Source organism: Sciurus carolinensis, chromosome 2, assembly GCF_902686445.1.
Source record: "Sciurus carolinensis chromosome 2, mSciCar1.2, whole genome shotgun sequence".
In the NCBI taxonomy this organism is placed as follows: Eukaryota; Metazoa; Chordata; class Mammalia; order Rodentia; family Sciuridae; genus Sciurus; species Sciurus carolinensis.
The window spans coordinates 86,494,982-86,567,070 of NC_062214.1; the positions used below are offsets into that span (position 1 = coordinate 86,494,982).

Consider the following 72,089-nt stretch of genomic DNA (forward strand, 5'->3'; position numbering starts at 1 on the left):
TGGGATCCCGTCTGCCCTGGTTTCCAACCACCTGGTTATGAGGGTTGAGTGAAGAAACACACGAGGAAGCACCTGGCCCACAACACGCAGTTCATTTTTGCTCATTCAAAGGTTATTTCGGTTGCTCTCAACCACTTCCTTTCCCTCAAATTCCTGTGAAATAAGTAAAATAAAATGGGGCTGCTAAACTACCCCCACGAAGTCATTAGTTCCCCCGAGACACCACAAGTCCAGCCCCTAGTGGCTGCACTGGTGCATGGTTGTTCTTCTTTCTCCTTCCTTCCTGGAGGGGTCCTGCTGCCAACCGTCTCCTGAGAGTGTGAGGCAGAGCCCTGAGGCTGGGCAGAGCCTCTCCCGGCCACCTCCACGCGGTGCTCCTCTCATCCCTCTTCTCTGGCATCCTAGCTTGGGAGTCTCACGGTTCTGGTCACCAGAAACGCATGCAGCGAGGGACAGCTGCCATGACCCCCACCCTGCCGTGTGGGGCCCAGGTGACACGTATGAGGCATGATGGGAAATGGGGGATGGTTGTCAGCACCCGGCTGCAGAAAGAAGCCTCCATGGTCCTCCTGCCTGCATGCCGCCTTTGAGCTTAGAGGAGTCTAAAGATGACTTAGAGATTCCTTCTTCCAGTGACTTCCAAACGCTTCAAACATCATTTTTACTTATGTGGATAAATTCTAACTGACATCTCTAAATTGTATATGCAGACTTTTTTCTATGAAAGATCGAGCAGTGGCTTTCATTTCTAGATGGGGAAACTGAGGCCCACGGGGTGGATGTAGTTTCTTTGAGGAGACCCAGGAGTTGGTGGAGCTGGCACCAGAACCCTAGTTCCCCGCTGCCCAAGCCAAGGCTCTCTCCCACCGCCTCCACCTGAGGAGGTGGCTAGCAAGCGGAGCCTCGGTGCCGCATCCAGGACATGAGGAGGAAGAGGCGGTGCTGTGCCTTTTGGCTTAGGTGGGGATGGAATCTCAGGTTGATCCAAGAACTCTGTAAAATTATGTCTGAATCCAACTTCCTAGGAATTGGTTCTTGGAATAAGCCCAGTAGCTACAAATACAGTCATTTTGTTGGAAGAAATAAAAATATTATTCTTGCTTTCTGTTTTTTAAGAGGTGCCAAGATCTTGAGAATCCCAGAGGAAGGAAATAGTAGACCCTAAAGAATGTCCATCTCTGGTTCTCAGGGTGGTGGCAGACCTGATGTGCTGTTCCTGCCTTTCCCCCCTCGCCTTTCTTTTGTTTCCTCTCCCTCCCCTCCCTCCTCTCCCCTTACCCTCAACCTTCGCACACGACCTGAGCGAGGCTTCCTGGGGGCAGCGCTCCCTACCTGGCCCTGGGTGGCAGCAGTGGAGCACCTGGTGGTTCAGGCATTCACTCTCACGGGCTCCTCGCTGAGCAAATGTGTCCAGCCACTGGCAAGGGCCACCACCTCTCTCCAGGCTCTGCGTTCACCTGGACCTGCTCTTTAAATCCTGGAGACGTAGAGGGGTTGGGAGCACAGCAACTTGATACTGCTGGGGAGCTCTCTGGACCACAGTTTTAGAACCAAGTTTTTGATAGCTCTGCCCATGTCTTCGGCCTTCAGGGCCCCCTTTCTAGCCCACTCCTTCCCCACAGCCGATTTCTCTCTCTCATATTTCTCACTGTCGTTTCCTTTTACTCAGTCAGGACAGACCTGAATTGAAGGAGACTTAATTGAGAGTTTAATGCATCACATTAATTCACTGAGAGATTTGTATTGTTTATTGCTGCTTTTGATTTACCAGGAAAGACAAAAGCCATCTGAGGCCCCACCCTTGGAGGGTGGGCTTCGTCTTCTCACAGTCAAATGAGGGCTCTCCAGCCCCTAAGGAGCAAATTCTTAGAAGTTGAGTGGGCTGGCGACCCTGGCGTGAGACAACCTCCATACAAGACTGCTCAGAAACCAGTGGGGGCAGGTAAGCTAGATTATCTTAGGGAGGAGGGATAATGGGGCTCAGACGTATTTAAATAAAGGGCATGTGTTCAGTGAGAGAGCGGCCTGAGGCACCAGCGCTGAGCACACTGCCTCCCTGAACAAACATCACGGAGTCACCCACGCAGCGGCATGCAAGAGGCACCTTCCAAACCTTCGGGCCACAAGCTGGTGTTCACACACTGCGCTCAGTGCTGGGAGGCCAGGCCTGGGCCTTGGGGTCCCCAGGAGCAATGGCTGCTGGCAACTAGAAGGCGCAAGACCCTCTGACCAGACTGCCAAGTCCTTGGAGGGCTTTGGTCAACGCAGGAGAGGGGAGAATGTGAGGACATGACACCAGACTTCTGGTCAATCTTGCTAAAGGAGAAAACCCAAGCAGCATTTAATTTTCTTTTAAGAAGAGTAAGTTGCGCACATAGTGAAAACTGAGACAGTCCAAGAGAGTAAGCAAGGAAAAGGCTCTCCTTCCTCAGTCCTGCCCCTGGCCCCTTCCCAGCGTTGACGTCATCCACAGAGCTTTGCTTATGTACAGGTGCGTGAGATGATTACCAAGCTGCCTAGCCACGCCACACACAGACACTCACACACAGGGACGCACATCCACGCTGGCGAAGTCTGAGCGAGGTCTGTGGGCTTGTGCCATTGTGATTTCCTGGGTGGAAACTGGAATAGAGGTATCTTAGGATGTCACTGGGAGAAGCTGGGTGAAGGGCACAAGATACCTCTCTGTACATGGTTTGTAACTTCCTGTGAATCTATAATTATTTCAACATAAAAAGTTGAAACAGCAACGAGGTTAGAGTCTTCCCCATCCTAATTTTTTTCCAGTTTCTCATGTAAGATATGGTCATAGAGGCACTCAATAAACATGAGCTAAAGAAACAGAGTCTCTCCCTCCTGGGTCTCAGTTTTCCCATCTGTATGATGAGACCACTGGTCTTAGCAGCCTCTGGAGGACTTTCCTTTGCTGACATTTTGTTGTTTGGGCCATGCACAGCACGCCAGTTCCCCTCAGTGGTTCTTTTATGCTCTCAGCAGAGTACTGCATAGGCCCAGGACAAAGATTCACTCACCCCTGGCCTGCCCTTGCTCTCGCCCGGGCACTCCTCGGGACCCAGATTGCCCCGCCCTGCCGCTGAGGTAATGGTAATAGTGAGGCAACGGTGTAATCATGATGGAGGCTGGGGTGCAGGCTGCTGAGTTCTGAGTCCTGGGCTGTCGTGCTTAGTTGCATGTACTCAGGCCTCACCTGTGAAATATGATAGCATGAGCCTCACAGATTTCGCTGAGGATTCCATGAGACGATCACATGGAGTGCAGGCTTGGGTCCATGCAGACTCTTCATGGTGCCTGAGGCTTGTCTTAACCCTTCAGTATGACACACAAATGACTGTCATGAAGAAGGTTTGCTGTACACATGGCATGCCATATGGGGCCACATTGGGCAGTGCCAGGATCATCAAGAGGCAGAGAGGAAAAACTGTGAGGGCAGGAAACGTCACTGTGGCCTTTGCTGATGTCCCTGAACCTTGACCTCTTCTTCTGTGAAAAGGGGATGATCAGAACAGGCTTTACTATTTAAGCAGTTTTCTTCACTTTCATCTGAACTGGCCTCCGTCCAACTGAACCTCGCCTTAGTCCTTGCCCCTTAGTCAGAGATGTGGCAATCCTTTAGTCATTGAAGGTCAACATCAGCAGATCCGAGACTAGGGAGGCTGTCGAGACTGAAAGCTTTTCACCTAAGAGTCTCAGTTCTCCTTTATACATCTGCAAGCCCAGTAGGGCTTGTGGTCCTGGATGCAGAGCAGCGGGACTCAAGGAACCAAGCGGATATGCAGGAGAGAAGGGGTGTCCACGGAGTGCTGAGTGCACGTGCAAGTGTGTGCATAAATGTGCGTATACATGGAGGGGGCGGAGAGTGGGCAGCCAGGGCCTGTGGTGGATGCACTAAAGTGTCTAGAACACAATTCTAAGTACTCCCCCACCGTGTCCACTTGAAGAAAAGGTCTGCTCTGTAGCTTCTATAGGATCCCATAATAGTCATCACTTAATAACAGGCTGCATCCTCACTCCCTAGAGTTTATCTTGATGGAAACTTGGCTAAAACAGAAATGGTTGCTTCTATGTTCTCCCTGTGTATGAGTCTTGCTTCCCCTCATCACAGGGCAGCCATCTTCACCTGGGACAGGAAAGAGGACTCAGGCTCAGGCAACACCACTGTTCATACTTCATTCATTGAACAAAATCAGTGGGAGGGTCTTTGAAGACAAGGAAGAAGTAAAGGACTCTTTTGCTCTCTTGGAGCTGATCTGTTTTGGACATAGGGTAACCAACCCTTCTGGATTTACCTGGGTCTTTCTCTGTTCAGCACTGAAAGTCTCATCCTGAGAGACCCCTGGTCTCAGGCAAATCAGTGGTTGTTCCCCCTGTTGGGACACTGGCACAAGCCCCTCTTCAGGGAAGCTGAGGGTGAAATGGGAGGGTCCAGAGCTCTTCTGCAGGACTTATCAGTGGTCTTGCCAACGTGGTCCCAGGCACATGCCACACGTAGCTTCCTGAGTAGTAGCACTTAGCACCAACAGCTGGGTCAATCTCAGCAGTTCAGATGAGATCCTTACCAGCTGGAAACATCCAGAAGGTCACCAAGGGACCAGAAAATCATGCTGATGGAATGATATGAGGTCAGAGAGGAAATCATGAACTTCTTTTGAAGGACTTCTTAGCTTCTGATCTTAGCTGAAAAAAGAAATGGGACAGAAAGCTCCAGGAGGTGAGGCATACTGTGTGCGTGCGTGTGTGTGTGTGTGTTTTACTGGGGATTGAACCCAGCGTGCTGTACCACTAAGCTACATCCCCAGCTTTTCTTATTTTCATTTTTTGAGGCAGGGTCTTGCTAAATTGCCCAGGCTGGTCTCAAACTTGTGATCCTCCTGCCTTGGCCTCAACTCCCTGGAATCATAGGCTTGTGCCACCATGCCCAGCTAGCATGCATGTTTTAATAAGGGAAGACAAGAATAGACTCCCATTCCCAGATGACTGATAAGATCACTGCACAGCCTACATACTCTGGCGATGATTCCTGCCCCAGGATTGCCAAGTAAAATGTACCAGAGGATACAGGGAACTGCTAGAGTAGTATCTGGAATACCAGGAAGACTTTGGTTCCTGTAGGAAGGCTGAAAGCTAAAATCTCAGCTAAGCTTTTCCACCCACTCCCACCTCCCCCAGAGTACCACTCTTCCGAGCTCCAGACTCTTGCTAGATTGGTATGCTGACATCTCCTTCCAGCACATCGCAATTGACTACCAGAATGTTCTTCCATATTTACAAGATCTGGGAGATTACATACCAGGAGTAAAAGGGGAAGGTGGTCAGTAGAAAAGAGGCCAATTTGATGACATGCTCATTGGTAGCAATGCCTCTACTGAAGGGACTGACAGTAACCACTAGGCTTGATAGCAACATGAACCATCACTTGCAGGAAAGGAACTTCACAAAAGTGGTCTACAAGAAGTATCTCAGAGTTTGCCTGAAACTAATCAAAGACAAAGGTGAAGCAGAGAGCCCTGACAGGGGCCCCAGAGTAAGTCAAGCACATCCTTGCTAATTTCAAAAGCTGCCCAGCTCTTTTTGGTGAAAGCACGAACATAGGTGGCATGGTTGCCCTTCAGGAGTACAGTGAGGATGGCATGGGTGAGGCCCAGGGCAGGAGAGGACTCTACAACAGGTGCAGGCTGTGAGCAGTGCTGGCAATTAGATCGTATGACTCAGCCTATCCCGCCACTAGAAATAAATCCAAGGGAGATAAGTACACCATAATAAGAAGCTGGTAATGCAGACCTCCAGGGTCCTGGAGCAAAGTCATGCCTTGTGCAGCAGAGGACAACTTTAACCTAAACACCTAATCATGGAACATTAAATGACTATGAAATGAACAACACATCATGAGGTGGATATTGTCAAAACCACCATGCTAAAAGACTGGATGGTTAGAGCAGTAACCCATCACATAATGCAAATGGCGTATTTGGGATTGGTTCCAAGCAGGCACAGAAGGCACAAATAAACTATATACACAGTGATCAAAACCGCCAAGACTCCCTCATCTGCTATAGGTGCTTTAGCTCAAACCTTATAGAAGTCCCCTTACAAATAGATAAAGAGAACGAAAACACCTAGGTCTAATTTGAGGCTGGGTCAGCATGGGACATAGGTATGAGCCAGAAAGGACTGCTGCAGCGTAGTTCCAATCAGGAGTGAGCCTGAAGTACAGGGTTGGATGCAGGTGAGGGTAGACCCTCTCAGCTGGTAGAGTTTTGAGATGAACATTTAAATTACCATTTTGTATGGAGGAAGTAATGATCTACCCAGGAGCCCATGTGCATCCTTAGTGACAAATGACCTGAAAGGTGCAAATCAAGTGGGAGATCTGAGTTAAAGATGTGGATGTCCTATAAGGGTGGGCATAAGTGTGAGGAGCTTTGTTTCTCCATTGGTGTCTACCTGAGAGTGTCCACTTCAGAGGAGATACTGAAAAAAAAAAAAATGAAGAGGACAGTCCAAAAAGTGTATGTCACTAGTATTTGTCTTTGGCCATCTCTGTTCTTAGAAAATAGTTTCGTCAATGAAGTAGCCACGGGTGAGGCCACATGCAGGCTCAATACTACAAGCTCCCTTTCACCAAAGCTGATCTAGCTATTGCTGCCAACTGCCTGATTATAGAGCAACCCAGACTGAACCTTAGCCGTCAACAGGATACTATCTCTTGAACAGAAGAGGCAGATAATTAAATCAAATTCTCCCATCTGCAGGGGAAAGTGATTCATCCTTCCTGGGATTGGCACCTTTTCAGGATCTGGGTTTTTCTTTCCTGCCCATAGTACTTCTGCCAACATTACCATCAGAATGTCTGCTTTAGGAACATGGGCTCCTGTGTAACACCACATTGGACTAAGATAATCATTCTATGGTGCAGGAGTTACAATAATGGGCATGTAGTCTTGGGATCTTTGGGGCCTAATGTACCTTTCAAAGTGTCTAAATTCTGTGGCTTCATTCAGGACCTAATGCAATGGCCTAAGCAGTGGAGAGTGGCTTTAACAGTCTGCTAGATAGTCTAAATGCAGACTAACTCAGTCACCAACACTGCTGTTCTTAGACTTGTTCTTCTCCCAGTTCACTCCTCATAGACTAGTGCCACCATGCCCCAGAATGGAATTTCAGAGAATCCCAAATATGAACCTTCTAGATTGCCATATTTTTAAGGTTGGAGGACAAAATTTATTTTAACTGGCTTTTATCTTGATATAAACATTTTAGGTTTCAAATATTTCAAATTAGTGGTTATAGCCCTCTATTTGCACCCTTTTCCTGGTTTCTACAAATATCAGGAACATGTGTAAGAGTGGTCTAAGGTTAATGACAAGTCTCCCAGAATATGTAAAGATTCAGGGATATGGGAAATTCCCTGGCTACGTAAAGGGTCTGAAGATCAGAATGAATCTATTATGTACAACCTGCTTAGTTTCCCCTCCTTTTCAACCATATCCTCTAGAACAAACTGGAAGACACTCCTTCCCCTTGAGGAGGGAGGGACCAGTATCCTTGAAGAGCTCTGCCTTGGCATACTCTCCAGGGTGATGACAAGATGGGAGACCACGAGATCATGTTCTCTGTCTGCAGTGGGCCAGTGGGATTTGGAAATAGCACAGACGAGGTGAGCACAGGAATGGAGTGGTAATCAAAGGGTCTGAAACTCATGGGTCTCTGCCAATGGTTAAGTAATCACTGGATCCCAAAATGTGAACGAGATATGCAGTCGACTAAAAGACTGTTTGATATGTCCCTGGATAAAACCCTGGTTTTAGGAAACAAAAATCTGACTTGAGCCACTGTATGGGGATTTATAGCCTCTTATTCATGTCCCATATTTAAGCTAGTCCACAAATCCCTGGCTAAAAATCAGTTTTTGGAGGAAGGACCTATAATGTGGTCATAGGTATATTCTCTGAATCTCCTCCACATCTCCTCCAGAGAGACCTATAGTAATTTAACAGGGTAACTGAGTACTATTAAAAAAAAAAAAAATACCCACAACTTCCAAGGGTTGTTAGAAACAGTACCTGAGTGATGCTAATCCTGACACCTAGCATGCGGCTGTGGTCTCCCTGCTGGGGTGGGCCTTAAGTACAGCTAGGAAAGGCCACGCAAAACCCCTGTAATTGCAAGCCCACTGAGACAGTAAACTAACAGCAATGTGATGTCCCCGGAATTGCAGAGATCAGTGCCATCACCAAACACAGGAGAGACGCAGGGGTGGTGGTTCCTAATACATCCTAATACATTAAGATTTGATGAGTGCAAAAAGCCATGTGGGATGTAGATGGCCGAAGATCATCGCAGACTTCAAAAGATGGCAAAGCTACTGGCAGCTGAAATGCAATGTTGGAGCAAATCAACATAATCCCTAGCTTCCTAGAAAATGGATTTCCCCTCTTTTCTGTCAGTTAAAGAAAAACTTAGAAGCAGTTTGCCTTTGTATAGGGGGGACTACAGCACATTGTAATACCACAGCTCAGAAGGATCTGGATATCCTAGAAGACATCATGTTGGCCCATTACTCTGGTGTCACAATACTAAGTAGACCTGTGAGGAGAAAGTAGGAAGCATCTGCATACCTTAGGATGACACATGTGTGCCAGCAGGTAGAAATAAACCTCATAGTTCAGTGGCCTGTCACATGAGTGAAGTTTCTAGAAGATATTGAAGTATCTTCCTTAAAGTAAGACACAATTGCACTGCCACCATCAAGGACAAAGCTCAGAGCATGGTGGCCCTTTTGGATTATGGAGACAACCTATGTCACTGCTGGTCATGCTACTGCAGCCTGTTTAGTGGGTAAGGTCTCCACATGACCATCTATGAAAAAAATCCCAAAGAATCTCCAAAGTCCTCCTAGAACTAAAAAAGGAGTACAGTAAGGTCACAGGATATAAGATTAACACACTAAAAACAATCTCATTTTTGCACACAATGAACAAAATTAAAAACTATTGATAATTGCTCCAAAAAATGAAGTATTTAGGATAAATCTAATAAAATATGTATAGCATCTGTATGAGGAAAGTTACAAAATGAACTATCAGAGAGGACCTAAATACATGGAGAGACATAACTGTGTTCATGGATTGGAATACTCACATAGTAAAGATGCCAGTTTTCCCCAAATTGATCTATGTGATTAACATAATTACTATCAAGATTTCAGCAAGGGTGTATTTCTTTTGTAGATGAAGACAAACTAATTCTAAAATTTACATGGAAAGGGAACTCTAGAATAGCCAAAACAATTATGAAATAGAATACGGTGGAAGGACTCACTCTTTCCAGTCTTAAGACTGACTATATAGCTATAGTAATCAAGAGAGAACAGCACCCACAGAGAGAGAAATGAATCAATGGAGAACATAGAAATAGAGGTGCACAGGCAGGCCCAATTAATTTTTGACAAATGAGCACAGTATTTCAACTGAGGATGGATAGTTGTTTGTTTGTTTTTTCTCCACAAATGGTGCTGGAGCAATTGAATATTCAGAGATTTTTAAAAAATGAACCTTGACTAAAATCTTACACCTACAAAACTTAACTCAAAATGGAGCATAGAATTAAATATAAAACATAAAACTCCAAATTTTCAGAAAAAAGATATGAGAAAACCTTCAGCACCTAGGACAAGGCAACACTAAAAGCACAATCCATGAAAGAAAAAAATTGATCAAGTGAACTGCATCAAAATTTAGAAGTTTTGCTCTTCAAAAGGCCCTGTTAAGATAATGAAAAGACATTATGGGGAAAATATTTTAAAATCTCATATCTGACAAAGGACTTATAACTAAACAATGTAAAGAACTCTCAAAACTCAACCTCAAACAAATGATCCAATCAGAAAGTGAGCAAAAGACATGCAGAAACATTTCACTAAAGAGGACAATGACAAATAAGCACATGAAAATAAGCTCATGAAAAGACGGTGGACATCACTAGGCATTATAGAAATGCAAACTGAGAGCACAACAAGCCATCACCACACACCTATCAGGACAACAAAAATAGTGACACCACCAAATGTTAGCCAGGATGTGGAGAAATTTGATTGCTTATACATTGCTGGTGGGAATGTAAAATGGTATAGCCAGTCTAAGAAGAGTCTGGCAGCTCCTTATGAAACTAAACATGTGACTACCATACAATCCAGCAATTGCAATCCTAGGTGTTTATCTCAGAGAAATGAAAACATATTTATGTGTACACAAAAACCTGTACATAAATGTTCATAGCAGCTTTACTTAAATAGCAGCTCAAAACTGGAAACTAAAAGTCCTTCAACTAGTCAGTGTTTCAACACGCTAGTAAATCCATGCTATGGAGTATTACTCTACAACAAAAAGGAGAAAGCTACTGACATATACAACTTGAATCAATCTCAAAAGAATTAGCAGTACTGTTTTAGTCAGTTTTTTCATTGCTGTGACTAAAAGGACCTGACCACAACAATTTAAGGGGAGGAAAAATTTATTTGGGGGCTCACCGTTTCAGAGGTCTCAATCCATGGACAGTGGGTTCCATTCCTCCAGGCTCCAGATGAGGCAGAGCGTCATGGTGGAAGAATATGGCTGATGATGATCACATGATGATCAAGCAGCAGAGAGAGACTCCACTCTCCAGATACAAAATACATACCCCAAAGCCACACCCCCAACCCCACCTCCTTCACACTACCACTTCAGTTACCACTCAGTTAATCCCTTCAGGGGATTAATTCACTGACTGGGTTAAGACTCTCACAACCCGATCATTTCTTATCTGAACCTTCTTGCATTGTCTCACACGTGAGCTTTTGAGGGACACCTCACATCCAAACCATACCAAGCATCAACCTCAAAAGGATACATGCTGCATGTTTCCTTTCATATAGCATCTTTGAAATAATAGAATTAGAGAGATGGAGAACAGGTACATGGTTGCGAGGGGGAAAGGAAGGGGCAGGGTAAGGAGGTAGATATGGTTATAAGAGAGTATCATGAGGGAATCTTGTGGTTTATGACAAAGTTAGGCATGTTGATTGTGGTGGTGGGTTACAAAAAGCCACGTGTGATAGGACTGCAAAGCTATTCACACACACACACACACACACACACACACACACACACACATACGTGGACTTAAGTGTGAATGAGCTCTATAAATTGTACCAAAGTTCATTTCTTACTTTATTTTTCTACAGTTATGCCAGATGTCAATATTGGGCGAGGTTGGATGAAAGGTGCACAGACCTTCTCTGTACGTTTCCTTGCAACCTGACAATTTCAAACAGGGCCTAAAATAAACTTTAGGACTGCACAGGTTCCCCTAACTCTTGGACCTATAACCCAACAGACCCAATGATATCAGACACATCTGCGGTGGCAGAGATACTGTATACAGACTTTGTCAAATTCATTAAGAAGCACAGACCAGATCATACATGTTTTGGAGTAAAACCACACCCTTCGCTGCCAACAGAGAGCAGGACCTGACTTGTTACTAGGCCCCGGGAGTAACAAGCCTAACCATGGGACACCAAATGACCATGAGACCTGAACCCCTATCATGAATTGCTCGTGACCTAAAGTCATAAAATCAGACAAGCATACTAGAGTGCTATTTCAAAAATGGAAATGGTTTACATTAGAGCCAATCCAAGCAGGTCTGAAGTGCCCAAGTAAACTCCACAATACTCCTCTATGGTACCTGGTTCCCCCTCCCCCTGCTGCCCCAGTGCTGGGAATGGAACCCAGGGCTTCACATATGCTAGGCAAGTGCTCTACCACTGAGCTATATCCCCAGACTCTCAGCTGCCTTTAAAAAATATATATATTTTGAAACAGGATCTTGCTAAGTTGCCAAAGCTGACCTTGAACTTGAGATCCTTCTGTCTCAGTCTCCCATATAACTGAGATTGCAGGTAATCATGATCACAACTGGCTACCTGCTAATATGAACAAACTGCCTATGGTGGGGAGTTCCTAAGATCATTAATGCAAAAAGAAAGACAGGTCTGTTCTACAGCTCTACGTGCTGGCATCAGTCAGAAGTAGGCAGCCACAGTCCTGTTGTGGGTTGAATTGTGTCCCACTAATGTAGATTCCTAACCCCCAGTACTGTAGGATGTGTCCTTATTTGGAGATAGGGTCTTCAAAGGTAATGAGGTGGATAAGGTGGACTCTAATCCAATTAAAATTAGATCTAAAGGTGGGTGTCCTTATCAGAAGGAGGAAATCTGGACACAGATCTACGCCTATGGGGAAGGCCACGTGAAGATGAATGCAGTGATCAGGGTGAGGTTTCTACAGGCCAAGGAGCTCCAGAGGATTGCCAGCAAACACCAGAAGCTAGGAGAAGGGCCGGGAGCATATGCTTTCCTCTTGGTCTGAACGAAGAACCAGCCCCTCCCAAACGTTGATTTTGGACTTGGATCCTCTAGGACTATGGGATAAGACATTTCTGTTGTGTAAGCCACCCATTTTGTGGTATTTTGTTACAGCAGCCCCACAGATTTGGTGGTCTTGAAAAGCAATGCTGAGGAGATGTCCTCTCAGAGGGCAGTTGGTGCAGAAGGAAAGATGGCCTGAGGTTTGGATCAATACCTGACTATGGGCAGTGACTCACAAATAGGGATGGTTTTTTTAAAAAAGTGTTCTAATAGAACACACCCAAACTCATTTGCCCTAATTTCACACAAGATTCCTAATTTACTATCTGGGTTTCCCTGCCCAGCCCATTTTGAAGCAGTCAACAGAGTCATGGTTGGATTACATAACATGGAAGGAAAAAGCATGAAAATATTCACTAATACCCTCAAAAGGAAAGCACACTGGAAACACCCGGTAAACAGCTGTCACCTCTGCCTCGCTCTAGATAACTCTTGGTTCTATAAACCCACATAATCTCTTGTTCAATGAGACTGAGTCCCAAGTCAAGGAAAAAAAATCAACTTCTTTCTGTTCAGAATAGTTTACTAAAACAGAGAAGTGTTCAATATACTTCAGAATGAATGTCTTCAAAATACCAAATAAAAGAAACACACATTTAAATGTACTGAAAGTAAAAAACTGGTTATCTGGAAAATTAAATTTTTATGGAAACAATTTTAAAAATTCTATCATATGAGGCATAACTTTTTATAGCTTTGCCGTGAACTTCCAAATAAATTTAGTAAGATATGTTTAGATGAATTAACATTTCCTACAATTTTTATACGTAGTTTTGAATTTTCTTACCATTCCAATTTTGGAATTACTATCCTGACCAAAATTTTTAAATTGAAAAAATAATAATACAACTAGAGATTTAACAACATTCTTTTAGCTCTATTCTGGATGAGTTTTGCTAATATTTCATAACCATATTAGTCAGTTAATTAGTTATTCCATCTAAAATAACTACCCAGATGTAGAGAAACATGCCATCTTGCATTTGTCAAAATTCTTGCTCATTAAATTAAAACATATTTTAGTTTGTGTCCTTTTCCTTTAAGCAACTTCCCTAATGGTGAAGCCTATTAGCTTTAGTTAGCTAGTTATGTCTTATACAAGTTTTGTTTTCTGAACAAGAAAGGGAACCATGGCACTTCTGTAGCTGACATTTTAACAATGATCTCTGAGCTATCTGCCTGTCACCTATTTGTCTACTTAGCTCCTTCTTTCTTTCCTCCTTCTCTTCCTTCCTTCCTTCCTTCCCCAAATAAGAATTCCAATGCAGCAAACTTAATTTTAAAATAAGGGAGAAATTAAGACATTCCCAGAAAAAAAACAAAACTGAGAGAGTATGTTTCTAGCAGACTTGACCTACAAGAAATGCTAAAGGGTGTTTATGCAGCTTGAAATGGAAGGACACTAAACAGTAAGTCAAAGCTGTATAAAGAAATATAGATTGCCAGCATTACTGTATTTTTAGTTTCTAACTCTACTTTTTACATGATAAAAGACAACTGCATTTAAAAAATATAAAACTGTTATTGTCCACATGATATAAAGATGTCATTTGTGATGGCAACAACATAAAGGGGCACACAGCTGTATAGGAGCAGAAATTTTGTATGCTTTTGAAGTTAGCAATATCAGTTCAAACTAGGTTGTTATAAATTTAAGATAGTAGTGTAATCTTTCTTGTAACCATTAAGAAAATATCTTAAAAGAATATATAAAGGGACATAAGCCAAGCACTGTGGCATATGTCTGTAGTTCCAGATTCTTAGAAGATGGAGGCAGGAAGACTGCAAGTTTGAGACCAGCCTGGGCAACTTAGCAAGACCCTGTCTCAAAACAAAAATTTTTAAAAAGGGCTTAGGATATAGCTTAGTGATAGAGCACCTATGGGTTCAATCCCTTGTACTGTAAGGAAAAAATAAGAAAAAAGAAAGGAAGGATAGGAGGGAGGGAGGAGGGAGGAAGGAAAAAGAAAATGAGATAGGAATTAATAAGGTACACTATCAAAAAACCAAGTAAATACAAAAGAAGAGAGTAATAGAGGACATGGTGGCGGGTATAAGACAGACAGACAGAAGTCCTTCCTTATCAGTAATTATTTCACATGTAAATGGATTAAATTTTCAAACCAAAGGCAGAGATTTGTAGAATGAATAGAAACAAAAATAAGCCAATGATATGCTATCTACAAAGATTCATTTTATATTCAAAGATACAAATATGTTGGAGGAGAAAGACTATATAAAGATATTCTGTGTAAAGAGTAACCAAAACAGAGCTGGTAGTTATGCTAACATCAGACAAAATAGACTTCAGGTCAAAAACTGTTATAAGAGACAAGAGTGCTGTGCATTTATAAAAGGGTCAATTCATCAAGAAGATATAATAATTATAAATATATACATATCAAATAACAGAGCCCCCAAATATATGAAGCAAATATTGAGAGAGTAGTAGAGGGAGAAAAACAATACTACAATAATAGTTGGAGACTTCAATACCCCAGTTTAAATAAGGAATTAAGAATCTAAATAAAAGTTCAATAAGAAAATGGAATAGAGGATCCAAGATGGCGGACTAGAGGGAGGTTGCGTTCCTGGTCGCTCCTTAACTTGGGTTTCAAGCAGAGGATATCTGTTTCCTGGTGAGGCAATTTTTACTGCTTATCGATCCCCTGCTGTTTACCCCATTTGTCTATTGTGATCACCTGCAGTCAGACAGCATATTGACGCCTTTTTGACTGTAAATTGCTCACTGTCAGGCGCCTATCATCCACCATTTGCCTGCCTCTTGCCTGTCCATCGCTTGCCTTTCACCTATCCATCATCCACCACAGAGGTTCACCTGCCGATTCTTCAACAGCAGTCAGCAAACTGATCACCGACCGCCAGTGGAGCGCCAGCTGCCTGTTGTTGCCTGGAAGTTCATGTCAAAGTACCTGCAGGTTTGATTACACATGGCTGCCACCATTTTGAGACAAGAGCCAGGCCCCATAGGACCCCTGGCTGGACTGACTGAGCCCCGTCTCCGGGATCCCTCAGCCCAACTGATCACTCCCAGCCTCCGGGGCCCACACATCGACTGACTGATCCCTGCCACCAGTACCCCCAGACCGACTGATTGCACCCCGCCTCCAGGATCCCGCAACCAGACCGAACACACCCTGCCTCCAGGACCTCCACTCTACCATGCCCACACCCCGAGCTGCAGCTCCCCATTTGCCAACACATTTGGAAGCCAGAGTGGCTGCCTTGGATAATCCTGGAAGCTGTAGTTCTGATCCTTAGGTGGGGCAAATCCCATCCTGAGATGCCTGCTGGAGACTTGAAGCTCATTGTTAGGTACCTCTCATGCATCAGGCCACTGAACACTGGGAGGTTTGAATACTATATGACTGTTATAGTGTAGATTTTCTTTTTTCTCCTTATTGAACAATTTTAAGTTTTTATTTCTTTACTTTTCTTGCTCTCATTTCCTTTTGTTTACCTGTTCCCTCAGAGTCTCTTTCTCCTTTGTGCATGCTAACAACCAATTTCTTTTGATTATACTCTCACTCTATTATCTAGAACTTCTATATATTCTTTTCTTATCCCATTAACAACTACATCCTACATCCCTCTGCATCCTTTTTGTCCTTCATTAGAATCTGCAGACCTTATTGCAAATCTGTTTGTTATACTGAAGATAATAATTGAACTCATTCTGTTTATTATGACAATTTTGCTATTGTCCTCATAGGGGCTATTTGGTCTAGGATTGCATACTGTCTGAATTGGGCACTGCTAATATTGATCTCCCCTTAAAGAAAGGGTTTTGGAAACCTATAGGGCCACAATAAGCCTATAGGGGGAAATCTGCAATACCCTAGATCTGCACTGCTAGAGGAGAAGATACATGAACAACATGAAAAAACAAGGGAAGAAAATGGTCCAAACAAATCTAGATTCTATATTAATAGAATCCAATGACAGTATGGTAGAAGAAATGTCAGGAAAGGACTTCAGATTATACATGATTAACATGATTCATGAAGCAAAGGATGAGATAAGAGAGCAAATGCAGGCAATGAATGATAATACCAATAAGCAGTTGAAAGAACAAGTGCAGGAAGCAAAAGATCATTTCAACAAAGAGACAGTGTTTCTAAAAAAAAAAAAAAAAAAAAAAAAAAAACCAAATGGAAATCCTTGAAATGAAGGAAACAATAAACCAAATAAATTCAATGGAAAGCATCACCAAAAGACTAGACCACTTGGAAGACAGAACCTCAGACAATGAAGACAAAATATTTAATCTTGAAAATAAAGTTGCCCAAACAGAGAAGATGGTAAGAAATCATGAACAGAATCTCCAAGAACTATGGGACATCATGAAAAGACCAAATTTAAGAATTATGGGGATTGAGGAAGGCACAGAGATACAAACCAAAGGAATGAACAACCTATTCAATGAAATAATATCAGAAAATTTCCCAAACCTGAAGAATAAAATGCAAAAATCAAATACAAGAGGCTTACAGAACACCAAATGCACAAAATCACAACAGATCCACACCAAGGCACCTTATAATGAAAATGCCTAACATTCAAAATATAGGATTTTGAAGACTGCGAGAGAAAAGCATAAGATTACATATAGGGTGAAACCAATACAGATAGCAGCAGACTTCTCAACCCAGACTCTAAAAACTAGAAGTGCCTGGAACAACATATTTCAAGCTCTGAAACAACATGGTTGCCAACCAAGAACCCTGTACCCAGCAAAACTAACCTTCAGATTTGAAGATGAAATAAAATTCTTCCATGATAAACAAAAGTTAAAAGAATTTACAAATAGAAAGCCTGCACTACAGAATATTCTCAACAAACTATTCCATGAGGAGGAAATAAAAAACAACAATGTAGGTCAGCAAAGGGAGGAACTACCTTAAAGAAAAATCCACTCAAAGGAGAAACCAAGCCAAGTTAAAAACCAAAAGTAAGCCCAAATGACTGGGAATACAAATCATATCTCAATTATAACCCTGAACATTAATGCCTAAAGTCATCAATCAAAAGACATAGACTGGCAGAATGGATTAAAAAGAAAGACCCAACAATATGCTGCCTGCAAGAGACTCATCTCATAGAAAAAGACATCCACAGACTAAAGGTGAAAGGATGGGAAAAAAACTACCATGCACACAGACTCAGTAAAAAAGCAGGGGTTTGCATCCTTATTTCAGATAAGGTGGACTTCAAGCCAAAGTCAGAAGGGATAAAGAAGGACATTTTATACTGCTTAAGGGAACCATGAATCAGGAAGACATAATGATCATAAATATTTATGCCCCAAACAATGGGGCATCCCTGTACATCAAACAAATCCTTCTCAATTCTAGGAATCAAATAGACCACAACACAATAATGCTGGGTGACTTTAACACACTGCTGTCACCACTGGATAGATCTTCCAAACAAAAACTAAACAAAGAAAACATAGAACTCAATAACACAATCAATAACCTAGACTTAATAGACATATATAGAATATTCCATCCATCAATGAGCGAATTCACTTTCTTCTCAGCAGCACATGAAATCTTATCAAAAATATACCATATGTTATGCCACAAAGCAGCCCTTAGGAAATGCAAGAAAATAGAGATACTGCCTTGTGTTCTATCAGATCATAATGGAATGAAATTAGGAATCAATGACAAAATAAAAAACAGAAATTAATCCAACACCTGGAGACTAAATAATATGCTATTGAATGAAACATGGATAATAGAAAACATCAGGGAGGAGAAAAAAAAAATTCTTACAGGTCAATGAGAACTACAATACAACATATCAAAATCTCTGGGACACTATGAAAGCAGTACTAAGAGGAAAATTCATTGCATGGAGCACATTCCAGAAAAGAATGAAAAGTCAACAGCTAAATGACCTAACATTACAGCTCAAAGCCCTAGAAAAAGAACAGAATAACAGCAAAAGTAGTAGAAGACAGGAAATAATTAAAATCAGAGCTGAAATCAATGAAATTGAAACAAAACAATTCAAAAAATTGACAAGAACAAAAAGTTGGTTCTTTGAAAAAGTAAATAAAATAGACCAACCCTTAGCCACACTAAGAGAAGAAGAGAGAAAACTCAAATTACTAAAATTCGTGATGAAAAAGGAAATATCATGACAGAAACCACTGAGATCATAACATAATGAGAAGCTACTTTGAAAATCTATATTCCAACAAAATAGAAAATACTGAAGACATTGACAAATTTCTAGAGACATATGCTCCTCCCAAACTGAACCGGGAGGACATACACAATTTAAACAGGTCAATATCAAACAATGAAATAGAAGAAGCCATTAAAAGTCTACCATCCAAGAAAAGCCCAGGATCAGACGGATTCTCAGCCGAGTTCTACAAGACCTTCAAAGAAGAACTCATTCCAATACTTCTCAAACAGAAAAGGAGGGAACCCTACCAAACTCATTCTATGAAGCTAATATCACCCTCATACCCAAACCAGGAAAAGACACATCAAGGAAAGAAAATTTTAGACCAATATCCTTGATGAATATAGATTCAAAGGCCCTTAACAAAATACTGGCAAACCATATTCAAAAACTTATTAAGAAAATTGTGCACCACGATCAAGTGGGGTTCAACCCTGGAATGCAAGGATGGTTTAACATCTGTAAATCAATAAACGTAATCCAACATGTCAATAGACTTAAGGATAAGAATCATATGGTTATTGCAATTGACGCAGAAAAAGCATTCGACAAAATACAACACCCCTTCATGCTTAAAACACTTGAAAAAATAGGGATAGTAGGAACATACCTGAACATTGTAAAGGCTATTTATGCTAAGCCCATGGCCAACATCATTCTTAATGGAGAGAAACTAAAACCATTCCCTTTAAAAATGGGAACAAGACAGGTATGTCCTCTTTCACCACTTCTATTCAACATTGTCCTTGAAATACTAGCCAGAGCAATTAGACAGACTAAGAAAATTAAAGGGATACAAATAGGAAAAGAGGAATTCAAGCTGTCACTATTTGCTGATGACATGATTCTATATTTAGAGGATCCAAAAAACTCCTCCAGAAAACTTATAGACCTCATCAATGAGGTACCAATTTGCAACTCCACCAGCAAATTGGTACAGCCACTCTGGAAAGCAATATGGAGATTCCTCAGAAAACTTGGAATGGACCCACCATTTGACCCAGCTATCCCACTCCTTGGTTTATACCCAAAGGACTTAAAATCAGCATACTACAGTGATGCAGCCACATCAATGTTCATAGCAGCTCAATTCACAATAGCTAGATGGTGGAACCAACCTAGATGCCCTCCAATTGATGAATGGATAAAGAAACTGTGGTATATATACACAATGAAATATTACTCAGCCATAAAGAATAAAATAATTATGGCATTTGCTGGTAAATGGATGAAATTGGAAAATATCATGCTAAGTGAAATAGGTAAAGCCCAAAAAACCAAAGGCCAAATGTTTTCTCTGATAAGTGTATGACAATATATAACGATGTCTGGTAGCGGGGGGAACAGAAGAATGAAGGAACTTTGGAGGATGTAGAGGAAAAGCAGGTGGGAGGGGGTGGGGATGGATAAACAGTAGATTGAAACAGTATTACCCTATATATATGTATGATTACATGAATGGTGTGAATATACATTGTGTATAACCATAGAAATGAAAAGTTGTACCCCATTTGTGTACAATGAATCAAAATGTGTCTGTAAAAATAAAAAATATTAAAAAAAAGAAAATGGAATAAAGAAAGTAAATACCACTATTAACAACCTAGACCTAAAAGACATGTAGGAAATTTCACTCAACAACAGCAAAATACATATTCTTTTGAAGTGCATATGGAACATTCTCCAAAAAAACAGATCATATGTAGCCCTGAAAAAAACTCAATAAATTTAAAGACTCAAATTAAAGCATCATCTCTGAATACAATAGAAAGAAAACAGAAATCAATAATAGACATAAAACTGGAAAATTCACAAATACATGGAAATTAAGGAACATATTTTTGAACAACCAATGGATCAGAAAAACAATCATAGCAGAAATTAGAAATCCTTAAACATGAATGAAAATAAGCCACAATATACCATATATGGGATGCAGCAAAGGCAGTTCTCAGAGGGAAATGTATACACAGCCAATGCAAACAATAAAAAAAGAAAGATTTTAAATAACCTAACTTTATACCTTATGAAACTAGAAAAAGCTGAGCAAACTAAACCCAAAAACAAAGAAAATAAATAATAATAATAATAAAGATTAGGGTGAAGGTAAGTGAAATAAAAAAATAATAGAAATAAACCAAAAGTTGAGAGCAGAACCAATTAAAATCAGATATAAAATGGGGCTAGAACTAACCTTACAACAATAAAAAGTATTATATGAGAATACTATGAACCATTGTATGCCAACAAGTTAGATCTCAATGAAATCTAGGACAGATTCCTAGAAACAGAGAAGCTATCAAAACTGACTCAAGAAGAAATAGAAAATGTTGGCATTTTTAATGTGAATAACTGTATCTGATTGTGATCACATATTTTCATGAGTTGAATCTGTTTCTTCCAGCATGTTCAATCCTGTTCACTTCAATGTAGAACTAGGAATGCTATAGTATGTAGTCAGAGGATTACTAGACAAAAATTACATGTTTTAATTCTTTCAGTTCTCCTTCAAAAATAATGTTGAATATGAGCATGTATGTATTCTATTAAAAAATCATCAAAATGTTCAGTTTGTCAAAGATCTTCCTTTTGGCTGAGCACAGTGCCTGGTACATGTAGTCTCAGTTAGAGAGGAGGCTGAATGGAAGTATCACTTGAACCCAAGAGTTCAGGGCCAGCCTGGGGCAACACAGCAAGATCCTGTCTCTTAAAAAATATATATCTTTATTTAGTAGACACTAGAAGACAGTACTTAGAAAGAACTTAGATTTCATGAATCAGATATTTTAATACAGATGAAGGCAAAATTTTTATTCAAAAATAACTTTCTCTAAGTAAAGGATTAAAGGCTTCATTATTGGCACTTTTTCAATATTGTGGGGTTTAAAATAACTAGTAGTTTTTCTTATTGCATGAAATCAATTAAAAGTTGGCTTTAACTTAAAATACTGTAACCCACCAAACCATAAACTTTATAAAAGAAAAAAAAGTATTTTACAATGCCTTAATCCACTGTAAACATTTTCTTAGAGTTTTAAGCACTTTAGCAGACTTAAAGGTACTTTGTTTATAATTACTTCATATCTCACTAATCCTATATAATCAGACAAAATCTCTAAAACTGCAAGTAACATAAAGCTACTACTTCAGTTTCTAATTGTGAATTAGGCCCTTCACATGGTATCCCTTTCAAACCTTTTAACTCATCCTCAACACATATCTTCATTTTGTATGTTTTCTATGTTACCAGGAAAAATACACAGTACCTACAATCTGGAATTTTCTCACTTGTTTGTACCAAACCTATAAGCCTACCTTTATGTGAACCTATTCTTTCTCCTTCCCTCTTATTCTACCCTCCCTCAGTTTGATGAGTCTCTCTAGATCAAACTACCCATTTACAGAAAGTACAGAAGACTGGAGAACATGCAATCAGCACAACCCATCCTGCAGGAAACAGGACAAATGACCAGTTTCTTCAACAAATAAACTTCAAGGGAGTGGGGGGGAGAAAGTGAGAAAGGAAATCCTTAGATTAAAAGAGATTTACAAGTCAAGTCAACCAATCTCAATGGGTGAATTTTATTTGATCTTGATTCATACAAGAAACTCCAAATTTCCAATTTGCTTTAAAATTTAAACATTGAGTAGATATTAAAAATCATTTTTATATGTGATGATATTATTATATGTATTCTAAAAAGCTTATAGAGATTCACATCATCATATTTAGAGATGAAATGATAAAAGTATTTGGGAATTTAATTCAGCACACAGGAAGAGGGCAAAGTGGCAGAGGTATAGATAACAGAAAACTGACCATTACTACATATTATTGAAACAGAATGATGGGTACATGGGTTCATTATATTATTGTTTACTTTTGCAAATGTTTGACACTTTTCATAGTAAAATTATGTTTAAAATAAACAACAGTAAACAGTGTTTTATGAAATAAAACCTACATATTCCTTTTTATAATACAGCTGTGTGGCAATTATTTTTGAATCCTGCTACTCCCTAATCACATGTATCCATTCAATCACCAAATTCTATTGATTCTTCCTCTTAATTGTCAGTTCTTTGCATTTACTCCAAGCTAAATTTGGCCTGTGCACAAGGCATGTCTATTTTTGCCCACCTCTAAAATGGGTCAGTTTTTTTTTTTTTAATGCACAGACAAAAATATTTGATCATACTAGTCCTTTGCTTAAAATCCACTAATAGATCCTCATTGATCATAGGAGAAAGGTTAAAATAGTTACTATGTATCTAAGGCCCTGCAGGGTCTGCTCTGACCCTGCGTATGTCACCACTCCATCTTAGGATGCCCTCCCAAGGTGCCTTCCCATACACCAAGTACTTTCCAAACCTGCCACACTCATTCTCAACCCAAGCATTCTCCCATGCTCTTCCCTCTGCTTGGAATGTCCCCTTAACCCTAAACACACCCTCATCTTTTGACCTCACCTTAAACACCTCTTTCTCAGAGTAACTTTGCAATTATTCTTGGTTTCAATGAGATCAAATAGCTCACTTTCATAACAACTTGCCACAAATGCAATTTTAAAGTTGTTGAAATTATTTGTTTAGTGTTTATATTTCCTGTTATAATGTAATCTCAAAGAGAGAAGGAAATAGGTCTTCATTATTATATCCCTAAAGTCTCGTAATTTATCCTAGTAGAAAATCAATAATTTTTTATTAAACCATAAATGACTGGTTAAATGAAGGAATAAGTAAATGAATCTGAATATAATACTGGTCAAATAATGAAACAATTACCTGCACCATAATAATAATATTATACAATTAACCTCAATGATTTCAATCATACTTCCTGTCAAAACATTTGTAAAGCTTTGATGTATATATACACAAATGAACAAAAAGAGAAAAATGAAAATGACTTCATTACAAATTCAGGTTATAGTCCCTCACTGATACTCCAAAAGTACTTGATGACAAAAGAACAGGGATGGGTCTTAATATAACATTCACTTTTTCAAAGGAGGCACACATACATCCAGACAAAAGTAGTTCTGATACAAGCCCCAATTGTGCTATTCAGAAATAAAACTGAGATTCTCTGAATTACTCACTGAAAGAGTAATTAAAAACCATGCACCTGAAATTTTTATATTTATATGAAATTATTTCAAACTACCTACATATAGAGTGCAGTTAAAACTCATAAAATGGATGAATTTAGCTAATCTATTAAAGTACAATCAAGGATTCTTTTTTTTTTATGGCATTGCAGGGGGATTGAACCCAGGGCTTCACACACATGATAGGCAGCACTCTACCACTGAGCTACATCCCCAACTTCAAGTAAAATCCAAACCAAGATTTTAAACATCAGATCTTCATAGCTTTTTTAATTAATGAGAAAAACTACAAACTCCTGAACCAAAATTTTATTTTAAATTATTAGATTTTCAGTGCATATGAAAAATTTCATAACACATGGCATATAAAGAAGTTAGTGCATTAAACTATAATAAAAATGCTTTTAAACAACTTTTAAAATCACTAATATGCTTATTTTCCCATGAATGAATACAGCTTGCTTAAACCAACTTTATCGTGGAATATCAAGTAGGTTTAAACCAACTTTATTGTGGAATATCAAGTAGGTTTAAAATTTTTATATTATTGCTTAATAACTTCTTAATAAGGTTTTGAGTTTCTACTTGACCTGCACATAATATTCTTTTCAACGTACTGAATACTACAGTAGCTCTTTCTCTCATCTCTGCTGGAACGTATTTAATATCTAAATATTCTGGTAATTTAGATCTAGAATTATACAGCATATTAATAACAGTTTCAATGTCATCAATTTTATTACTGGATCGTCCTTGTGCCAATGCCTCGGTTGCATACATTTTTTCCAATCTATATTCTGCTGCTTCTGCTAGAGCAAGGCTTCGTTTCAGGAGCTCTTTAGAGGCTTTAATGTACTGTTTATACTCTGGATTATTGCTGTCACCAGGAGGTGCCTGTTGCATTTGTGAATATATTTCTGAAATTTTTTTCAAAATGGCATCATTATTCAGACTCTCTGAGTGATGTTCATATGTTGGCATTTTAAATTTGCCTATTTCAGATCCACCTGAGAGCTGGGGAACATCTTCTTCTGTCCAGATAAACATTTCGGCAGTGGTTTTAGTGGTGACACTTGTAATCGTAGATGGTTCAGAAGTAGGTGGTGACATCGTTGAGGCCCTGCTGCGTTTTGTAACTGTCTCTGGCTCTGGCTCTGGCTCTGGCTCTTCTTTCTCAATATAAGGTTCTTCCGCATGTAAAACAACAGAAACATTGCTTGGTCTGATTGACCAGAATGGTGTACTTTCAGTAGGTTGTTTCTTCCCTATTCCCGGTGTGAAGTCTCTAGTAGAGAAAGTTGTACTTCCTTCACTAACATCCTTGATTAAAACATTATTCTCAGTTGAAGCTTCTCCAGGTGTACCTGTCTCCTCAATTTTTGACCTCTTCAATCCTGTAGAATAAATATTTTTTGGAGACCTTGATTTTTTCTCAGGGCCTGGTTCCCTAGTGGGAACACTTAGTATTAGGTTCTCTAAAACTTGTACATAATGATTCAAGTTTTGTTCTTCATCACGAGACACAGTTATGCCTTAAAGAAAAAAAATCAAATTAATAAATTTGTTATAGATGACACAATGACAGAATCTACTGAACTTAATTTATCTCCTATACTGTCACTTAAAATTTGATATAAAGAACCAATAAACAAAGCATCTTGACATAGGGTCAACTCTCATTTAAAATAAAATAGTTTTTTATCAGGTTATTATTAAATAAATGTCCTAGATTAGGGCAAAAATCACATCAATAGAATTCTTTATATCTTTTTACATTTATTCTTTCATATAACTTATGATTCAACAGGCAACTTATTAAACCAAAATTTTGGTTATATCCTCCAAACAAGTAGTATGCTAAGTGGGCTCACACTGACTTACTAGAGTCAATTATTAAATTTTGAGAAATTTTTATGAGCCATATGTTAAACATAGACATAATTAAAAATTAAATTATATTAAAAACAAAGGTAATAATATTAAAACCTCAACTTCTTAATTTCTTTATTTCATTTTACTATTATATATGCTTTTAGGGTTATTTACATCTAACATATTAGTAAGATATACATGTAATATAATGGTTGCAGTAAGCACTTATCACTTAATAAACCATTAAAAGTCACATTTATTTTTAATATTTTAATTTCAAGTCATCTGTTTATTTGTTTATTTTTGGTAGCCAGGATTGAACCAGGGGCACTTAACCACTGAGTCATATCCCCAGTCCTATTTTTTTTTTTTTATAATTTTTTATTTTAGGACAGGGTCTAAGTTGCTTAGGGCCTCACTAAGTTGCTGAGGCTGGTCTCAAACTTGAAAGGCTCTGGCCTCAGCTTCTCAAGTTGCTAGGATTACAGGTCAAGTAGCTTCTTGCTCCTTTATTTTTAATAGACAAAAATATGTAAGTTCTGCGATCCAGGAGCCATCTTGGGACTGCAGCGTGGCAGAGCCTACAGAAACTGAAACCCATATTTGGGAGGTACTGGAAACCTTCAGGGACACTGTAAGTCTACAGTGTAGAAACTGTACATGGCTAGATGGGAAGACACACAAACAAAATGAAAAAAAAAGGGGGGGGGGGAATAAAGCACTCTAAACAAACCAGGATGCTCCAATTGTAGACTTCATTGACAAACCAGTAGAAGAAATGTCAGAGGAGTAGAGTTCAGAATTTACTTAATAAAACCACTCCACAACTTAAAGGAGGATATGAAGAGTGAATCAGAGCTATGCTTCAGGAGGTGGAAGATAAATAAAGAGATGAAGATCCTGAAAAGAATTCTTTGAAATGAAGGAATCAATAAACCAAAATAAAAATTCAATGGAAAGTAGCACCACCAGAGGAGACCACGTGTAAGACAGTACCACAGGCAGTGAAATACATAATCTTGAAAATAAAGGTGACCACACAGAGGAGATGATAAATTGCGTGACATTCCCTCACCCAGACACAATGCCTGAATAGCAGCTGCTGAAGCCAACTGAGTGGAGCTACTGTGACTACTTCTGGGCTGATAAGAAAGACCCAGCACCGTGGCGGGGTTCAAACTGCTGCTCCAAAAGCAATTGAAGGGCAAACAAATGCAGAAAGAAATGTCTGAATTCATCCGAGAGACGATAAAAATTGAAGAAAAATATGCAAAGAACTTGGCTAAACTCTCTCAGAACTCCTTGGCTGCACAGGAGGAAGGCTCCCTGGGAGAAGCATGGGCTCAGGTGAAGAAGAGCCTGGCAGATGAAGCAGAAGTTCCTCTCAAGTTCTCCGTCAAGTTTCACATTGAAGTAGAGAAGTCCCTAATGAACTTTCGTGAGAACTTCAAGAAAGACATAAAAAAGTGTGACCACCATATTGCTGACCTTAGCAAGCAACTTGCCATCCATTATGTGTCAGTGGAGAAGGCCCAGAAAGCCCCACAGAGTGGCAGAGAGACCCGGAGATGAAGACCCAGCAGCTGGAGGTCAAGTTGAGCATCAAGACAGAGGAGGACATCAAGAAGGCACGGAGGAAGTCCACACAGGCTGGTGATGACCTCATGCGCTGTGTGGACTCTACAACCAGGCCCAGTCCAAGTGGTTTGAAGAGATGGTGACCACCACTTTGGAGCTGGAGCGGCTGGAAGTGGAGAGGATGGAGACGATGCGGCAACATTTGTGCCAGTACACACGGCTGCGGCCGGAGACGGACATGTTCAACCAAAGCACAGTTCAGTCTGTGGACTGACTGCTTCAAAAAGTGGACCTGGCCAAAGGCAGAGAGTTGTGGGTCAGAGAGCACAAAACGGGCAACATTCACCCTGTGTGGCCCCAGGGGTCTTGCCCAGGAGAGGAGCTGGGTGTTCCACGGAGAGGAGACGGCGGCTCCCGCTGGGCAAAGTTATAAAATCATTACACAAATGTTATCCAGTTAGAAGATACAATGAGAGAGAAGTTGCCATTTAGATAACAAAAAAGAAACAAAATGTCTAATCATAAATTTTATGAGACATACCCAAAATCTATATGAGGAATGGCAATGAGCTAAATTCATGAACATATAAAGATATTACCTACAATCTGTAATGTTAATGAATGTTAATGTTAATGTAATGTTAATGTTGTAAGAAAAAAAAAAGAGTCTTTCAGAAGCAATTAAGGATTCTGACATGTGGTGATTATCCTGGATTATCTGGGTGGGCTTTAAATTCAATCAGAAATGTCTATTTGAGAGACACAGAGAGAAAAGGAGATGGTAATGTGGAGGAATAGGCAGAAATAAAAGTGAATAAAAGTGATGTGGCCACAAGTCAGAGAATGCCGGCAGCCATGAGAAACTGAAAGACAAGAATTATATTCCCTAGAGCTTCCTGAGGGAAGATGACCCTGCCTGTATACCTTGATTTAGGTTTAGTGACTCATTTCGGATTACTGGCTTCCAGAACTGAGAGAATAAATTTCTATTGTTTAAAAGCACCAAGTTTGTAGTAATTTATTACTGTAGCCATAGCAATATATATAATATAGGAAAATTTTAATCTTCTGAAATATATAACGTAAGCATCAACAAATGGAAAAATATATCATGTCCTCAGTAAGAAGGTTCAACATCATAAAGATGCTTAGACATCATATGCTATGATAATTTATATATTTTATATGCTCCTAATTTTAAAAATCACAAAAATTTTTTCTACAGTTATAAAAATTGATTATAAAGTTCATTTAGAGAAATAAATAAGTTTGAGTTCTGACTAGACATTTGATATTAAGGTATTAATATCTTTTTAAGTATGAAATTACATTGTTTCTATGTTTTGTTAGGTCATTATATTTTAGTGTTTGGTAATAAACTATTTACTGATAAAAATTATATGATGTCAAGTTTGCCCAAAGAAATCAGGGAAGAGAATCAGGAAGGAAAGAGGAAAAAAATGTGGGTAGAGATCCTATTGAAATAAGATTAATCATGACTTAATAATAGTTGAAGCTGTTTATAGATATATGGAGATTTTATACTGTTCCATCTATTTGGGGGTATATTTAAATTTTTTATTCTACAGTGTTTTTTAAAATCTGTTTGGGGAAGATTTCAATTATGGGCAACCAAAGCAAATACCAAATCATAAACAAATCTAAAATGTACAACCAGCAGAAGGTTAATTGTCAGTAAGATGACATTGCCATTACAGTCTGCTAAAAGCTAGATTTTCAAATAATTTAGCTTGTCTTTTCTCAGAGTAGTAAATAGGATACCCAGTGGTTATTAGACAAGTTAGGGTATCAAAGGACAGGAAAAGGAAATACTAGTTCATTCTTTAAAAAACCTGACATACTCATTAGCTCCTTCTGTTATTCAGGCAACACCAAAAACCTGTTCATGGCTACCTAGCAACAGAGAACCTTATCTCCTACCTTGGTTTTCTTCCCTTAGTAATGCCTTTGTCTCCATATTGATCTATTCTCATATCCATCTCCACATGCTTTCCATCTCCTGTTTTTGTCCCCCCTTAAACATTGACATATTTCACAGTGACCCTCTCAATTATACTAATCAGAACTGCTCTTGCAAATCAATCTGATATGTATAAAAATATGTGTAGGCAAGTTCCTAAAAGATAGCCTCAAATATCCTTACAGATGGATCTGGTCACAGTGAAAACCTGCTTTTCTCCATACCTCAGGAGGTTCTAGGAAGCTGAACAAAATTCAAATTCATAGAAAAAACAGACTACCCTGATAGAATTTGGGTTATTATTCCTTGAATAGTTGTAGTCCAAAATGGTATAATACCTTCTCTATTTTTACCAGTTAGGGAGCTAAGCAAACAGCAATGTCCCATTATGTTGTTAAGGTAAGAATCTCCTCCTGCTTCAGACATCAGGATGTTGCTCTCCAATGCCTTCCATAAATTGCTAAGCAGATTCAAGGTTTTGTCAGAATCTCAGATGTGGGGCTGACACTGAGCTTAAGTTACCTGCACTTCTCTTCTTCAAATAGTACAAGGAGAATTGGCCACATGACAGAAATAACAGGAAAGTAAACAAAATCATACTAACAATTGTAGAAACAAATGTAGCAGGATTTGAAAGGGAAATTGGAAGATAGTGATTAAAAGGATCATAACAGCTCTCATTGAGTAATTAGTATGGGCAGACACTACATTAAGGACTTGGAGTATGAGGAGTGTTTTGGTAAAGAGGAAAAGGAAGATACTTAGAAAGGATAAGTAATGTGCCTAAGATTATATTCAACATGTAAGCAGCAAGGATGGGATTTCAATATAAGCTGTCTTACTCCAAAGCAGGTGCACATAACATCTACACAATTTTGTCATAAAAGAATGTGGTAAGGATGCTGGCAAAGCAATAAGAGTATGGAAATAAAATTATCCTGCAGGAATACAACTCTATTTAAAATACATGTGAATATTAAGATCAATAATACAAAATTTTGCCCTATTGTCAAAAATGCATTCTTTATATACATCAAGATATATCTAGAAATATTGACAATAATCCAAATATAATGTTTTCTTACTACAAAGTATGAGTGAGAACTTACAATGTCTTACAAAAGAATAAATCCACTTTATACAAAGATAAAAGGCAAGTTAATAACTTTTTAATTCATTCTGAGGAAAATAAGAACATAAGTTCTTATTGAATAAATTCAGTTTCATAAATATCATAAATTTAGAAAATTGTCCCTCATTTCTGTGATAGATTTTAAATATTTTCATACATTAAAAAATCATGCTTATAAACTAATCGAGGCTGATAATATTTTGTTTGGTTATACGGATTACACAGGGGTGTTAACTATTGATTTATTAAGCTATATACCCTGTGATTTGTGTCTCTTACATATTTAAAATGTTATGCTATAATTTTGTTTTGCATTATAGTAACTCTGTTCTCCATTATAGTTACATAATTATAGTTAAAAATAAACAAAAAACACACCTGTTTTTTAAAGGACTAAAGTTTATAAAAACTTAATTCTACCAAAAGATGTTATTTTCATCTTACTAAAGCTAATTGATGCTTTATAAAACAAGAGTTAAATATTTCCTACTTTCATTATATCATAATTTTTATTACTTTAACAAATGAATATAAAAATTCTTAAATTTAGATTGTGGTTCTGAAGATAGAATTCATAAGATTTTTCTCCTTCTACTATAAAATTAGGAGTGGTTTGGTTCCTCTATCTTAGCTGAGGAACTGTGGTTTCTGAAACCAAAGGTACGGTAAATGTTTAAAACTTTTTCATGTAATTTTTAGGTCAAGTCAGTCTTTTAAATTATAAATAATGAATTTTAAGACATGTAAATTTACTGTCATTTTACATGTATTTGTTTGTTTTTAAAGAAACTACATAGCAAACTACCCCCAAGAAAACTTCCTGCTGTTATTTTTGCAAAAATACTAAAAACTAATGAAATTTTTAAAATATTTGAAAGTTGCTCTTAAAAATGCACTTTTAAGTAGTGATCAAAATACCAAATTGCACATATTAACATCAATTGATAAAAAGTATAAAGAATAAAGAATGAATACATATGAACATGAAAAACTCAAATGTTATACCTTTATCTGTTTTTAAAGAAATTTCCTAAATGGCAAAGCTAAAACTGTTGTTTCTTTCCCCAGATAAAAGTTTATGGCATTTGTTGGCAAATGGATGAAGTCAGAGAGTATCATGCTAAGTGAAATAAGCCAAACCCAAAAAAACCAGAGGTCAATTTTTTTCTCTGATTTGTGAATGCTAATTCACAATAAGTCAGGGGGAACAGGGAAGAATAGAATTACTTTATTTTAGGTAGAGGGGAGTAAAGGGAGGAAAAGGAGTATGGGGGTAGGAATCATAGAGTGAAACAGGCAGTATTACCTCATGTACGTATAACTGCATGTCCGATGTGATCCTGCAATATGTATAATCAGAAAAATGTGACATTATACTCCATTTATGTATGATCTACCAAAATGTATAAATTCATTCTACTGTCATGTGCAACAAGTTAAAACAAATAAAAAAAAATTTAAAAACCTTTATAGTCAAAAAGGAGCGGGTAGGGGGAGCTTCTCTGCTTCTAAAAATTGAAATGCCAAAAATTACAAAAATTACACTAAACTACAATAGTAATAAAATGCTAATGCTAAAAATCTCATATAGTGCCAGGCTCTGTAGTGAATGCCTGTAATCCCAGCAACTCAGGAGGCTGAAGTAGGAGGTCACAAGTTAGAGGTAAGCCTTGACAATTTAAGGAGGCCCTATGTCAAAATAAAAATTAAAAGGGCTGGGGATCTAACTCAGTGGCAGAACACCCCAAAACCACACAAAAAAGAAAAAAAAAAAAAAAAACCTCACACAATAAAATACCTAATTCATTAAAAAAAAAAAAAAGTTTTAAGGAGGAAAAAAAGAGCTTACCTCAAATCTTCACCAAAGAAGCAACTAGTTTAAAAACTGTATAAAAGGAAAACTAAACCACTTCCACTTCACTTCTTTAATAAAACAGGAGAAAATATAAATTTAAAATATCCATATAATCCCAAACTTGAAAACTCTTTGAAACCTCTATTTGAAAGGTTAATAAAATATAGTGTTATAATAAAACTAGGTATTTTAACATTTGGGGAGGGTATTTCCTTATTTAATGGCATAATTTAAAATTTCAGAAGAATAATTAGTAGTAAAATTTAGGGCTTTTAAGAAATCATACTTTTTGGACAGCTACGGTGGTACATGCCTTTAATTTCAGCTACTTGAAAGACTGAGGCAAGTGACTCACAAGTTTAAGGCCACCTGGGCAACTTAATTAGATCCTGTTTCAAAATAAAGTTTTAAAAAAGGACTGGGGACATTGCTCAGTGGGAGAGCACTTGCTTAGCATGTGGGAGGCTGGGTTCATTCCCTAGCTCCACAAAAAAAAAAAAAAAAAAAAAAAAGAAAGAAAGATAAGAAAAGAAACAATTCTTTGCGTGTTATGTTTCAATTGCGTGGTGATTATGTAATTATCACAAAATACAAAACTGGGAAGCAAATTCATCATATCCAAATCCCTGCAGAATTTGAAATTTTACACTTCAGCTAACAGCTAAACTTTTTCAGAACTCTACTGAAAAACACATAGTGTGAATGCAGGATTTCACTTGAAATGTTACAAACCAAATTCCTAGTGTCATCAAAAATGGCTGTTATAAAACCTCTACAATATCATAAAATCATAAGGACCAATAGAATTTTTCCAGTAAAATAAATGGTCTAGGTACAATGGCCTGGGGTTAAGTGTTCTAATTCTCTGATAATACTTAACAGGAATTTTATTTTGTTTGACGTTAACTTGGTTTTATTTTCTGATATTTTTAATTATGAATCTTTAAACTGACTGAAAAATTTTAGTTAAGAACATATTTATCTAAAGAAAAAAATTTGAGAAAAATATTGAAGTTTGGCACCAAACTGCTTCTGAACTAAAAAGAATGTTGCTAGTAATTTAATGTTCACTGATTATCTATTTAAAAAAAAAAAGTTATAGGATGATTTTAGACAAACCCTCAAAATCTTGTGTTTATTTCTCTTTCTCTAAATTATTTAGAAATGGTTTTAAGAATTGCTACTTAAGTAAAAGTTTACGTAAATAACTTAGATGCCTAATATCTTCCTGAAGGTCAATTAGGACATCTCTCTGCTTTTCAATAACTAATACTTCATATCAAAACTGGAAAATAATATAGACCAAAGCATTAAAAATCAAATTCCAATACATCTTGACCAAAATTAAAACAGGTTATCGTATAATTCCCTTATGATCTAATTAGTTATTCTTGTTCATTTTCAAAACACACCCTCTTCCAAAGCCCCTAATAAAATGGTTTAAAACAACATATCTGGGTTTTTGCTTCCATAAGGATAGAGAGAACATGTACTTTTTTGATTCTGGGCACAAAGAAAAACACTGGGCACTGAATATAAAGCAACCATATTAAAGCTGGTAAGGCAAAAGCAGACCACCTGGGGTCTTCAAGACCACCAAATGACACGTTCTCTGGGTTTTCTGTTTGCCACAAACATCCCACACTGGGGCCTGGCAAATTTAGCAACCAAGAAATACCAATGGGCACTGATGTTAAAAAAAAAAAAAAAAAAAATCTAACATTGGTGTGACTGGAGTCTTAGAAGTAAAGAAGGAAAAAAGGTTGGGCCTAAAAACGCATTCAAAGAAACAAGGACTGAAAATTTCCCAAATTTGGCAAAGATAGGAACTTACAGATTCAAAAAGCTGAGTGAACTCAGAGGAAACCTAAAGAAACCTGTGCCAAGACATATTATAGTCAAACTTCTAAAACCCAAAGACGAAGGAAAAAATCTTGAAAGAAGCAAGAGAGATGCTTTACTTCTTATACTTACAATTTTAATTCTTATCAGAAATCATGAAGATGGGAAGGAAATAGTGTATTTTTTTAGTGCTGCCAAAAAAAAAGAAAAGGCCCAGCAACACAGAATTTCATATTAAGGGAAAAGATCCTTCAAGATCATTAACTCTCAGATAAGGAGAAATTAAGAGAAGTTGTTACAAAAAGACCTACCCTAAAAGAATAAAGGAAATGCTTAAGATAATTATAAAATGAATGAGTAAGGGTAAAAGGATATAAAGTAAATAAGTTTTTTATATTTCACTCAAACTGGTAAAAAGTTGATATCAATAGACTGTGATAAGTTATATATACCATGTTATAACTAGACTATACAAAGAGATACACTAAAAACACTGTCAAAACGTAATTCTTACAAAAAAGATAACCCTTAATATAAAAAGGATACTGATAATGTAATTTAATACAATGTTTTAAAATCCAAGATTTAAAACCATAATATTGTTAATTTAAACATGGATTGATACAGGAATAAATATCTGGTAAATTAAAGGTAGGAGCAAATGTTGCATATAATAGGAAGAAACCTGGTAGTTCAGTAAAGAGGAAAAGATGAATTTTAAAACATTCAAATAAAGACAAAAACATTAAAGTTCCATGGAATACGTCTGGTCAGTGTGCTTTAAGAACTCTTTATTATTCACTTTGTTCTTGGCCTGTAACTTTAATATGGCAATTGATGATTACACTCAAAATTTAACCAAGAATTCTGGATGCTCATTTTTTAAAGATTCAAATAAAACCAGGACTTCTGTTACCACAAGAGTGGAAAAACAGAATGTCGTTATTCATAAATAACTCATGTATATAAAACTTAAACATAAACCCAAGCTATGCTACAGGTACAGATTCTGACTATGCAGAGTTATGTTCATAACTTTGGAGAAAAAATTGCTTATATTTTCCATCCAGGTCATATAAATGGATTCACAAAGAATAGACTTCCTTTATTTTACAGCAATTAAGTGCTGCAAGTAAAAACTAATACCCGAAAACTGTCAATTTGTAAGAACTGCCGGGTGCGGTGGCGCATGCCTGTGATCCCAGCAGTTTGGGAGGCTGAGACAGGAGAGTCGAGAGTTCAAAACCAGCCTCAGTAATGACAAGGTGCTAAGCAACTCAGTGAGATCCTGTCTTTAAATAAATAAAATACAAAATAGGGCTGGGGATGTGGTTCAATGGTTGAGTGTCCCTGAGTTCAATCCCTGGTACCCAAAACAAAATAAAACCAAACAAATAAACAAAACCCCACCAACATCATCAAATTAAAATGAACTTAAATAACTGTATTTCCAATACGAATCAAAGTAGGAATAACTTTGCTTCCTTAGGAGGATGTACTCAAAAGAATTGTCACAGGAGCTGGGATTGTAGCTCAGTGATAGTGTTTGCTCCAGTTCAATTCCTAGCGTGTGCATGCGCGTGCGCCACACACACACACACACACACACACACACACAGAATGGTCACCAAAGGAAACATTATATACATTAAATCTGTAATTCACCCAGCAGTTTCCCTGTAAATTATTTAAATTTTAACTTTGTGATTATAGACAAAAAACAAGGAGACATCTGAACAAGGAATTATGCTCAGATTACTCAAGTGTTCCATTTAAAGAAATGTAACTTTATACTTTTGCACTTCCTGGTATTTATGTTCTCAGATTTTGTCTTTCCACACTAAATATGGGCTTGCCCCATGTGATCTGTCTTAGCCTATAAGACATTACCAAGTCTAACACATGGGCTTGATAAAAAGTTATCATATTGGGGCTTGTAAAGATTCCTCTTGGAAGCCAGCTGCTGTGATATAAAGAAACTTGGGTTAGATATTGAAAGATAAGAAATCATGGAAAGACCCTGAAAGACAAGAAGCCAGCTTGGGTCTTCTTAACCCTACTGAGTGTTCAACTGAATGCAGGTGTATGAGTGACCTCAGCTATACCAAATGAAGCAGAATTGCTCAGCTAAGTTTAGTCAACTCATAGAATCGTGAAAAATGATAAAGGTGGGGGAAGGCTTTTATGCTACCATGGTAACCAAAACAGTCCATTTTTTTAAAGGAATAAAAGTTTGGTTTGGTGAAGAGTTAAATGTTGCCACCCGCAGCAACAATCTCGCGGTAATTTATCGGAGGTGGACTGGAACTGAACTACTTCTATTATCTTTATCTGGGCTACTTCCTTGCTTACTTGCTTGTTCGCTAGTTTTTAGAAGAAAAGAGGCTTTGCTTACTTTTAGTTTTAGAGGAAGAGAGGCTTTGAGAGGAATAAAGACTTTGCTTATCAGGAAAAGAGACTTTTCTTGGAGGAAGAGAGATTTTGCTTAGAGGAAGAAAGACTGCTTAATTTTAGAAGTGCTACTCTTTCAGAGGCTACGCTTATCAAAGGTCTACTGCTTCTTAAGGGTCAGCTGCTTCTTCTTAGAGGTGTGTCCTGCATCCTGCGTCCTAAAGGTGCATGCTAGAGGTGCGTGCTATCAGAGGTGCTTCTTAGTGGTGCGTCCTGTGACCTGCAACCTAGAGTTGTATTCTTAGTTCCCCATCCTGCGATCTGCATTCTTCATTCTGCGATCTGCAACCTGCGACCTAGAGGTGTGTGCTTAGTCCTGAGTTCTGCGAACTGCAATCTCCGCGTTCTGCAATCTATCAGAGGTGCTGCTTATCCGAGGTGCTTCCTATAGGTGCGTGTCTTATATACCTAAGGCAGTCAATCAGCTTAGGATTAGCACAATTGAAGCACGCCCCTCAATACCAATCAAGAAAGAATGAGGAATATCTGTTGACCACTAGCACAGAGGAGACATTAACTAATCAGGCAAAAGTAGATCACACCGTGTTAACACTAATTATGCGCCACCTCTTGGCTCAACGCCAGCCACCATCCTAGGGCTACTGCAGTTAAATATCAAAAAATTATCCTATGTGTAATGTGAAAATATAATGGAAATCAACATAAATCCCTTACCTTAAATTTTATCTCTTTTAATTCTATTTAACTAAAAGGACCCAAATAACAGTATTATTTCACCACACGAGGCTGGGGATTGTATCCTAGGCACTTTGGTCTTTAATATCATGTTGTACTATATTGTCCCGGCCCGCGGGACATCAACACAGGACGGCGAACCTAAGAGAGAAGGAATGAAAGGGACAAGAGACACAGGGAGTGACAGCAAGACAGGAATTCTGATCAAGTTGCAAATTTTTATTGTTCTCACGGGTATTTATGCTGAGGGAATGAGGGGTATGACGAGGTGCAGGCTGGTTGGCTGTGTTCTTCTATTGGGCTCCTGATAGGGTGCAAGTTCCCGCCGGCGGGAAGGTGAAGTCCCGGAAGAGAAGCAGGGAAGGCACCATAGGCGCCATATTGTAGGAACTAACAGCCAGGAGTGGGGGAGGGGTGCTGCTGCTTATTGTAAAGGTCAGAATGTTCTCAGAACGAGAACTTCTTGGTCCCTGACACTATATTTCCTTGGAAGCATGACTAATTCCATTCCAAGGAGGGGAGATACAAAGTGGGCCAACCAGTTAAGGTCAATAAATAATAAATCTTTAAAAATTTATGGGATCTTGTGTACATTCCACAAGACTAGGATCCTAATTAGAAGAAGACATATTCCATGTTTGTATAAATATATCAAAATAGAGTCTACTGTCATGTATAACAAAAAAAGGACAAATAAATAAAATGAAATATATGTGATCCTACCAAAGGAACACAGAAAGCAGATTGCAGTGGCTCCAACATGTCAAGGCATGAATATTTGAGCCTCAGAAAAAAATTTTAAGTAAAATAATTTGTTTTAAAAAGTCACAAACACATAATGATCCTAAAAAAGAAAACAGTATTTCCTTTTCAAATACCAGTATTATACTTCTTTTATTCATATAATGAAATTGTTGCTTAATTTTAATTTTACATACATTATAAGGAGATTAAAGCCCATTTAAGGGTTAAAATGGTGAAAGAAGAAAAAGAACATTTTCTCCCATTAAAACTTTAATGGATAGGCTAATGAAACTTCCTACTTCTCCCCTAAGGCCACTTTCTGGACATCCACCAATTAGATGACAAGCTCATTATCTCAAACATTGAGGAAGTGTGTCAGGACATTCCATTCGCAGGTTCGAGAGCCCTTCCCAAGTGCCTTAGCCTTGAGCATGAAACGTGTAAAGTGAACTTGCAGCACTAAAACCAAGTGAATTTTACCTTTAGAATGTATTTCAAATAAATATCAGTTTTCTTTTAATGTATTGGTGATAGATTTTAATAATTATTGCTGGTTGCCTCCTTAATATTTCCCTTGCCTTGTTTGGTTCATTAGGACAAAGGCCAAGGGCAAGAATGGAGGCCAAAGACTCCTTAAATTTTAATACCTTTCCTTTTAATACCAATCTAGAGAAGCAAGTTATGAGGTTTTGTCACTCTAGACTGAAACCTACCATCAACTCTATTTTTGCTGATATAATGAAGAGATGCCTGGAAAAAACAATGTATTCTTAAGATTTAAAAGAAAAAAAAAACCTTCCCAAACTAATACTTTACAGTCTTGTATTTGTAGCTTCAGGCCCATAAATATCTAGTGACTTAAAATTTAAAAAGCGAATTATAATTTTAATAATAATAGTTAACATTACTTGAATATATAACTATTATGTTAATGTTAAAGAGTTATTATGCATTTGTAAAAACAAAAAGAATCCTCATTAAGTAGTAAAGCAAACTGTACAATGAAAATGTTAGAAAGGAATGATTTTTTAAATTAGAAAATATTTCAAGCTAAAACTGAAAAATCAGATATAAGAAATTCATTGAATGGGTCAGTCTTCTGGCAGTGTACAAAGATGTAGAAAGAAAGCCGCGCCCACACCATGCCAAGAGTATGGAAGGGCACAGGATGGAAGTTACAAGGCCATGGATTTAGATGTGACTGAAGTGCTACTAAGGGGCTTTCCATATGCATTCTCATTTAATCCTTGCATCGACTCTTTGTGGAAGGAGCTGGACAGAATATTTTCACCCACCAGAGGATGTGGCTACCACATCTCCTCTACAGAGGAATTCAAGAACAGTTCAGCTCAGAGGGCACAATTTTCATTGGACTTGCATGAACTGCCAGAGCACCACAGCCATGGGGTCTGGATGGGCCACTGCTGGACTCTCTTCTGTTTCAAGGAAGCATTTTCAAGAAACTTATCCTTCTTGGGGAGTGAAGTCTGTGAAGGGGTTTAGCCCAACCTGGTCACCTGCTGTCCTGATGGCATAGGAGCAGTTTTCTACAGTGGCTGCCTTGAATACTGCATCACTTGGGAAGAAACCGTTTTTGCAATGGGAACATTACTTCCTGATGATTTTAAGACATCTGTCCAGTTACACTATCCAACTGGAAAAATATTTCAAGAATTGTACTTGTAGCAATAGTCAAAATCTCCTCCCCAGCCATCAAATGTAATGTGAGCTTCATGTCCTCTTGCAACGCCACCCGTTGCAAGGCAGAACAGATAAGGATTCTTTCTATTGCTTCATTTCATTTCCCCTTAAATGACTTAAGGTTGGTTTCTGTGATTCCTTCTTACAGAATGTTGAAGGCACAATTTCAGACCCATTTAGAGCTCATAAAAGGAACATTGGCCAAGATGACACAATTAACTGGAACCCTAAGGGAGGCTGAAGTAATGGCCTCCTTTTCATACTTCAAAGACCTAACAGATTGTGTGTCCAAGGTCCAAGGGATCTACAAGCCTCCTAAAGTCATTCCCTTTATCACTATATCTAGTGCTAACTATAAGCTGTCACATGTAATCCCAATAATGTCATAATGCATGGTAAAGTAATAATGTGACAGTAACATACTTCCCTTTCAAATAAACTGAGAGGTCTTTGATGAAATTGTGGACTGGCTGGTCTACCATGGACCATTTTATGAAGTCAAGAAAATCCACAGAAAGATCCAGTCTCTCCCAGTAATCGTTTTACTGGAAATTGTCATTTTGCCCAGAGGATATTCTGATTGTCATTCTTGACAGTATAGATCTTTTCCCCATGGGCTCCCTTTCTGTTGTTCTTTTCTCATGTGGTGATAATAGATGGAGCTTGTCTCCCCAGAGTCCAGTCAGCATGGGGACACAGAGCATTGCTTCTGCATTTCAGAGCCCAAGTGCAGAGTCCAGACCTAAGTTGTATGCTTTATAAAAGCAGCCTTATTGGGGCATCGTTGGCATACAATAAACTATGCATATTTAAATGAAAAAAAGAAATTCATTGAATTTATTAAAAATTAAGTATATAGGATATTTACCCAGCACTGTCAGGGTATGTGTATATGTAGGGTAATGTAGTCTTCCATATACCCTAGCCTCACTCATGTCAGGCTGAAATTAGGTTAAACCAGAACTGAGGTTTTCAACAAATGTATTTAATATGCCTATGACTGTTGAATAAGATAAATTCAAAACTGTTCTTGTAGTCTAGGAAAAAAAAACATCAGAACTTCAATTTTCATTTATAAAAACCTATGTCTTATTGGCATGAGAAAGCATTTTTTATCTGACTTTCTCATCAATAGTTGTTCCATTAGTGGCCATATAAAAGAAGACTTAATTGATTTAAATCAAACCTAATAACATAAGCCTAGTTTCATTGGTATACTTATTTTCTAAATTTAAAAATATGGAGAAAAAGAAGAAGAAAGAAGGGGAAAGTAGTCACATAACATTACCCTACATATCTCTTAATCTACTTCTGTGGAAAAGAGGTAAAGATCTCTTTTCCAAGAGATCTTCTATGATCTACAAGCTGGTTATTTTTCTTTTTGTCTTATTTACGAATTCAACACAAAATCATTCCTTTTTCTGAGAAATGGCTTTTCATTTCCCAACAGCCTTGAGAAATCTTAGGGAAAGCAGTGCAAAGAAAAAGAACAGGCCACAAAATTGTGGAGCTAGGAGATTGCACTGTGTAAAGTGTGCTACTCAGCAATCCCAGACTGTACTGTATGACAGTTCATGTCCCTTCAGTTAAAATCTCCATATATTTTAGTCAGTTGTGACCTACTGCTCTACGACTACCAAAATGCAATAATAGTATTAATAATAACAATCACCAATTATCCAGAAAAGAATATTATCTTGTGTTTCGCTCCTTTAGGGCAAAGAAGAAAAAATTTTACATAGCTTTTTATTAAAAACAGCTAAAACTCCTAAGTGCAAGTTTTAAAGGGCTAATTTTAACTACCTAAGACACTTCCTCAATTTTTCCATTATTCATGATAATTTAGGTTGTGTTCCATTTTAATTTTTTAAATCTAATTTTTAACTACAACCTTCTAACAATTCTGAAATCTAACTCTGCATACTTAACATGCACTATAAGACTTTTTCCACACCTACCTGTAGAATGAATTTTATATATTGATTTGGTTAAACCAAACTAATGTTATTAAATGCTACAATGAACTACAGTTAGGCTAGATGAGCAAGCCTCACAGTTATTTTCTGGAATATTATCATCAGAGACCATACTTAAATACCTCAAGATGTCCAAATGATGGTGTTAATACAGTGAAGTCTCAGCACTGCTGAATTTGACTTCACTGGTTTTCAGCTATTGGGGAAGAATGAACGAGCTCCTTGGGAAGACATAAGTTAGAATTCTCCTTAGCTAAGGCTTTGCACCTCTCAAACGCCAGGATGCACGCTGCGAGAATGAGTTAGTATTCTAGACAGTTGCCACAATCCACATGCTAACTTTTGTCACGGGGACCAGACAATTTTTTCTTAGAAAGGGCCAGGTTATAATTATTTCAGACTCTGCAAGCCATACTGTGTGCGTGTGCTACAACCACTTCACTATCGTTCCAATGCAGGAAAGCAGCCATGAAGGAAAAGCTGTGTCCCAGTAAAATTTTATTCATGAGCAGTGAAATCTGAACTTTATGCTTTTTTCACATGTCACGAAAAGCACCCTTCATATTTACATTTTTTAAAATGTCAAGACCATTCTGGCAGATCAGCCAGACTGAAACAGATTGGCACTGCAGGGGTGGCAGTCCTGCGCCCCACCAGTATCACCTAGGCGTCTGGAAGAGGCCCCGGGCGGCACAAGGCGAGTCTCCCCTCGGGGGAGGCCACCCTCCAAGGGCTCCGCCTGCCCCGACAGCGCCTCCTGCACGACTGCGTTCTCGGTGCGACCGGCGCGAGCAGAGGGACACACCTCGGCGCCGGGCCAGCACCCTGGACGGTGGGGCGGGAGGAGAGCAGAACCCGGGAAAGCAAGAACCGGACTTCCGGCGGCCGAGACTCGGAGGCTGCCCGGGGACCCCCGGGATCGCCGCCGCCTGAGCCGGTCACTCACTCGGAAACGCGGGCGCGGACGAAGGCCATAGCAACAGCGCAACTAGAAGGACTACGGGCTTCATGGGCGTCGTCCGCAGCACTCCGCCATGCGACGGGAACGTCCTGGGCCACCAGGCCGGGTACCTCAGGGCCGAAAGGGAAGGGTGTCAGCGGCCGACCGTCCCACCTCAGGGCCCGGGGCGCGGGGCAACGGTCCTCGCCCCCGCAACGTCGCGGCGGCTGGGGGAGGGGCGGCGCCGAGGCCTGTCCTCTGCGCGCGTCAGTGCGCATGTGCGCGCGGCGACCAGAGCGGGAGCGGAACGGAGAGCCCAGAAGCTGCGCTGCTGCGGGGTCTCACGTGGGACCCATCCCTGGCCAAAACCCCGGCCCTGCGCAGGAGGAGCTGTCTGGTAGAAGAGGCAACCGGGCAATAAAAAATAAATAAATAAAATTTAAAAAAAAAGAAAGAAAGAAAACAGCCTGAACTGGCTATAATGGAGGGAAGCACTCGGCGCTCTGCCGCGCAGAGGCAGACATCCAGACATCCCTAGGGATCCAAGTGGTGGCAGGCTTGGAGAGGCCCAAGAACTGAAGACAGTAACCATAAAGCTTCTTAAAAGAAATGAACATTTCAGGTTAACTGCATCGGGGGAGGTAGGCAGGTGCATTAAAGACACCTTAAGGGGCTTGGGTGGTTTTGTTTTGTTGGTTTCCCTAAGATTGTTTCTTTGATAATGGGGAGGGTGTGACTACAAAAGGGATCATGAGGGAGTTTTGGAGAGTTACAGGCAGTGGTGGTGGCCATAAGGATCTATACTTGTGTTAAAATTTGTAGAAGTGTACACATCTTACTGTATGATTATTTTTTAGTTGACATATGTTCATATCTTTGCCCCATGAAGCTGGGGACATACAGCAAGGTATTGAAATTGTGAATAGATTTGCATTTCAGAAGCCTCACTTTTCCTGCAGCATCAAGAATTGGTTGAAAGGAAGCAAGACTAGAAACAAAGAGCCAAGTTAGGAGGCTGTTCCAGTAATCCAGGCATAGACTGATAAGGGTCTAGACTCCTGGTGGCAGAGGACATGGGACATGTAGACGGATCCAAGACATTTGGAACTAACATCAACAAGATTAGGGTGTTGTTTGAATGTGGAGAATGAAGAGAGGAGGAGGTGGTGCCCCCATTTCTGTTTTGTGCATCTAGATAGGAGGTGGTACCATTTACTGAGATGGACAATAATTCAGGCATTTACAGGAGTAGAGCAAGATGATCGGTTTTTGTTTTCATCATTGCTATAGTGAGGTAGGCTTGGGATTTCCTCCCATGGTGGCCTGTTCAGTGAGAGGATGGATGTAGAGCCCTGGAGAGAGCTGAAATGGAAGTGTAGGTTCGGGAGGCATCCAACACATAGAAGTGAAGATGCCTGAGGTGAGTCTTTAGAGCAAGCAGACTACTGGGCCCAGGAAAGATTCCTAGGAAACATGGGCAGGCTGGAGAGAACATGGACCTGCAAAGACCAAAAGTGGTGCAGGGAAGCCAGAACAGAGAAACTCTGTGGAAGAGTAGGAGTCTCAGACTGTCATGCTTCTGAGAACCCAACAAGAGAAGGATTTCCTTTAGCAACAAGATCGTTGGCAGAAGCAGTTTCAGTGGTGTGGTTCAGGGAAGAAGCTAGGCCACAGTGAGTTGAGAGATGAGTTAGAGGTGATGAAGTGGTGACAGCACAGTATGGACAACTTTTTCAAGATTAGTGCATGAGTCTTCAATGCATTCCAGCAGTGCTCAATCCACATATAGCAGCATGCTACAGTCAAACAATTGCAACTACTTGGAAAGCAACTTGACATATGTAACAAAAGCATTAACCTATAATCACTATGATGTACTATAAATTCAGGGGGAGAAAACTTTATGTCCTAAAATAACCATAATCTATGATATAAAAATAATCAAAATACAAATTTAAAAAATGATTAAGTAATGGAATGAATGTTTGTGTCCCCCTCCCCCGTTCATATGTTGAAATCCTAACCTGCAATGTGATAAGGAGGAGAAGGAGCTTTTGAGGTGTTTAGGTTTTTGGGTGGAGCCTTGAGGAAATGAGGTTAGTATTCTTGACCAGTGAAGATGGCCATTTGTGAATCAGGAAGTGGCTCCCACCAGACACCAGATCCACCAGTGACTTGATTTTGGACTTTACACTTTTCTAATTGTGAGAAGTATTTGTTATTTAAACCACCTAATCTATGCTATTTTTTTATAGCAGCCTAAACAGACTAAAACAGGTAAATTAGAATATTGAGCAGCTTTTGAAATGGTGTCCTCGAAGTATGCCTAATTTGGGGAAACACCGGATCATATTTTAATATATTAGCTAAATATATTAACTAAGCTCTCACCTTCTTTGGGTGCCTTGTTCTATTACCTTTTTTCCTGCATTGAGACAGTGTAATAATCTTCATGCACTTGCTTCAGGGAAAGATAACTAGAATCTCAAATGTGGAAATGAGGTTTCTGGGAGCAGAGAAGAGGGATTGCCATGTGTAGGTGGAACCTCCTGGGAGGTTTTGGGAGTCACCGAGAAGGCTTCTCTCTTTCCAGGGTAGAGTTCAGGGGAAACTGCCAACTTTTCAAACATGCTCTGCATCTAGCATGGGACCAAGTACTTGTGCAGGCCTGGCTGACTTAGTTACTTTGGTAGACAATCCAGGCAGTCTCACCAGGAGAGCTGAGAAATGCTGAGCAAGGGCCTCTGACCCCAGGAAGGCCTACAGCGTTGACCAGAAGGAAGTCGAGTGTATGGATAAAAACATTGGCATGCAGCAAGTGCTCAGTAACTATTAGCCTAAATGTGGGCAGACCTAGGTCTGATTCTAATGAATAGGTATGACAAAAGTGATGGGATGTCACTTTGGAGATGAGGACACAACAGAACTATGGCTTCCACCATGAGCACACCCTGTCGCTCTCTGACTTACTGAGGGAAGCCAGTTGCACTTGTTAAGGAACGGATATCTTCAGCCCACCACCAGGGATAACAATCATGTGAGTGAACTTGGAACAGATCCTCCCCAGGCAAGCCTGGAGATGACCACAACCCAACTGACATCTTGATTGCAGCCTCAGGAGAGACCCAGAGCCAGAGGCACCCAGCTAAGCACACCCAGATGCCGGACCCACAGGAACTGAGATAAGAAATTGTTGTTATTAGGTGGAGGAAGAAAGCATTTGCCCAAGCAAAGCTGCAAACAAGGGCCTCTGTTGGTTTGTTCCTCCAAAGAGGCCACGCCCAGAAAGACATCTGCATTTGGCTGTACTATTTGAGTTTAAAGTCATCATTCTTCAAGAGTCATTCATTTTTGTCAACCAAACTGGCAGGTTAGATGTATCTTCAAATCTCTGATGGTGACACTTTTAGCTATCTTCAAGGGACTGATGGAACTGCTGTTTTCCTGTTTGGACTGGGAGGAAGGGAGGGGAACAAAGCTCTGTGGGTATAGAATCAGGTTAAAATTTCTTTAATCACTTCACCCCAATAAGCCCTGCTGCTCTAACCGATGAAATTATATGGTCCTTTGAATCTCCAGGAGTTAGCATAACTAGCCAGCCATCAACCTCAGAAGATTAGGACTTCCCTTTTTTGAGTGCAAATTTATCTATAAAGAACCACTAGTCCTTCCCAGAAAGGAAAGGTAAGGAGTTAGGAGTCAGGGCACACACTTGTAATGCTACCACTGAATTCTTTGTCAGGGTTTCTGGCTTTTCCTTTCATTTAGGAGACTCTGCATTTGTAAACAGACTGGGATTTGGGGATTTAGTGAGGGGCTGTGAGTGAGATGTCTGTTTTGTTAGGCTTACATTTGGGGTTATTTTTTGCTTGTTTGTTTAACTGTATAAATCACATAAGACCTTAGCAGCTTTCATCTTGTGAACTTCAAACAGGAAATGGTGAATGAAACAACGTGTATATTTTTATGGTGGAATTCTAGTTAAAAAGAATGAATTTTAACTCTATATACTCTGTGATCTGTGTATTAACAGAAAAATTTCTAAAATATAGTATTCAGTGGGAACAAAAACAGTGCAGGAAAACACATATTTGCATTTATGTAAAATCAGAGCACAGTTATGTGTGGACATGAATTCACCAGAAAGTATTTGGGAAGGAAACACAGCAAGATGAAATCAGTGTTTGTTTCTAGGAAGAGAAATGGGAACGGGGAGAACAGGAGATTTCAAAAGGAGAATTTTACTTTTTACTCTTAAGTATTTTTATTATCCCTTAAATTTTCCCAAACAAGATTACACTGTATATTTTTCATTGCATATATAGTTAGAAATAAATACAAAAACTTTTTACAAAATCTAGATGCTTGGAGAGGGAGGCCCAGAAGTAGAAACATGAATCTGGTGCCTCATGCTTTTCCTTACTTCACTGAATTTTTGGGGGGGTGCGGGCAACTGGGGGTTGAACCCAGTGGCACTACCACGGAGCTACACTCCTTTTTATTTTGAGACAGGGTCTTACTAATTTGCCAAGGCCATCTTCCATCTTCCATCCTCCTGCCTCGGTCTCCCAAGAATCTGGGACTAAGAATCAGGCACCACTTCACTGAAGTATTTTAAGATGGGTAATTCACTACCCCACACCCCAAAAAGGTATTTATCCTGCATTTCTGCTTCATCTCTGGATTCTGTAACTGTTCTGGCAACAATCACATTATATTATTTGTTGTTACGTGACTTTTTTTTCTCAGGGATACATTTTATCTCCCCTTCCAGTTGTCCTTAAACTTCTTCATTTCACACTACACCTTTTCAGTGCTCAGTGAAGACTTAATAAATAACAGCACATGTTCTTCCAACCTGAAGGAAAGGAGTTCTTCCTTCAATGCCTTTCAAAATCTGCTGGTGTTCAAGGCTTTAATGCTACACCTGCTGGGAGTACCCCATCTGCCATCCCTCCAGTTAGAATGCCTCGTGTCCTCCCCATCCTGTATTTCCACACTGCATTATTTCATTAAATTACTGTATTTTATGATTGTACCAGCCACTCACCCCTAGGCCAAGATCTTTGAGGAAGGGGGCCAGGAAGTTGTCCCTGCATTGTGAGCTCCCAGCCCAACTAGAATCTTGAACCCACCAAGTGTTTAATAAACCCTTGCTTGAGTTCTATTGGAATTAGAAGTTTGGGAATTTTTGTGTAGGCTTTTGCAGAATCCTAAAAGGAGCTAATAATAGTGACCTAACTATTGAGACAACTTGTGGCACAATTCTTAGTCTCCAAAAGAAACTCCTCTAAGAGTCTGTGTGACTCCATTATTTAATCCTAGGTAAAATTAGTGACAGATGGTCTCGTCTGTTCTGTTGTTGTTTTGTTTTGTTTTTGGTAGCAGGGATTGAACTCAGGGGCACTAAACCCCTGAACTACATTCCCAGCCCTTTTTATATTTTATTTAGAGACAGGGTCTCGCTGAGTTGCTTAGGGCCTTGCTCAGTGACTGAGGCTGGCTTTGAACTCAAGATCCTCCTGCCTCAGTCTCCGGAGCCACTGGGATTACAGACATGTGCCACCACACCAGGTCCTTGATCTGTTCTTTTCTATATATACCCTGAAAGTAATTTTGAATGATAAGTTCATGATTGTGGAATTTCTGTGAAAGGGATGCACCACTGTCCATAACTATCAATAGTGTAGAAAATTACTAATGCGTGTCAAACATCATGTTTTAACCCCACATGCTTTTTTTTTTTTTTTTCTTTTTTTTTTTGGTGCTGGGGATTGAACCCAGGGCCTTGTGCTTACAAGGCAAGCACTCTACCCACTGAGCTATCTCCTCAGCCCCGCTTTTTTTTTTTTTTTTTTTTGGTGAAGTTAAGGATTCTGCCTACTCTCCCTTCCTGACCCCACCCCGAATTTTCCCTAAAGGCCTTTTAGTGCACATCTAAAACCCACATTTATTGCCTTTTATTATTTCCTGTCAACTCAATAGATTTGATTAAGTAGGCTATGATTATCTACAGACATGGTTGTTTCCCTAGAGGAAAAAGTGTATTTGGAAAATCCTTCCTCCATCATCACAGGTTACATTTAACCACTCCTGGGACCATTACACAGGGCTGCTCTGACTATAGCCCTTGCGTGCTTAATTAGCACCAATGCCTTTTTCACATCTCAGTTCTCAAATATTACCTCCTAACAGCAGTTGGTCCAGGGCCTGGAAAAAGAATTGGAATCTGATACTTATTAAATGAATGCATAAATGAATGAACCCACCCATCACTTTCGCCAGCCCTTCTTCCATGCCACCATTCTCAAAATCACCACTCTCAGCACCAGTGGCTTTGTCAGAGAAGGACTAAAGCCACAAGGGGGCAGCAGAGCCCCACCCACGGCAGGAGGCATTTACAGTTGCTTCAGAGCATCTCCAGCTGTGAATTTTAACTGGATTTTGATTTGGCTATGCTGGAGCATGTTTTGTTGTTGTGTGTTTTGCTTTACTTCCATGCTTTGCATTCTACATGCACCAAATAGCAAGTACTAATGTTTAAATGATTTAGTAATAATAGTCATTGTTCTCCAAAGTAGATTTTCTTCAGTGCTGCTGTTGAGAGGAAAGCTGCACATCCAGTCTTCCTCTGACTGTTAAAGCCAGTCCCTATGCAGCTGCTCTGCTGCTGCGGACAGTCCTGGATTGAAATCAGTTTGTGAAATGAGACCTGGGAACACACAGAAGAGGCAGGCTGTCCCTCGGGAGTACCTTCTTTCAAAAGTTCTGCCACCACCTGAGGCAGGTAAAATGCATTTTTTATTCACTATCACAGGACTCCAAATTGGATCCATGGGATTTTATTTTTTAATAAATGGATGGCCAAGAAATCCTGGAATGCGAATGGGGATAACTAGGAAGGAGTTACAAGCATGTGAGCGTTTGTGTGTTTTTAATACTGTCCAGGTTAACTCTTTCTTTTTGCGTCTATCTTAATGTGCAGCCCCATGAAATCTGAGAGGAAAACTGGTGACTTACAAAGATGTCAAAACAGTGACTATTGTTCTATGGACCCATCAACCCAGGAGGTCCTGGAATTTTAAAGGAGTCCTCAATACAAATTTAATTAGAATTCACTTAGCTTTTAAGAAATGAAATATGTCCACACTAAATAAGGAGATGCTTAAGGACAGAGACCAGTGTGTGTGTGTGTGTGTGTGTCCGTCCATCCATCCCAGGGACTTTTCACAGTACCTGGCAGAGTGTGGGTATGTATTGAATAATCTGTGACATTTTATGGAAGGTGCCACCAAATCAAACAGAAGGTAACTTTGGGTAAGGCAGACCTTAATCTCCTTGGACGTAATTTTCCTTACCCCTGAAATAATAACTGTACTTTCATCTAAACTTTATGAACTCTATATTTTCTTTTACACTCACAACAATACTTGGAGGGTAGGGTAAACAGGTATTAGCATCCAGGTTCCATAGATGAGAAAACTGAGGCTCAGGCTAAACGATTTGGCCAGGTCACCCAACCTGACAAGCTAAGCATACGGGACCAGATTCTTTGGCTCTTGGAACAGCACGTGTTCACTATGCCACTCTGAATTATAAGAGATAATTGGACTAGTCACTCTCCTGAAGTCTTTCTTCTAACTCCAGCAATAGTTTTTAGCTCTCACTGGGAATAAGTACAGAAACGTTAGGAAATAGCCAGTGATCAAGACTTGTGGTATTGGCAGAAGAACAGACTCATAGATCAATGAAACAGAATAGAAAATCCAGAAATGTATCTACACAAATATGTCAACTGATGTTTTTAATGCAAAAGCAGCTTGATGGGGGAATGATAGCGTTTTCCACAAAGGATGCTGGAGCAAAGGGATGTGCATAAGTAAAAACATGAACATCAACCCAAATCTCACACATTACACAAAAATTAATTCCAAATGAGTCACAGATGTTAAGTATTTAAACTTTAAGAAAAAACAGGAGAAAATCTTCAGACCCTAGGAGTAGGCCAAAAGTTCTTAGACTTGACACTAAAATCATGATCCATAAGAGAAAGAAAAACGATAAATTTTATCTCATCAAAATTTAAAGTCTGTGCTTTTAAGAAGACAAAGAGGAAAAAATACACTATAGACTTAGAGAAAATATCTGCAAACCACAAATCTGACAGAGGACTAGTTTTTGAATATATAAAGAATTCCCAAAACTTAACAACTAAAAATCATTTAGAAAATGAGCAACAGACACAACCAGACACTTCAGTCTGTACAAATGACAATTAGGGCACATGAAAAGATGTTCAACATTATTAGCCATTAGGAAAATGCAAATTAAATCTATCATGAGATATCACTAAACACATCTAAGAAAGACTAAAATAAAAATAGTAACAACAACAAATGCTGCTGTGGATGTGGAGAAACTGGATCACTCATAAATAGCTGGTGTAGTCACTCTGCAAGGCAGTTTGACAATTTCCTATCAACTGAAACATGCAGTAGTGATATGACTCATTAAGTGTACTCTTAGGCACTGAGCCATGAGCATCGAAACCTTATATCTACAAGAAACCTGTACACGAATTTTAATAACAGCTTTCTTCATTATAACCAAACAACTCAGCTATTCATCAATGGGCGAGTGGTTAAGCACACCATGACACAGCCAGACCAAGGGATACTACTCAGCAACTTTTAAAAATGAACTGTTGATACATGTGGCAACTTGGATGACTCTCCAGGTAATTTTGCTAAGTGAAAAAAGTCAACCCCCAAAGGTTACATGTTGTATGATTCTATTTACATGACATTCTTGCAATGACATAATATAGAAATAAAGGTACCAGGACACTAAAATAAGCCATATCACTTATCCTTATCACTGAAAAACATGTTCATTGAGTCTTTCTACATGCCTGTTGCTTTTACAAACTATCTCATTTAATCTTCAAAACAGTCCTGTAAGTTAAGAATCAACCCCTTTTCATGGTAACCCAGTGAGGTTAAACCACTTCATCTCTATATGGATTTGCTTGGACTGTCTTTCATGACAAAGGACCACAAATAGGTGACTTAAACTGCAAAAATTTATTTCCTCACAATTCTGGAAGCTAAGATCAAGGTGTTGGCAGGGTTGGTTCCTTCTAAAGCCTCTCTCCTTGGCCTCTAGGCAGCCTTGTGTGTTCACGTGGTTCTCCGTATGTGTGTGTGTGTGTGTGTGTGCGCGCGCGCGCGCGTGCACACACTGTAATCTCTTCCTATAGGGACACTGATCATATTGGATTGGGGGGGTCCATCCACATGACCTCATTTTATCTTAACTACCTCTTTCAAGACCCTCTCTACAAATATGGCCCCATTCTGAGGTGTTGGGGTTTTGGATTTCAACATATAAATTGTGGGGAAACATAGTTCAGTCCTTACAGCCTAATGGGTTCTGGGAGCTTAGCAGTCTCCTTCCATGGGAACCGACTCCACAAATGGCCTAGATGATGGGATAGATGACAAGGCCTCCAAGAGCAAAGAAAGGGAAGGTAAGGCAGGGTATTCGTACCAAGGGGAGGCAGGAATAGGGGTGCAGAGGAGGAACAAGCCCGGGAGTCTGTCAGTACCACCCTGGGTGCTGTGAGAAAGCAAAGTCATAGAGGGAGGAGAGGTGGAGTCCTTCCTGATAACAGAGACTCTTCTACTCTTCCATTCAAGATGACTAGGCTGGAATGAGGTGGCTGGAACCACAGCTCTGTGATAGTCCAGGTGGCAGAGAGGTGGAAAAGGGGGAATATCCAGTGGTGTCTTGTGAGGCAAGGCAGGGATACTTCAGGAGCAGATACAACATGGACGCCTTCTCTACCAATCCAGGTGCCATGCAAAGGACTGGGGCAGGTTTGGACAGTGGGAACCTAAATAGGAAGATGCAAAAGCAGTGTGAAGGTAGGACCAGCAGGAATTGGGGACGTGTGCGTCCCTTGCATGCAGATACTTATGGCAGGCTCTAAACACTATGAACCAATTCATTGCTTGAGACATTTGAACACATATGTGTGAAATTGGGGAGCTTTTTTTGGGGGGATACCAAGTATTGAACTCAGGGGCATTTGACCACTGAGCCACATCCCCACTCCTATTTTGTGTTTTATTTAGAGACAGCGTCTCACTGAGTTGCTTAGTGCCTCGTTGTTGCTGAGGCTGGCTTTGAACTCAGGATCCTCCTGCCTCAGCCCCACAAGCTGCTGGGATTACAGGTGTGCCTCCTGTGCCCAGCCAGGGAGCTTTGTTCATTCTAGATTCCACATCATATCCTAAAGCCTAAAAAACCTCCAAAAGACAAGCAGGTCAAAAATAAATGTTAACCTAAATGTGCATTGATAGATGAATGGACAAAGAAAATGTAGCACAATAGTCCTCCTCTTAGTCACTGGATGCCTTGGAGAACACCAAACCCTCTGTATATGCCACATTTTTTCTTATACATACATACCTATAGTAAAGCTTAATTTATAACTTAGGCATAGTAAGAGATTAACAGCAATAACTAATAAACAACAATTATAGCAATATACTATAATGAAATTATGAGAATGTGACTTTTCACTCTCAAAATACCTTAAAGTACTGTATTCAGTCTTCTTGTGATGACACATGAGATGATACTTGGAGGAAGCACTTGTGGCTTCTCTTTGATATATCTGATTGCCAGCATCACTACTCTTGCACATTGAGGTCATTATTAAGTAAAATAATGACTACTATGATACTGCTAGAGTTAGTCTGATAATTCAGATGATTTCTAACTGACTAACAGGAGTGTAGCATATGTAGCATGGATACAGTGGACCAAAAGATGATTCATCTCTTGCGTGGGAAGGAGCATGATGGTGTGAGATGTTATTACACTATTCAGAATGGTGTTTAGTTTAAAACATGAATTTTTATTTCTGAAATTTTATGTTTAATATTTTTGGATTATGAATGACCAGAGGTAGCAGAAATTGCTAAAAGCAAAACTGTAGATAAAGAAGGACTACCTGCAAAAGTTTTTTAGGGCTGGGTTGTAGTTTAGCACTTGCTTAGCATACATGAGGCTCTGAGTTTGATCCCTAGCATGCTCCCCCTGACATACACACACTTACAGAAATTGTATACATACAATGGAATATTGTGTATACTATGTATACCACACATACAATGAAATATTATTCAGCCTTAAAAAAGAAGTCCTGTTGCATGCTACAACATGAATGAATCTTGACGTCATTATGCTAAATGAACCAAGTCAGTTACAAAGAGACAAATGCTACGTGACTCCACTTATATGATGTATTTAGTGCAAACTCGGAGAGTAGTACAGTGGTGGTCAGGGACTGGGAGAAGGGGGTAGGGGGAACTATTGTTTAATGGGTATCAAAGTCCAGGTTTTTTTTTTTTAATTTATTTGTTTTGTAAACAAATGGGATACATCTTGTTTCTCTGTTTGTACTTGAAGTAGAGGCAAACCATTTGTGTAATCATACATTTACCTAGGGTAATAGTTTTTGATTCATTCTGTTAATTCCCCCCCCACGCCTCCCACCCCTTTTTTCCCTCTATACAGTCCCTCCTTTCTCCATTCTTGCCCTCCTCTAACCCCCCCATTATGTGTCATCATCCATTCATCCATTTATCAGCGAGATCATTCATCAAAGTCCAGTTTTTGATAAAAAAAAAAAAGCCCTGGAGATCTGTTGCACAACAATGTGCACATAGTTAACACTACTGAACTGTGCACTTAAAATCGGTTAAGATGATATATTTTTCAGTTATGTGCTTTCACCACAAAAATGAATAAGTACATATTAGAAAACATAATCTATTGAAGATTTTTAAAATTTGATACAGGACATCTACAGTACATAAAGCCAGTTCTATCTAGGCCTACTATTTATATTCTTTCGATATTGTATATTGTCTAGAAATTTTATGCCTCGGAGTGACCCAAGCTGCAGTAACAACATTAACAGGTGGAGGTGTTTTACTCAGATGATGAAGGGACACATCTTTGTGTACTCTTCACAGATGCCCTCTACCCTATTGCTATTAGTTACTCAGGTGTCATGAAGCAGTATCTTTCAACACAGACATTTACGGGCTTAAGATCTTTTTCTTTAAACTAGGAAATCTGTGATAGAATCAAAATACAAATCCACATTCTGTAAAAAAGAAAACTAACAGACATTAGTTTCATTATTCAAGCATGACCAATTGAAGTAGCTATATATCATTCTAACTTTAATTGACAAAATCCTAGTCTAGCTCTCAGTAAGCCCCCAAGAAAATCATTTTTTAGTTTATTCTCTGCTGAAAAGGTTGACTATTTTGGCTTGAACTATTTGGCATTTTTGTTCATTTGTTTACTAATTTGTAGTGAGATTTAACAGATGGCCACACATTTGAAAAGTGGACTAGATAAAAGCTCAACCTCTGTGATTGATGCTCTACTGAATCCTAAAACCTGTGAACACTTGGCTATGTGCTCAAGTGTAACATGCTGGTAAGAACATGAGGCTCAGAGAGACTTGTCATGCATTCTTGGTGTGTGGGGGGCATCATTTTACAAATTTAAAACTCAGAATTGAAATCCTATCGTTTGTAAAGAAGTGGATGGAAATGGAAAACATGGCGTTAAGTGAAATATCTCAGGCACAGAAAGGCAAATATCAAATCTTATCTCTCATATGTAGATGTTATGAAGTTGATCTGAATGTATAACAGTGATTGCTGGAGCCTGGGAAGAGTAGGGGCCGAAGGGCTAGAGGAAGGTTTGGTGACAGGTACCAAAACATAGTCAGATCGAGGTAATAAGCTCTATGGTGCAGGGAGGGACCATAGTTCACTATGTGCTGTTACATATTTTATGAATGACTAAAAGAGAAGCTCAAAGGCTCCAAACACAAAGTAATGCTAAGAAGCTAGAAATGCTAATACTTTGATTTGGTCAGTATGTATTAGATACATGCATCCAATTATTATATTATCATACTGTATCCCATTAATACATACAATTAAAATAATAATTAAAACAAATAAATAAAACTCAGTTGTGTTTGCACAAACGTGGAATTTGGTGGCAGCAGCCAATCTGAAATCCAGCCTTGCTGTGCCCTCTGCCGTGTTTTGCCCACTCATTCCTGCACTGGCCTTCTCACTGCTCCTCCCTCTTGGCGCACCCCCTTTCCCTACCCCATGAACCCCACTTCAATGAGAATCTATCATCTTCTATTTACTTCTTCATATTTGAACTGGTATTTATTTCTTCTTAATATTTTGATTTCTTTCATCTACTGCACTTGCCAGAAGTGTGTACTGTTTGTGTAGAACTGGTCAGTAGTTGGGTTACATTATTTTAAAAAGTAGATCTGTGACTGCACAACCGATGTGATCCTACAATATGTATAATCAGAAAAATGAGAGATTACACTCCATTTATGTATGATCTATCAAAATGTATAAATGTATTCTACTGTCATGTACAACTAATTAGAACATATAAAAAATGAAAAAAAGTAGATGTGCTAATGGAAAGGTGGTTTTCAACTAGACATTCAAACAGAATGCAAAATGTATTGTTATTGATAAAAATGAAATGCTAGTGTACAAAAAATGAAATGGTCATATCATTGACCAAAATAAAGTGAAAATGAGTTATTCCTCTGTTGTTCAGTGACTAATGGAGGAAAATGTCATTTTTCCTATTCCTGAAAAAAGAAAACAACAAAAATGAAAACAAAAATCAATGTTAATGTAATTAAGGTTTCAGAACTTTTGCTGCTGGCCAAGGTGGAGAAATGATCAGATTTAGCTTCATGCTTGAAACAAACTCTTTACCCTCCAAAATGCAAGCAAAATATGTGAAACAGTGGTTTTCAAGACACTGAACATGAGGCAAGGGGGGACAGTGATCTCTCAGAGATGGGAACAAATCATATCAACTCTGTAACAGCCCAGTTCTCTCTTTAAGAGATTTGCTGGGGTGTATTATAGAAAGGGTGACTCCCGCAGGAGACTGGAGGACTCACTGAGTCGAAGAGAGGAAATCAGTAGACCAAGGCAGGTAGAGTTTGCAGATAGCCAGGGAGAGTGAGCTGCCCCCAGAAGAGACAGAGCTGCAGATCTGCAGAGGATCTGCCTCCAGCAGTCAGCCAAGAATGACCTCGTGCGTGTATGCAACGAAGCTCCTGGAGGCCAGGGAAAGAACCAGCTGAGGGCTTTGGGAGGCCCTGGTGTGCCTCCCTTGATCTTGACTCTGGTGGAAATTACATGGCTGCTCATTTTGTGATCAATCATTGAACTTATTATTTCTGTCATATACTTTTCTGTACATTTCAAAATAAACATTTTTAATTTTTATATATTTTTTCAAACTCTCCTTCAAAGTTTTTGTAGGGCTGGGGACGTAGCTGAGCACTTGCCTAGCACACACGAGGCTCTGGGTTTGATTCCCAGCATGCACCCCCCACCCCCCCACACACACACACTTAAACAAATTGTATACATCTACATCCAGACCCACAATGAGCCAAGTACTCCTTCCATGCAGCCCTCTTACTGGGTTGCTTGGTTTACACAGATTTCCATTTTTAGAAAGCTGGACCGTTTTCAGTCATTCCACCTTTTGCAGATGTGCAGTGTCAAGGTCTTTATCTACATTATTAATAATTGTGAAATTATGAAACATGCCATAACCATTTGTAGAAAGTCTACTCTTCCCCACTTCTAAAAATTGTCATTCCATCTTCTCTGCCATTTTAAAGCATGTTGAATTCCTTCCTTGCATGAAAGTAGTAAGAAAATTGAAAATATGAGAAAAAAAAAATGAGCCATTCTGGATACTGTATTTTCATCTTTTAAAAGTTGGAACCAAATTAGTTTCTTAAAGAAACATGGAGAGCTGGGCCACAGTTGCTATGTTCTTTGAGCCCAATGACCTTCACACCTCAGCAGCTGTTGTTTACGATCAGTTTCCATATGATCACATACAGGGTCATCTCCAATTTAACACATAAAACTTTATGTAACTCAAAACTTTTACTCTATCATTAAGACATCATATAGTAATTTGTTTGTTATAGCAAGACTTTCTCAATGAAGTAGCAGCATGTGGACTTACATTCTGGCCCAGCTCTTTTCTCTGGATTAACTACTCTAGAATGCTTACCTATCATTGCATCTGTGCAACAAAACACACTTCTCCCCAAACCTATTCTCCAAACCACATAAACAATGTGATCCATCATCATTTTATACAATTAGAAGTTAGTTCCATTTGTGGTGATGAAGTTGGGGGGACAAAAAGGTAAGGACCTCCATACGACCATTATGCTCAAATTGCCTTCTTAGCATTGTCTAGGCATTGGATTACATAGAAAAATACTTTGTTTTTATTTGTACCATAAATTCCATATACTTAGCCAGTTTCTAAATATATTGATCCAAAGTGTTATTAGAAAGTAGTCTTTATCATCTTTGCTTAAAATTCTCCCAACATTTCCAAGCAAACATTTTTGATGAAGTTTCTTGCTAATGTTTCTGCAATCTTATTTTTCTGTCTTAGTCACTCAAAGTGTTACCTTTTTAAGAAGCCTCCAAAGTACTACTTACTGTTCATATATGAATTATTGAACATCTGTTGACTTTTTAATTCAATGTTATTTCTTTCAAATAATTTTTTGGTTATGAATTTATTTCTTTATGAGTTGCATGTAAATGTTATCTACACTTTCATGGCTGAATTGCTTGATTAGCCAGTAAACTTCTGCAAATAACACTCTGAAATTTGAGTACTTCTCCATTAATGAGAGATGCATGCTGAACTCAGTGTATGAAGGGTGATACTTTTGAGTCCATCTAGTAGAAACCCTTTGGGTTATCATTTTTTCAAAATTACTTTCATTTTCATTACCATTAGTGCTTTACTACAAGTGCTACATTCAGCAAAAGCACATCTTTTCTAGATTTTTTTAGAATACAGAGAAGCTTCTTTTGGTAAATCATGGTTATAAATAACACAAATTTTACTTTCTTCAATTGACTAGTAATGTTAAATAATAAATTAAATAACATGCTTGATTGAAATTTAAGCTGATTATTTAAAAATATCATTGAAATCCTTTTATCTTTCATCATAACTTAAGAATCATCTGTATTTGGAAAGAAAAGAAATTCTTTGCTTAGAGTCAGTAGAATCTCATGACTTTCAAAACAGATTTTTTTAACTTTTGTTTTTGATTTAATAAATCATAAATATTTTGAAGCTTAAATTGTCACACTTTAGGGATGGATATCCAATGTAATATTAAAAATTCCAAATGTTTTTATAAAACATGAGTTGACTCAAAAACTCAACTGGAAAATCAAATATACAGGAGTGCTCAGAATTGTTTAAAGAGCACTGGAAGCAGCTTGGGAGGCTGAGACAAGAATGAGTTCAAAGTCAGCCTCAGTAATGGCAAGATGCTAAGCAACTCAGTGAGACCCTGTCTGTAAATAAAATACAAAATAGGGCTCAGTGTATAGCTCAGTGATAGAGCAACCCTGGGTTCAGTGCCCAGTACCAAAAAAATATTTTTAAAAAGAGAGACAAAGAAATGGAAAAAATAGCTTTCTAAATGCTTGAAAGATATCAAGATTAAAACCATGAGGTACTTCAGAGCAGTCAAATTCATAGACAGAAAGTAAAATGGTGGTTGCCAGGGGCTGGGGGATGGGCAGGGAAAGTTACTGTTTAATGGGTGCAGAGTTTCAGTTTTGCAAGATGAAAAGGTTCTGGAGATCAATGGTGGGGGCGGTTGTACAACAGCGTGAATGTCCTTAATGCTGCTCAGCTAGACACTTAAAAATGGTTACAATGGTAAATGTTCTATCACCTATCTGAGCTTCTAAAAATTTTTATATTTAAATTTTAAAAGCTATTGTCAATGACAACAACACAATCACGAGGTATGATCTCAGAATCACAGCGATGGCCCTCAGGCCAGGGATACTGTAGTCCTCACTCTGCTTCTCAAGTTGGGTCTGCCACAGGCTCCACCCCCATCTGCCACAGACTCGTCAAACACCACTGGATGTACTGGATCTAAGAGGCCAGGTGGCGGTTGTTTTTGCTGTAGACAGGTAAAACTTGAGAAGTGTCTGTTTCTCCAGGCTTTGCTCAAAACTGGCAAGCTTCTGCTTCTCCAAAATTGTTCTATAAAATATTGGGTCCCTGTCAAGATTGTAACGGGGCCCAAAATCAAGAGACTTGTCTTTCATTTTGGAGCAAGCATTCTATAAACCTCAGATGACTGGAGACTGGAAACTTTACTGATGAGGTGGCTCCCTTATTTTTCTTGGAATGAACCTCCCACCCTCAGCATGCATATGTTTTTACCAAGTCAGTCAGGGTGACCTGCTCCCTCCTGCTCACCAGGCTGTCTTAACATGGTGGCATCCAGTGTGTTGGAGAGATGATTGAGTTTCCTACATAAAATGGAAGCGCGGAACCAAGGAGCTGGTGTAAGTCTGAGGAGAGATGCTGGACGATTCTGTAGTCCCTGCCATGTGGAAGCCGACTGCTTCTGGTGCCACTGCTTATGGGCATGAAGGAAAAGCACTTGCTAAATTGATAGTGACATAACATGGGTTACGAAAAAGACAACATCTGTAAAAGCAGGTGCAATTAAAGTCATTGTCCTTTCATTCTCCAAGTTCTAAACTGTGCCTGGGCCATATTGTCAGGTGAATTGCAGGTGTGATAGAAATCATCACTTCTCTATCTCAAGTTTTTGTTGGTGGCACTAAATGCTGTTTCTCCCAGGGACCCAGTGTTACTCTTTAATTTGATTAAAAAAGGGGGGTGGGATGTTTGAGTTCTTCCAACCATAATAGCTGTCACTTGTGGATTAGGAATCCAGTAGGAAGATTCTACCAGTTTCTAAGTACCTTGATTTCTGCTCTGCACTCTAGAGTAGAGTGAGTTCAAAACCACCACATGGGTTCAAAATAGAGTACACCAGGGGTTCTTTTCTTTTAATTTTTTATTAGTTCGTTATAGATATACCTAATATTGGGGTTCATTTGGACATATTTATACAAGCGTGGGATATAATTTGCTCCAGTTCAGTCCCCAGTACTTCTCCTTTCCCTCCTTTTCTCCCTTATCTCTATTCCATTTCCTCTACTCTACTGATATTTCTTCTATTTTTTTATAATTTTTAAATTAGTGCATTATGGATATACATAAAGGTGAAATTCACTGTGGTATATTCATATATGTACAGAGGAAAGTTCGATCAGATTCATTCCACTGTTCCTTCCTTTTCCCTTCCCTCCTCCTCTTTTCCCCCTCAAATCCCTTCCTCTATCCCACTGATCTCTCTTCTATTTACATGGGGATTCCCCTGTCTGGTTTTTTCTTTTTCATTTTTCTTTCCCCTCATTTTGGCCCAGCTTCCACATATGAGAGAAAACACTCAACCCTGACTCTCTGGGTCTGGCTTCTTTCACTTAGCACAATGTTCTTCAGTTCTACTCATTTACTAGCAAATTCAGAGGTTCTTTTATTTCCATGATTTTAGTAAAATATAATTTTACCAACTTCTCTCAGTCTCTGCTCCTCTCTACACATCTGTGAGATAAATTCTGTGGGATAATCCCTAAAAGTGGGCTTGCTTAGTCAAAGGAAAGCATGGTGATTTCCATCTCCTCAACAATGTATTGACTTGGTAAAGTGGATACCTCATTTTAATCTTCTTTTCTTTAATTTTTAAAATTTATTTATTTTGATTCATTGTACACAAATGGAGTACAACTATTGTTTCTGTGGTTGTACACAAAGTAGAGTCGCACCATTTGTGTAATCATACACGTACATAGGGTAATGATGTTTGTCTCATTCTGTTATTTTTCCTTCCCCCCTTCTTTAATTTTTAATGATGCAAAGTGCTCTGTTTAGATCTCCCCTCCCCACCCCAAACATCTTGGAATGTCCTTAGGGTCCCGCCTACTATGGATAGATTCAAAACAATTATTCCACTGCCGGCCAGGAGCACCACCCTCACTGATGGGCCGCAGTGCATTTCCAGCTCCCAGTATTTCTCTTTTCTTAGCATTTAGTTATTTAATCAATGATCCCAGCCTCCCTTTCATTCTGAATCTGTGAACTGACTCAGATCTTGGAATCCACAATGGGTCCATGACTCTCTAGAGTGGAGGCCCAAGACAGGGTTCCATTTACCAAGTTCAGAGTGGATTTTACTGTTGTTGTCATTGATTTACAAATCAAGCAGAGCCCTAACAAGATGCCCATTTTATGTCTGATCAAGTGGGAATAGTTAAACGCACTATACCATGGAAAACTAGTTAAAAATAATGAGGTGTGTCTAAGTGTTCCCTAAATATACTGGGGTGAAAAAAAGTTGAAGAAAATGTTCACAAAGTTAACATTTACATATGGTGACCAAAAATTGTGTAGTCAGATATATACGTATTGTCATGCAAATGTGTAGACAGCATTCTGGAAGAACTTACACCAAACTGGCAATAGTAGCTACACCCGGGGAGAGATGTGAAATTGGAGGGGAATTGATGGTGGCAAGTGGAAGCTTTGGTTTGGTTTTTTTACCATTCATGCTTGAGGGTTTTGCCAAAGTGTTTTCAGGCATGGTTCACGTCTTGTTGAGAAATAGTAATACTTCATAATGTAGAAGTCTGTTGGAAAGGTGGCCAATGGTAAAAATGCACCTCCCTTCTCTCCCCTAATCCTCAGCAGGCTTCTCTTTTTAAAAAAAGATTTGTTCTTATTAGTTATACATGGCAGTAGAATGTATTTTGACATATTATACACATATGGAGTATAACTACCCATTCTCTTGGTTGTACATAGAATTACATTGGTCATGTAATCACATATGCACAGAGGATAGTAATGTCCAATTCATTCTACTGTCTTCTCTATTCCCACTCTCCATCCCATTCCTCATTCCCTTTTTTCTAATCCAAAGTACTCTTCTTTCCCAACCACCCCCCTTATCGTGAATTAGCATCCACATATCAGAGAACATTCAGCCTTTGTGTTTTTTGGCTTTTTTTGCTTATTTCACTCAGTATGATATTCTACAATTCCATCAATTTATCAGAAAATGGCATAATTTCATTTTTTATGGCTGAGTAATATTCCATTGTGTATATGTACCACATTTTCTTTATCCAATCATCTGTTGAAGGGCACCTAGTTTGGTTCCATAGTTTAGCTATTGTGAATTGGATTGCTACAAACATTGATGTGCCTGCATCACTATAGTATGCCAATTTTAAGTCCTTTGGGTATAAACTGAGGAGGGGGATAAGTGGGTTGTTATAGTTTGGATGTGAGGTGTCCCCTAAAAGCTCATATGTGAGACAATGCAGGAAGATTCAAAGGAGAAATGATTGGGTCGAAAGAGTCTTAACCCAATCAGTGAATTAATCCCTGATGGGATTAACTGAAGTGGTAGGGTGTGGCTGGAGGAGGTGGGAATTGGGGCGTGGCTATGGAGTATATATTTTTTATCTGGAGAGTGGAATCTCTCTCTGCTTCCTGATGTGAGCTGCTTCCCTCCACCATCCTCTCCCACCATGATGTTCAGCCTCACCTTGAGCCCCAAGGAATGGAGCCGGCCTTCTATAGACTAAGACCTCTGAAACCGTGAGCCCTCAAATAAACCTTTCCTCCTCTACAGTTGTGTTGGTCAGGTCACTTAGTCACAGCAGCAAAATAGCTAAAACATGGGTCAAATGGTGGTTCCATTCCTAGTTTTCCGAGGAATCTCCATATTGCTTTAGAGAGGTTGCTCTACTTTACAATACTGCAGGCAATGTATGAGTGTACCTTTTCCCCCACATCCTTGCCCCCATTTATTGTTGCTTGTATTCTTGATAAATGCCATTCTGACTGGCATGAGATGAAATCTCAGTGTAGTTTTAATTTGTATTTTTCTAATTGCTAGAGATGTTGAACATTTTTTTCATATATTTGTTGACTAATTGTATTTTTTCTGTGAAGTATCTATTCAGTTTCTTAGCCCATTTATTGACTGGGTTATTTGGGTTTTTGGTGTTAAGTTCTTCTTATTTCCTGGAGATTAATGCTCTATCTGAGGTGCATGTGGCACAGATTTTCTCCCATTCTATAGGTTGTCTCTTTATTCTCTTGATTGTTTCCTTTGCTGTGAAGAAGTTTTTTTTGATTCCATAAATTTGTTGATTCTTGATTTTATTTCTTGCACTTTAGGAGTCTTGTTAAAGAAGTCAGTTCCTAAGCTGACATGATGTAGATTTGGGCCTACTTTTTCTTCTGTTAGGTACAGGGTCTCTGGACTAATGCCTAAGTCTTTGAACAACTTTAAGTCTTGTGCAGGGAGAGAGATAGGGATTTAATTACATTTCACTACATACGGATTTCCATTTTTCCCAGAACCATTTGTTGAAGAGGTTATCTTTTTTCCTCCGATGTATGTTTTTGATTCCTTTGTCTAATATAAGATAACTGTATTGTTGTGGGTTCATCTCTGTGTCTTCTATTCTGTACCATTGGTCTATGTGTCTGTTTTGGTGCCAATACTACGCCATTTTTGTTACTATAGCTCTGTAGTATAACTTAAGGTCTGGGATTGTGGTGCCTCCTGCTTCCCTTTTCTTACTGAGGATTGCTTTGGCTGTTCTGGGTCTCTTATTCTTCCAAATGAATTTCATGACTGCTTTTTCTAGTTTTATACACCACAACTATTGGAGGCAACAGCTTCATTTCTGGATCTCACTGACAATAGTGACACCTAATTACATTGTCTAACTTAATGCCAACATTTTTCCATCATTTTATCTCCTTTTCATGGTGGGAAGTTCTCATATTTTTGTATCTTACAAAGAGTCTAGCAATATGCTCACAAAAACTCATTAAATAAACAAAGCCTCTTGTAATTCTTTCCTTCAGGAAAAAGGGCCTTCCTCAATCACTAACCCATACCAAGACTGTCACAGTACAATTAATTCTTCAAAATTCTGTTCAAATTTCATGTCCTCTTGGATTCTCCTTTAGACACATTTCTTCAATTACAATTCATTGTGTGCCTCCTCCTTCTCATAATTCTTTTTTTTTTTTTTTTTTTTTGTACCAGGGATTGAATCCCTGAGTCACCTCCCTAGTCTTTTGTTTGTTTGTTTGTTTTTCTGTTTTGAGACAGGGTCTCACTAAGTTGCTTAGGTCCTTGCTAAGTTTCTGAGGCTGGTCTCAAACTTGCAAGCCTCCTGCCTCAGCCTCCTGAGCTGCTGGGATTCCAGGTATGTCCTACCATGCTCAGCAAAAAAAACATTCTTGAACCTATAATATTTATTTCATCATCATTTATGGTATTTGAATTTGTCACATGTCAACCTTCATCTCTAGACCACATTCCTGGAGGGCAGGGAGCCAGGTGTGTTACCCATTCCTCATTATAATGCAATTCTTTACCCCTACCAAAGCCTGGCCTCGTCAGGTACTCAATAGGTATGTTGAATTCAACTGAAGTTAAAAGGATGGGAGAGGTTGTTATATAGAAATTTTTCTCCACAAGTCTGCTTTTATATAATCCCGCTTGGAGCGATCAATGGTAATTCAGTCACCAAAACAACCTCCCATATAATACTTACTCTCCCTCTCTCAGAAAGAAACCTCTCCTCCCACAGGGGCTGTGATCCCATTACTTAAGCCCAGCCACACTGCCTTTCTCTACCAGACACTCCAATATCTATGCCCATAATTTTCCAGGGGAACTTGCTAACAGTGAGTTTGCTGGGTGAGAGAGAAGAATTTCCCTTCCCATCAGCACTGTGTATTATTCACCTTTGCCCATTAGCTTCATAAAATATGGCATCTTTCTGTCTCATGTGGCATTTCTTTGATTTCTAGTGCTCTGTCTTGTCCCCCTCCCGGGCCCCCTTCACACACACTTTCTGCAGTCCTTAGAGTCAACATTTTCCTACCTCATTGTTTTCTTGTGTTACTTCAATGTAATAAATAGCTGTCTTTAGTCACCAGGTGATATGCTTGACCACGTGGGCAGGAAGACCAGAGCCATATTGAGGAAGGCCTGCCTCCAATCTCATGGGCTCTCTCCCCAACAAGGGCAAGGATACCTGGGGCCATGAGTTGGGCATTTCAGTAAAGCAACCCCACCTGGTTACCTCCAAGTTGCTCTTTAGATCTCACTTCAAAAGTCAATTCCTCGGCCAGGCACAGTGGCACAGGCCAGTCATCCCTGCCACTCTGAGGCTGGGGCAAGAGGATCACAATTGCAATTTAGGGAGAGACCCTGTCTCAAAATAAATTTAAGAAGGGCTGGAGATGTAGCTCGGTCATACAGAGCAGCCCTGAGTTCAATCCCAAGTACTTGTGTGGGGTGTGTAAATTCTTCAAGCAAGTCTTTACCGACCTCAGAGGAGCTTTTGTTGCCCTGTTCTTAGCTCCTATGACTATTGTAAAATGTGTGCTTATTTTACTAATATTTGTAATCTCCATGGGCACAGGGGACTGGTCTTTTGTGGATTATCATCTCCTATCATAGTGTTTAACTTCGAGAAGAACCTCAGTAACTACTTGTGAAGTGAATCAATCAAAGAAGACCATTAGTAATTCTAAATGAAATCCCCTAGTTCAGTTTCTCAGTTCTGAATGTAATTAAAATCACCTGTGGAGTGTCTTGCTTCTATTTCTTAAAAAAAAAAAGATGAAACAAACCAACCAACAAACAAAAATCCACAATACTAATGTCCATCCCGACTATCGACCTGGAATCACAGGAAGCTTCTTGAGCAATCCAGGTGAAACTGAGAGCCTGTTAACTTCCACGACAGAGAAGGCCATGGACCAGCAGGGGGAGCGCAGACAACACCGATGGATCCAGAAAACAGGAAAGCCTGCTAAGGTCTTTCCCTGACAAGTTCACTTCTTTAGTGACAGTGTGAGATCGGGTCTGTTTTTCATGTTTTGCTTCTGAAGAACACACACACACACAAACACATCAGTACTTTGAAAAACAACTACATCGAAGATCTTGATGGTTATAAAAGTGAATCAAGTAGCGCACGTCCTTCAAATGAGATTTGCATCAGGATAACTAGGAAAAACTTTTCTGTGTGCTGTTTTCTGTTAAAGCTTACCATCTGCAGCTAGGCTGAGGATGGATCTTGGGCTGAAACTGCTTCATAATATTAAAAACTGGAAATGAGCCGTGGAGGCAGGAAGGGTGTCCCTCGTGGGTTGCTGCCCCACTGGAGTAAAGCAACAGGAATTCGTAATCCTGAAATGCAGAGCAGTGGATGGACTCTGTGGCTGCAGTGTTCGGTTTTAACACACAGATAGTGAGAACTTCTTGGCAAGGAGGGAATGGAGCAGGCAGATCTCTTAGGGAGAGTTCAGGAGACAACAGCCATCTCTTGCTGCCCCAAGAAAATGTCCAGCCTTCAGTCTTAGCTGTTCAGTCTCAAAGTTTAAGCCTGAGTGGCAGGTTGCCACTCACTTTGTCACTAGAATTGACAACCCTACTCCCAAAGGTGTATGTCCCACACTTTGCTGGCAGGAGTCTGGTGCCAGCAGATCCGACTTTTACCTGCAGGACCTTCTGTGCACCAGGCCCTGTGCTGAGCGCTGAGGCACATCCACATGCTAACTCACTAGATTGTGACTTCTGCCGGGCGGGAGGACTGACCCCCTTCCTCATCCACCATAAGAGTCCGAGGCAGCATTTCTATAACAAAGATAGGCTAATGAGAAAAGCATAACAAATTTCTCTAACCAAAGTTTTACATGTCCCTGGAACCTTCAGAAATACTCAAAGACCCAGAGAAAACTTTTTTTTATGCTCAGTTTCAAAGAAGCATGAACAGCTGTGTGGAAATGTGATTGGACAGGAGTGTGATCTAATGGTAATATACTGGGTGGGGAAACCCAGCAAGGCCTGTCTGTTCAGATTCTTCTTGGCCTCTCTGTGCGGCATTCCTTCCTCCCAGGTATGGGGCAGGGTTCCTCCGGAATGAGGTCTTCAAGGGACAAGAGAGAGTGTGACCTTTCTAGGTTTTGTGGCTTGGTGTGGGGGAAGGGCTCTAGTTTCTATGGCTTGCCTCAGGGAAGAGGAATTCTGGTTTCTATGTTTCACTTCTAGGAAGAAAGAGGAATGGGAGACAGGAGGACAGGAGAAGATCAGAGACCTTTATTTCTGAAGATTTCCAATCTTCTTTAATGCAAAGTATTCAGCAAGCTAAATTGTCGTACTTTGGGGTAAAATGTAGAGAGCTCCAACACTACCATCCTACAAAACAGCTATTACTACCCCCATTTTACAGATAAGGATGCTTGAGCTCAGAGAAGTTAAATAATTTGCTCAAGGGCACACACATCCCTGGATGTTGCCAGGTCAGACATACCTGGGCTCAAATCCCAACTACGTCACTGACAGGCTGTCAAAACCTGGACAAGCCCTGTAATCATCCTGAGGCTCCAGTTTCTTCATCTGTAGGATGGAAATCAAACAATATGCATGATGACATAAGAGACTTGAACACAGAAGGCACTTAGAAATATGGATGTCTCCCTGTGCCTCTGTCCATCTTTCCTTCCCCTGCTTATTCTTTCCAGCTAGAGTACAGTGGGCATCAGATGTTAGCTCTGAGGGCTGGGGATGTAGCTTAGTGGTAGAGCCCTTGCCTAGCATGCACAAGGTCCTGGGTTCAATCCCCAGCAACACACACACACACACACACACACACACACACACACTAACTCTGAGAGGGAGCCTGGGCCACGATACTGTCTCTGAACACTTTCAGCTCTGGGCACTCATTGTTACATGCCTCTACTTCTTTCCTAGGTGGACAATAAAGTCTTTTCATTGGATTCCTCTTGTTTTCCAATTAAAACATACATATTTATCTCCAATAGTCAATAAGTGTATCATTTTTTTCTTTCAACTCAGAATTTTGTGTAAAAATATGTCTTTATGGTCAAAGCCTATATACATTTTTTTTTTTTTTACTGACTACCCTGTCACCTTATCCATAGCTAAAGAAGGCATCAGCTGTTAACTCTGAGAGGGAGCCAGCATTGGATATATTAAAACTTTTTAATTTCATGTGACCTTGAATCTCTAAATATTAAAAGAATTTTCTAGATTGGATTATCATTGCAGTTGTTATCAATGTGCAATTAACTAAAATATCCTAGTTATAAATTCTTACATTTCTTCCACATAAAATGCTGAATTATGCTAACTATACTTTATTTAAATTATTTATTTAATTAAATTATCTTAATGAGATGAGATGGACTTGTTATTTGGTTAGTTCATTTATCTGTGGTAAATATTACTAATTATTAGAATGAGGTGAGATTCAGCACAAATTCCATTCCTGTTTTCATTTCTAAATGTATAAATATTTAGGAAACATATTTACACACTTGAGTAAGTGGAAATGGAAGGAATTTTATGTAATGTCACTCAACTTTCAAAATCTTCTGAGTTACATTGCCAAAAGACTCATAATGATCTAAAGCCATGCTGCATCCTTAATACACGTTTCGACAATAAAAACCATAAACCCAGGGCTTCAGTTCATAGTGTCTTGATTCATATTAATCATGAGTATTTCAGAGTACCCTTTTTTGATGCTCCAGATACAAAGAATCATAGTAAAAAGTTAAATGAGTGAGGAAGTTTCCCTCTATAAAGCAAGAGTACCAAGATTATGAAAGGGGATCGACCTAAGAGCTTCATGTGTCTTGGGCTGCATCAGGCATATAGGGGCTTCCTGTCTCCTGTGATGGCAAGTAGGATCAATAACATGGTCTTATCATATCTAAAGCAAAAGTGGACTGAATTGCAGGAGAGACAAATTCATAATTAGAATGTGAAATACTAATATACTCATCTCTAACTAATAGAATGTGCAGACGAAAACATCGATAAAGGATACAGGTTTAAACAACACAGATAACACACTTGTCATAATCACATAGTTAGGGACCTACAACAACCATTTGCCAAATATACATCTTTCATGTCACATGTGGAATGTTTACAAAAATTCACTGCAAACCCTATAGAAATAATAATAAAAACACCATTGGAAAAATCCATTCTTCCCAGGGATTTCAGAGATAACCAAACTAACTTTTTCCCATTGGGTCGTGAGATGTCTCTGGGTATCTTTTCACTCAGACGTATCCCAGAATTCTTAAGCTATCTGCTTAAGATAGAAAAAGAAGAATCCAATAGAGAAATGAGCAAAGTCTTGAGGAAGTCTTCACAAAGGAGGAAATCATAAGGTCAATAAACACATCAAAAGGTTCCCAGGAAAATGCAAAGTAAAACCACAATGAGATAGTAAAAACACCACAGACTGGCAAACATATAAATATCAACACCAAATGCTGCTTCCCTTCCAGAGAAACTCAAACTTGTATATCCTAGGATACACATACAAGGATATTCTGAACAGCCTAGTTCACAATTGCACCAACTAGAAACAACCTAAATGCTTATCACTGAAGAGAAATGTGTAGATAAATTGTGGTGTTTTCACATGACAAAATACTACGCTGCATTCATACCTCTGAAAACATTCTTACAAACACAGATTAAAAATGAATTTGATTTACAATGAATTCTCTGTAAACTCTTCACCGAACCTAGGATCTGTACAGAAGAACACACATATTTCCACTGAATAGCTGGATGGAGTTCCATAAAGTGAGCAAATCCATGAAATCAGTACCAAAGGTCTACTTTACATTTGAAGAGCACTTCCTTATACCACCAGGTGATGAGTTTCTTTAGTGCAGGGATCAGCATGTCTTTAAATGTTTGAGTCTTTCACACAGTTTGGTGGGAAGATAAGCTCTCTTAAGTCTGTTCAATGATATGCAGAGCTTTTGATTGGTGCCACCGAATAAGAAGGGAGGTGACTTTGAGCCTAGAGGACTTCAGTTGTGTGTTTACTAATAATTTCCTTATGATTTCTTTATCTTTTGGCTTTACTAATACCTTTCATACCCTCTATCTCATTTCACCAAAGGGTAAAATAATTGTCACAGTTAGGGAACTTGAATTTCAAAACTGGTGGAAATCTGGGCTGGTCAGCTGGATACTGGATGGACCAAGACAAGGGTGCACAGGTTTCCCTTACCTGAACACAGCATCCTTTGTCCCACATGATGCTGGACTGGTCATCTGAACTCATCAGCCTACATTATGGAAAAGTGGATGGAGAGTCTTTAAACAATTCCAAATAGAACTATCATATTAAGCAGCAATCCCACCACTGAGTATATACCCAAAATTAATGAAATCAGTATGTCAAAGAGATATCTACCCTCCCATGTTAAATACAGAATTATTTGCAAGAGCCAAGATATGGAATCAATTTAAGTGCCTCTTAGGGTTTGGGTCTTAAATGTTCCCCAAAGCTCATGTGTTGAAAGCTAGGTTGACACCTGATGGCACTATTGAGAGGTGATGGAAAATTTAGGAGGTAGGGCCTAGTTAGAGTAAGTTAGATCATTGGAGGTAGGCCCTTGCAGGGAGTACTAGGATCCTCCCTCCTCTTCCTCTCTCTTTCCTTGTTTCCCAGCCACCATGGGGTGAGCAGCTTTGCTCCACCACGTGCTCCCTGCCATGATGTCCTGCCTTGCCACAGGCCAAAGCAACCATGGACTAAGACCTCTGAAACCATGAGCCAAAATAAACCTCTCCTCCTTATAAATTATTTATCTCGGCAATCATGTCACAGCAACAAAAAGTTGACTAACACAGTGTCTGTCAACAAGTGAATGGATTTTAAAGTGTGTTATATATACACAACAGAATACTCTTCAATCTTAAAAAGAAAGGAAATCCTGTCACTGGTAATAACATGGGTGAAACTGGAGGTCATTATGTTGAGTGAAATTAGCTAGGCAAAGAAAGAGGTACCACACTGTCTCTCTTATATGTGAAGTCTAAAAATGGTAAACTCACAGAAGCGGGAGTAGGAGTCATTGCTACAGGGGAAGGGGAGGGCACATTGGGTAGATGTTGGTCAAAGGACACAAAATTTCAGTTAGACTTGACGAATGAGTTCAAGAGGCCAATTGTACAACATGACTATAGTTAACAAAATGTATTACATTATTGAAAAGAGCTAATAGTAGATTTTAGATGTCTCACCACATGTGTGTGCATGCACACGCACACACACACACATATTTATGAGGTAATACAGATGCTGTATAGCTCAGCTTAAATATTCCACAATGTATACATTTTCAAGATAGCATGATGTACAATTTGTATTTGTCAACTTAAAAAACAAATTTTAAAAAATGGACCAAAGACCTTGACAGAACTGACTAGAGAAGATACACAGATGGCAAACAAGCATATGACAATGCTTTGCAGCAAATGTGATCAAAGAAATGCAAATTAAAACACAAGAAGATATCAC

The 72,089-nt window shown here is 39.2% G+C and overlaps 1 protein-coding gene across 1 annotated transcript; it reads right to left on the bottom strand.

Moving 5' to 3' along the window:
* Positions 1–22,838: 22,838 nt before the first annotated feature.
* On the bottom strand, positions 22,839–42,888 carry Spesp1 (sperm equatorial segment protein 1). Its single transcript, XM_047542082.1, has 2 exons — positions 42,598–42,888; positions 22,839–25,355 (listed from the first exon to the last, which is right to left on the bottom strand). The coding sequence occupies exons 1-2, from the start codon at positions 42,659–42,661 to the stop codon at positions 24,331–24,333; spliced, it is 1,089 nt and encodes a 362-aa protein (XP_047398038.1). The 5' UTR covers positions 42,662–42,888; the 3' UTR covers positions 22,839–24,330.
* Positions 42,889–72,089: the final 29,201 nt, after the last annotated feature.

Bases quoted from the DNA above. Each gene is read 5' to 3' on its own strand.
- Spesp1 (XM_047542082.1), bottom strand. From the start codon at position 42,661: ATGAAGCCCGTAGTCCTTCTAGTTGCGCTGTTGCTATGGCCTTCGTCC. The intron at 25,356-42,597 runs GTGAGTGACCGG...TTTTTCTTTAAG, and splicing joins GTCCGCGCCCGCGTTTCCGA to GCATAACTGTGTCTCGTGAT.